The 72,089-nt window shown below is 41.4% G+C and overlaps 2 protein-coding genes across 2 annotated transcripts; one reads left to right on the top strand and one right to left on the bottom strand.

Annotated features, from left to right (window-relative positions):
* Positions 1-28,339: 28,339 nt before the first annotated feature.
* Positions 28,340-31,293, top strand: LOC120893642. Its single transcript, XM_040295650.1, has 4 exons — positions 28,340-28,357; positions 28,575-28,800; positions 28,872-28,963; positions 30,931-31,293. Exons 1-4 carry the CDS (start codon positions 28,340-28,342, stop codon positions 31,291-31,293), a joined length of 699 nt encoding a protein of 232 aa, XP_040151584.1.
* Positions 31,294-32,133: 840 nt separating this feature from the next.
* Positions 32,134-32,941, bottom strand: LOC120897981. The gene is made up of 2 exons (XM_040303252.1): positions 32,376-32,941; positions 32,134-32,299 (listed from the first exon to the last, which is right to left on the bottom strand). Exons 1-2 carry the CDS (start codon positions 32,727-32,729, stop codon positions 32,135-32,137), a joined length of 519 nt encoding a protein of 172 aa, XP_040159186.1. The 5' UTR covers positions 32,730-32,941; the 3' UTR covers position 32,134.
* Positions 32,942-72,089: the final 39,148 nt, after the last annotated feature.

Genomic DNA, 72,089 nt, shown 5'->3' with positions numbered 1-72,089 from the left:
TCAATAGCTGCATTGGTGAACTTACGGTACTTTCCCACAGCCTTTACCTATTTTTGTGGGTCAAATAGCATATCACCTTTTTCGTATATCATTCATTCACTGTTCTCGATTCAATGTTTACGTTGCTACTTTGGTAGCGTAAGCACTTTTAAAGCGTGTTTTTGCGCTTGGTTACGAAGGTGTTTGTAACAAGTTTTCGCTATTTTAACAATGCACAGGGTGATTAGCAGCCCTAAAATAATGTTTAGTTTTAAATCCTGAGTCAGATGATATTCTGTATGAATATTCTGAGTTTGAACTATTGTGAGATCATGGTCTCCTTTTATATTTGTTTCAGGTTTTGCAGCCTTGCCTCCCATTTTGAAAATGATTGGTTTTCACTCGTAGTTCACTATTGTTGGTAATTGATCACTTTCCAAGTCATTTCAGAAGCACTTGCGATTTTTATAAAACGTTTCCACTTTGCACTTTTTGTCCGTGTTTGAGGTTTCATTCGTCACTTTTTTTTTTGCACATCCGAAGATTACAGTTTAAAAGTCACGGTCGCCATGTAATGTGTTTGATGACTGTTACGGTTGCCATGTGGTATGTTTTGAACTCGCGTTGGTCAGGGTGGCCTTCGTCATCGTTTGCCGAATTAAGTAGAACTGAAGTGGATACTGTTTCGAAGCGGACGTTCGACACTTGATCGTCCAGGCGATCATAGAAACCTTTAGGAGGTTTCCCTTACTGGAAACGTTGGAGTTTAGAGGCCTTACCTTGGGCAGGGGGACATATCTAAACTCTTTAAATGAGAACTCGATAGATGTAGGATGGGCATAATCCGATCCTGACAGTCCGAATGAATCTGCCCTGCCATGATCGGAGTTGGTTTTATTTATACTCTCTATTTTGTGTCAATTATGCTGAATGTCAAGTTTTGAGTTTACATATGGTTGTGCTTATTATGTAAGGTCAGTTCTGGGTTCTGACGCTTACGCGGTGTTTTGTTTCCTACGCTTACGGTTCTGTTTGTACACACGAGGTACGGTGTCTCCGTTGGTTGCTATTATGCAATGTTATTGTTTTTACGCTTTACGCACTTGAAACGTTTTTGTGCTGGGTAATGTTTTTCTGCTGTTTTCGCACCTACGGGGCTGTGTGCGGGTTGTGTGTTTTAAGTGTTTTTGGACAAGGGTTTTTCTGCTGACTTACAATTCCTGGCGTAAGGTTATTTATGTGGTTTGGGTTGTGTTAATTTCTTGAGTGGCTTTTTTTGTGTGTTGTGTGGTGTTGACAATTTGTGTTTATTAAGTGTGATGAGAATTGCGTGTGAATTGATTATAGACAGTATAGCATGTGCATGTGCATGTGCTTTGAATGGTCTTGAATTGTGCGTCGAGAAGTGTGTTGTCGTTACGTTTGCGAGAAAGCGGTGCCCCTTAGTGTATGACTATGCGTTAAATGGATCTACCATTGGTCGCAAAAGCTGTGTCACGGATCTAGGAGTGCTCCTTGACGAAAAGTTGAGCTTCCACGACCAGCTAGAGCACGTTGTCACTAAGGGTAACCAATTGATCGGCTTACTAAAACAAATAGCACGAGACATCACTGACCCGATTTGCATCAAGACGCTATACTGTGCTTTGGTGCGACCAGTGTTAGAATACGCTTCTGTAGTATGGTGGCCTACAGCTGCTCGTCCCCTAGCTCGTTTAGAGTCGATCCAGCGCAAATTCACGCGGTTCGCTTTGCGCTCCTGGAGTGTCCAACTTGACTATGAGGGGCGCTGTGCGTTGCTTGGCATCGAGACGCTGAAGCAGCGGAACTGCAACGCTCAGAGGCTGTTTGTCGCGGGACTTCTTGACAATCGGATCGACTCGCCCGCGCTTCTTTCGAGGCTCAACATGTATGTCCCGCCGAGATCGCTCCGAGCTAGATTGCTACTTGACGTGGAGGAACGCCGCACTCGCTTTGGCTCCTCTGATCCGTTTATTCGTATGTGCCGTGAATTTAATGTTATTTGTGATCGTCATCAACCGGACATGTCGCGCACCGCATTGTTAAATAATATTCGTGTCGTGCGACCTTTTACACGTTAATTATGTTACTTAAGACTAAGCGAGACAAATGAATGACCGAAATGTGACTATGTTATAATGAATGAATGTAAATGAATTCGCTTCAAGTGGGCCACTTGCGGTCCGTTGAATTTTAATTAATAAATAACAAATAACAAATAACAAATGTTTCTGCTACTATGGGATGGGTCCGTTGGCTCGAATCCACGGTAATTTAAATCGTTTTGGCTATCGAGACATTCTTGATACTCATTTGCTATCGCATGCTAGGAAAAACCTTCCTCGGTCTTGGATTTTTATGCAAGACAACGATTCTAAGCATACTTCCGGGACTGTTCAAACTTGGCTTGCTGACAACAATGTCAAAACAATGAAGTGGCCTGCCCTTAGCCCGGATCTCAATCCCATTGAGAACCTCTGGGCAATATTCAAGAAGAGGCTGGGTAAAAACATACCGGAAGATCTGGATCACCTCTTCGATCACATGCAAAAGGTGTGGAGAAAAATTCCACCGGAAACGATCCAGAAGCTGGTGATGTCGATGCGTCAACGCATGCTCGATGTCATCGTGGGCGACGGCAATAAGATCAAGAATTGAGCTTATTGTATTTTTGCAAAGGGATCACTGCTAGCGAGGGCGGTGGTCCTGCTAATTACAACAAAAACCTAACCCAAAAAAAAATAATAATAACAAATCTATCCGAAACGACATACTAGTGACACAAACACACACACACCAATACACACTCAAACATACCCACACACATTAAAACATACAAGAAAACACACACACACACATGCACACGCACACAAACACAAACAAATACAAACCACACATAAACCTGTTCAAACGGGTGCATGGTGCGTTGAAAAAAAAGGCCCTATCTTTTTGTCCGATACTGTACGTACACTTATGTACTGTTTATCCTCGGAAAGGATACACTAACACCCTAAAATGTATGGGCTTCTGGGGGTATAATAGGGACCGAACTTTAAATAAACAAACCATTCTGGTTTTGCAACTCTAAAAAACCTCGACTTTTTTAATTTTGCATATTCGGATCACGAAAGAAATCTCTCATCCCTCTTCACCCCTTTCTGCGGCATAGGCTCGTCAAATTACTTGAGAGAGCAACTAGCGGGAAGGTTAATCATTGATGTCGAACGGTTGAGAAGATCGCGGTTACCCGAGCGGGTTTGATTTACAAGGCCGCATCCTTCGCGTGGCCCACAGATCCGTTCGCCGTAGTAACATTTGGTGGCTCCAGAGAGGAATCTTCCTCACATTTGTTTGGTAGAGAGACTTGCCCGTTGTATGAAAGCTTCCGCAAATTCTCCGTAGAGAATTTGCTTCGCTCTTAGAAGAACCTATCCTCGCTCCAGAGGAAGCACTAACACTAGGAGGAAGACAGTATCGCTTCCGATAGGATTGCTTCCGCTCTCCACCTACGCTTCTGCACTCACGCATACGGCTCCACTAACACGTGCACAGCTCCAGCGAGCTGCCTAGGCGATAGCTTGAGAACACTAAGAGAGAGCTCCAAGGGAGAGCCCTTGCGCACCGTTAAACCAGTGCGACATCGCACACCCACACCACCGATAAAGAATCTGAGCACTATACACGCACACGAATCGGTTTACGCACGATTAGCTACGTCATGACTCCCAAGAGAAACTTTACCCCGTTCGTTGAAAACGACAATGGTAGCTGCCGCTTATGCAGTCGGAATGATGATCCCAATATGGTACAATGCGACGAATGCGATCGCTGGTTCCATATGGCACGTGCCTAACTGAGCCGGTTGCCTAAAGCGGACGAACCATTCTTGAGCATTAAATGCACAAAAGACTATGCTAAGATTAAGGCTCCAGCGCCGACTGGCTCAGGCCAAGACACGACCATCGCTGCCTTAATTGAAGCGCTTAAAGGTAGCAGCTTAGACACTAACACATATCTGAAACGCTTGACTTTTGATCAGCTACCTGATGTCAATGGCAAGGCCAAAGAATGATTGAAATTCAAGAGCGCGTATGAGGAAACGACTAAGCAGGCTAAATATACAAATGTTGAAAACATGAACCGGCTTCAGCACGCCCTTAAGGGAGAGGCGTATAAATGCGTGCACCGTTTATTTCTCGAGCCAGATAACGTGGCGAAAATAATTACGAAGCTCGAAGAGCAATTCGGCAGAACAGAACTCGTGTACGACGAGCTGCTTAAAGACGTGCAAAACATACGTGTTGAAAATCAGCACAAAATACCTAATTTGTCCGACGCGATTCAGGACATGATCACTAACATAATACGCAACACGCTTGTTACCTTGGCCACCTGGCAGTCAGTTACCACCTTATGAAACGCGACTTCTGCTCCTTGGACTCCAACCGCTCCACATCCGACGCCGTACCGCACAACAACTATTTGTGGCTGGTTTACTGCAAAGTAACATAGACTGTCCTTCCCTACTCCAGCAGTTAAACTTTTACGCGCCGGCTGTTCAGCTTCGCTCTCGTCCGTTACTTGCCCTGAACCGTAGTCGAACTGGATATGGATCTAGAGACCCCCTCAACTCCATGATTAGGGTGTTGAACGAAGTTCGTCATTTGTTTGATTTTGGAACCTCAGTGCAATCCTTTAAAAACTGCCTCAGAAGCGAATTATTAAGATGATCTTACTACTTATTTTAATCTAATATTAGACTTAAGAACATTCACACGGATCCATTGTTATCCATTGAACGAGTAATAAACAAATTAAACAAATAAAGACAATAAATATGCCTATGTATTTACAAGACCATCGCCTCGTAAATAAGTTGGCTTGTAATATGCCTACTGATAGGGTCTTAAAGTGGATCGAATATAAATCCACCATCAAACCGGGTGTTCTTCCTTCGCTGGATAATGGTGGTAAATGCTCATCATGAGTTCAAGCTCCTTATGGATTGTGTCCCCACCCCCCTCCCCTCTATCCTCATTTATGATACGTGAGACTGACTATCCTGCTACGAGTTACAGACACCCTAGCCCATCAGTGGCACAGCCAGGCGCCTCCAGGGTCGCAACGCCTAAACCGAAAAAGAAGGCAGGAAGAATATGTAAGGCTTCATTTTACTTATTTTTTGTTGATGCCTAAGAATCTTATAAAGATGCAATATCTGTATAATTAACTAATATTTCCCACACCAGCCAACAAGGATAGCAGTGGTACAAACCTTCCGATCGTTGTACCCGGCACAAAACTACCAACTACTTTGAATAGAGCCATGGAGAGTGCCATCCCAAATAGCATTGGAGCGTTACGTTTCGCGATTTTTGTATGGAGGCGTTACTGCTCGCTACCTGCTCATAACACTGCTCGATAGCAGTCCTTAGTGAGCAGGTAGCGTGTAACATTCTATGTAAGCTCAATGAAAGCTCAAAGCTCAAGCGTTACTTAGCGAGTGCTCGAACCACAGTATAACGCTGAGGGTTCTGTATTCGGATGTAAACAAAAACACACACACTTTTTTTAAATTTCGATGCACATTGTCCAGTACAACGATAAAATGTATTTTATTTAACTATTATTCAATACTTACATGCCCCAATATATGGTTTTACACGTTTATATACGATTTCAACCATCACTTTGGATGGTATCAACTGATGCCGACGGCGTTGTTGTCTCTGCGTCAGGCACATGTATTGTTGCCGCTTCTAATGCTCGGGTCGTTTTTTCGTTAGCAGTAGCACAACGATTAAACGCACTAATTGTACCACTTGCAAAGCGATACAAATAAAGTAAAACACATAATACACCGTACAACACACTTCTTAACAACACTTGCACATAAAAACCACTTGTCGATGCGGTGATCCAATGTCCTGTTTGCAGTGGAAAAATAACAATGAAAGATTAGAATGCTTTCAAATATGACATTCTTTTATAATACTTTCCTTTCCATGCTATTTTGTGGTGTATGGCAACGTTGGTTTGCTTGAAGATACACAACGACCGGTGTGTTGGTCCAGTTGAGAATGTGCCGATCACGATCACAGCCGGCTTTACTGATTGTTGTAGAAACTGTAACAAAGATCAATATCATTAAATCTGCATTATTATTACAATTCATTGTGATTTCATGAAAAATAAAGTGAAAAAGTAAAGTAAAAGTGAAAAAGTAAAACATTTCATCTTACCGGCGTCGTATTTCGTCGGCATACACACACACAGCTGCTCGATCATACTCGGACGAATGTTGCCAAATTTCGGGATGAAATGATGTTTTTCCTGTGGAATAATGTGTTCAAACATTAAAAGATAGTTTATTTACTGAAATATGCACAGAACACTTACCTTTTCTCGAGTTTTCACATAAAATTTTACGATTATTCTGCACACAATCTTTACGGGCGGTTGTCCGTGTTTGTTTACGTTTCTGACTTGACAGATATGCGAGCTGTCATGTGACGAAGTGAAATACATTCAAGCCTCGCCAATTGCAAGTCTGCTTTTTCAATTGAATACAAAACATCCGAGTTGTTCACATAAATATGAGAAAAAGTCAGTTTATCCACATTGTATAAAATAACAAACATGACAAAATACGCAGACATTAGTCGTGTTACAAAATGTCTTCCTAATAAACAAAATCTATTTTTTTGTAGACATATGATATAAATCCAATTAGCGAGTTCTAATTGTATCATATATATTGATATTTTCAAAGCGGTTTAAGTTAAAACAAACATCAGTGTTTTTTAAATAATCAGAAAGATAATAATAAACTTAATAATGATTAAAATGTATTTTATTACATTTATGTACAACGATAACCTAACTAGTAAGCATGTTCATGCACGTGTGTAATAATTTGATAATTTTTTGTGATCCCTATATGAATGTTGTAAAGTAAAACAGACAATTTACTCTGTTCCTTTTTCAATTCTTCAAGATAAGGTTTTTTTTAATAGAAACATGTAGGTTTATTTAAAAAAAACATATATAAATACATATATATAAACACACATACATATATAAATATAAATATATAAATATATATATATATATATATATATATATATATATATATATATATATATATATATATATATATATATATATATATATATATATATATATATTTATATATATATATATATATATATATATATATATATATATATATATATATATATATATATATATATATATATATATATATATATATATATATACATATATATATATTCATATGGTATGGTGCATATACTTATATATACATTTATTCATATGGTATATACTATTTTAATATATATAATATACTATATGTAAGTTGTTAATATAATTATTTTTATATCATTATACCGATGGCGGAAACCTTTAATTTTTTCATAAAATTTTAGTACAAGTTTTTGTTAATTTTGTTTTTAAATATGTGATCTGAATCGTTATGAAATAGCCATCACTCATTTTTTCCAAATTCAGTTAGACCATCTCGCTTTGCTTTGAATTCTAAGTCAGAATGTATGGGGTGCGCGGTACGGGTAAGAAGAACATAGGGGCGGGGGTACAAATAAACGCATCACAACACCAAAGTCTGGGTGAGACGGTGATGGTGTGAAACGCTTCTTGCTTCAATCTCTTGCGGTAACAGCGTTAAAGACAACAACAACAACAGAGAATAACGCATCGCGTAGAAACAAACACACCGTTCGTGGGTATGTCAGGGGGGGAAACAACGGGAAAAGCTCAATTCTCTCTCAGCGATGCCGCTTGGGATTGCACAAAAGTAGCCGAACAGCATTTTGGCCAATTTTGGCAACATTACACAGAATGCCACATATTAAACCTATGACGGTGGCAATATTTTGTGGAACAAAGAAGCCAGATTCACTGGAGGATTACCTTCGTCCGTTAGTACACGATTTCAATCATATCATTGACAATGGAGTACTTGCAGGCTCTTGTCTCACTTTGCTGAAGATTGAAGTATATGCAATTCTGGCTGATTCTCCAGCACGTTCTTAAAGGTAACAACAAAAATGGAGCTTGTTTCAATTTTTTTTAACACTTTATTCCAAGGTGTGGTGTCACACGTAGGGCATCACGACTACTTGAAATGCACGGCAATTGGATACTATCTTCCATCATCAAGAACAACCTGCTTTCCACCCCAACTGAATGGAATTGGTTTCCCGATTTCAGAGGAGTGGGTCGGAAATCTATTACTGGCTGAATTAACAGAACAGTATCGCCCAATGATCATGGCCCTTGAAAACTCCGGTATTGTCATCACTGGGGACATCATTAAAACGAAACTTCTACAAGAGGTACCTCCCAAATCAGTTGAACCTGCTTTTGCGGCAAAGACGAAGCATGTTAATGCTGGTAAGCAAACTAAAAGATCGAATACAGCTAAGGGGCCGAAATGTCAAAAATGTTCGAAATTTGGCCATATAGCGAAGGAGTGCTACAGCACGAAGGGAAATGTTTCGTTCTTTGTAGTGCTTTCTACGTGTGGATCTAAGGAATACGAAACATGGTATTTCGATTCCGGAGCAAGTGTCCACATGACGAACAATACTAAGAAGTGGTAACAAAAATCTGGAGCAAGTAATAAACCGGCTGTCCGAGTAAGACAATTTAACTGCTCCACAAACAATGAAATTTATTTTTGACATCGACATCCTTCTTCTTCTTCTTCTTTGGCTCAACAACCGTTGTCGGTCAAGGCCTGCCTGTACCACTTGTGGGCTTGGCTTTCAGTGACTAATTGATTTCCCCCCATAGCAGGATAGTCAATCCTACGTATGGCGGCACGGTCTATTTGGGGATTGAACCCATGACGGGCATGTTGTTAAGTCGTACGAGTTGACGACTGTACTACGAGACCGGCAAGACATCGACATCCACGATATTAAAATTACAGTTCTCATGAATAATTATGTACTGCAGAAAGGAAATAAAGATGGTTGGTTTCTTTCCACAGAACAAGAAGTTATTCAATATTGCTCGGCAGCGAAGGTATCTTCTACTGTGCGTATTACCGTATTAAAAAAGTTGATAGGCAGAATGAAAGAAGCCTTCATCTTACCGCTTTCTTCAACATATCTGTTCACATTTGAATGTAACGTGAATAAAATTGAAACAACCATAGTCGAGCTTACTCCATCACAAGTGTTTTGTAAACTTGTGGCCGTACCATCAAATGAAGATGGAGACACTTTTTTCACATTCTTCCCGACGTAGACAGCAATTGAACAACGGTAAGTTTTCTTTATTACAAAAATATGCGGGAAAATATTAATTTCATATTTCTCTACATTACGGGTTATTAAATAAAAAATAACAATTGTTTTCTTCATTACGGGTTTTTACAGCACTTCAATTATTAAACTTCAATAAAACGGCCTTGCCGTTCTTGAATAAAGCAAATGATAAATTCAATTTTAAATCAGTCCTTATGAATTCATTACAACTAGTGTTTTTATTGTCAAGCTACTTTTGCTTTCTTCTATTTTATTTTCGAAGTTTTGACATAAGGAGCAGACATTTTTACACCCATTAATGTATTGCGTTTGGCATTTCATTTTTTTTTCACTTTGTAATTTGGCAAAAAGTTAATCTCTTGTTCTTCAAAATTCTTGGTTTTCGGAAAACTCTTATAATTACATAATTTGCTAAGAGCATTTTTTTTTTCTTTTTGAACCCCCAACCACCCAAAATACATTCACCAAACACATTTCGACTGTCAGCTGTTTTTCGCATAGTAATATATCTTTTAAGATAATCACGGAAATGTTAATAGACTCCTAAAAACCATCGAACTCTTCAAGAAAATTCTCGTAGTTGAGTGGATTGACATGAAACATTTGACCACTATCTTCTCTTGGAGGGCCAATGGCCCTCGATTAAACGGAATGTTGCAAAAATGTATTGAGTTTATTAAGCGTACTGTGCGAATGTCCACATCTTTAGAAGTAGGCAATTCCACTGGAGCTTCAGCCGGGAGAGGTGCTAACGACGCGTCATTATTACCTACGATATCATTGATATGTCACGTTTCTTCGATACTGATTCATACTGTTCGATACTGTTGACTGATTCAGCAACTGCGTTGCATAAATTGAAGCGGCACTTGACATAAAAAACTTTTTTGGTAGGCGTTTCGAAAGAATTTTCTGCGATAGTCCTCCATCATCTAATTTTTTTTATTCACAGTTCTATTTTCAGGTTGTGAAGCAGACCTTGATGGGAATCGGACGTTTGGTTACGTTTGAGAAACGTTATCTGAAGCCACAAGTGCTCCGAACGACGACGGAAGCATCAAAGGAAGCAGTGCCATTTGGGACATTCCAGCCATACCACGAACTTCAGTAAAGCACGGTAACGGTCCATACGGAAGATACGGAACATAACGGAGCCAAACAAGGAAGCGGTGTCCTCAGTGGTGGTCCAAGGCCATCAGGCGGATTCAAAACCTTCGACAGCATTCCCTTCGTACTTCATTACAACGGAACTAGCGGTTAGGGAAACGTTATGCGTACCCCTTTGAAACACACTTGTTGGCAACACACAAGGTGGAGGAAATTTTGGCAGCGGCGTCGTCGACGGTCCAACCATTCCAGTCAACAACGGAGATACCGATGGAGGCAGCACAACTGAAAGATAATTCGTACCACTTGTCGTCGGCGGTACGCGGTGAATGAAGCGACTACCCCGGGCGGCAGCCTCGAAGGGAACGATACACTTGATGTTGCCCCACTTGGCGACAGCAAACGTGTCGATAATGCGGCACACTGGCAGATCAGTCCGACATCGCCATGTAAGTAGTATTTTGTATCTATTTTGGCAAAAACTTTATTTTATAAATAAACGTATTAAAAGATGTAAACCAATACTTAAAAAAACATCGTTAATAACAATTTTGTTTTTGTATTTATTTTTATTCATCAATTAACAGCTAACACGCTAACTTTTACTGTATCATTGACATTAGCCGGCATCGCAAATAATTAACACATTTTAACAGTCGTTTAAAGTTCATTTTGGTTTAACCGAGTTCATTTGTTGTTCATTCCTGTTAAAATAAACGACCGTCAAAACAGTTAACGACTGCTCGAAATGGCATATAGGCAAACACGGGGGAAACATTCGAGCAGTACAATTAAACGACTGTTAATTTGTATCGCATACGCTCTTGACAGTCGTTTGTTTAACGGCGGCATAGGACCAGTCGTTAAAATTAACAAATGAACTAAATGCGTTCGCGAGTTCTAGCAATTTTTAACGACTGTTAATTTTGAACCATTTCTTTCGCGATGCCAGCTATTGATTTTAATTTTTTTATTACAGATTAATACAAGCAGCCGGACGCCGGACGGGATAAAATTATCAAAGCAAAACACAGCATCGCAGAGAATGGCGTAACGAGATAAAGAATGTGAACAAGTGCATCAATAGCTAACCTGTTTGCGAACAGCGCGAAATATACTGTGTGCCCAACAAACATGATGAACAAACACTGGGGTTCAGCAGCGAGAGAACATAGACGTGCCGCGGACAATATTTTAGCGAGTAAGCTTTAAGAAGTTTTTGTAATATATGTTTGTAAAAGTTCAAACGTTGTGTCCGGAGTTTTAAATCGGCCTCCGTCTTATATCACCCCCAATCCGGACGTATCAACAGGCCGTTTTTTTAGATAAAGTAACTGTAGAACTTTTACAATATTAATTTGAATTTATTGATAGAATAATATGCCAAAATTAAAGAAACTTCATGTAATACTACTGTGAGCTATTCTCATGTAGAATTGAAAAGTAGTACAGAGATCGACAGAGATTTTTTTTAAGACGACTAAGGTAACATTACTTAAAGTAAGAGTGAGATAAATACATGATGCCCGGCATCGTGTATTTCTCTCACGCGATCGAGGCAACACGCGTGACGGAGCAAATAACTCTATAGCGTCCATGTCTAGAAGCTTTAACTCATCCGCTGATTCGTTAGACTTCGACATAACTCAGGCTACATCCAGGGAGCGTTTACGTCTATCGCAATTTAGGACCACATAAACCGTTCTTTCTTCGTCTTTTGACGTTTTTACATATATACATATGCTTTTATGAAAACTTACACACGCAAACTAATATTAGATCACCCGTTTAAACCACATGAGTTCGATGGGTCAACTTTTAAAAAAACTAGCATATTGCTCAACCCGATAATTTATCGCTAATAGTATATCGTATACGACGGTAAATTTAAACATTCGATAATGTAATGCCAGATTTTACTAATTAAAATATGAATTTGCTTGTTCGCTCGTAGATTTACTCGTAAAAATAATAATAAGGAGTAATCGCTATGCGGTGCAGATGGTGGTCTTCGTTGTTTGCATCATTGCTGAGACACATATTTCTTCGCTTTTCGGAAAGACCAAGAGCTACAGTTTTCAGATGCTCGATTGTCGCGGATTCGTTATGCTAAAAAAAATACTATCGAAAGTTAAAGTTTATTTTTATTTGATTGTAATTTAATTATACATATTAATTTTATTTTACTACGTCACCGAATCAACCTTCATGAACTCATAACCAAAGCTTACTACAATTCGATGGTTACTCTTCTATCAAATTCCAATACATTCCATACGAGTGCTAATGTCCACTTTCTCCCTCGTTTGCAGAGTATTTCTCCAATACACTGGGGCAACTAACGAGTTTGAGCCGAACGTACCGCGATAGCAAAAAAAAATTCAGTCAAAAAGTTCTTGGCAAGGAGTTGCGCACTGCCGTTTACCATGCTGACCGACTGCTTTGATTATTCTTTTTCAGTATGCGATGACGTAATATCCGTCCACGGGTCTGACTCGGAGACGGATACGACCGGAAAGTTATTTTTGACCGAACTGATGAAGCAGGACGTTCCGCCACAGGCCCCGGAACCGTCTGTGGTCACCACCCGCAGCATGTGTAAGTATCACCGTCCGTTTAGTTTGGTAACCGACCATGCTGACCGACGTCATCGACGTCTTGGACTAAAGAGTAGAGAAGGCCCCGGGAATGTTGTACGATAGCCAGGTGAGGGCATTGCGTAGCACATACGCAAACCCCGATATCGTGTATGCGGATTGCATAAGATATGGCGTATAACGATTGAAATGTAAATTTAAATTTTCGTTGGCGGTTATTTGCTTGAAATGTTTCGATTTTAATTGAAATTTATGCTTTGACTATCATTTCTAGTGATTAGGATTATAATAAAAAAATAAAAAGGGAACAGCAAAGCCATTTTGCTCCAGTACCTATTATTTTTTCATAATCTCTTTACTTAAACTCTAATGAAGTTTGACGCTGAGTTACTTTCCTGTGGCTGTAAGATTGCTTTTTGCGTAGGATGTATGCAGTAAGATGACTAAGTTTTAAGTTCTTTGAGCAGAAAGGAAGGATTAATTTTTATTTCGTTACTTTCCGATGCTTCTGGGAAAATTTTTAATATATACCGCTATCAAAATGTCACGGCAACATTTTCTCGCTCAGAATTGTTGAGTTTAAATAAAAATAAAAATTTAATTTGGTTTTTGACTATAACAATTAATTCTTTTTTAAAAGCGTTCCGTTAATATTCGTGTATCAAAAGAGTTATTTTTGAAATTAAGACTTATAGGACTAAACAGACTCACACATCACGCAGTCTTAGTATCACATAGCCCAGGGGTCTCCTAACTTTTCAATTCGCGGGCCGCATTGCTTCGCAAATAACGTTGTTGAAGGCCATTTTGACGTTACTTTTGGTCATGAGAACGTTTAAATCTCGTTTTCATATGAAAATACTTAATCAATATTTTCAAAAAACTGCATTTTCTTTTATAGTACCTTGATTTTTGGCATGGTTTAGTAAAAATTAAAAATGCGCATGGGAAATGGGAAATGCGTTGTTTAAAATGTGCACACACTAATACCTTTTATAATTACCCTATTCATTATATTACGTAGCTCAGTGACTAGTGCAGTTGAAAAAAGAAAATGAATAAAAAACTAAATTATGGTATCCTTATGAAATAGTCAATAAATTGCTGTTATAATTTAAATGATAAAACAAAACGCAAATGTTTAACACAAAGGTTTATTCTTCTACATACAGTCATGTTGATATTTATTATTGTGATCTGTTTTGAATAGTGGAAAATTATGTATCTCACGCCCTTTGTTACCAGTTTTGATTTGAATTTTCTGTTAATGAAAATGACTGTCAATGTTTCAGTAAATTTTGTTTGTTCATGGAATGTATGTGTCAGCCATGGTTAGTTAAACAAAAATTAAGACTAACATAAAAAAACAGACTGGTCTTAAGAAATAGCAACAAAAGGTAATTCGATGTGAAGTATGTGAGTTCAAGGAGGCATGGAAGTCAAAAAGATGGAAGAGCTTATTGAAACGTCGAAGATAGACAAAAAAACGGATCAAAAGACCCGCCATTCGTTTTAGCACAGCTGCCACATTGTTTAAAATATTAATTCATTTCTAGTTTTTCAATAAAAACATAAAAATCATTTTTGAGCTCCATAGCTAACTGGAGCATGATTTAAATTGAATAAAGCATCGAGTGACCCGGTAAATTGAGCAATTCTTAACCGACAAAAGATCGATGCCTAGTTTGTGTAGTGCTATATATCCAATTGAAAACAACATCTCACTTTCGAATGAAAAATCAATGCTCTAAAGTGAGACAAACGAATGTGAGTTTGCTTTTTTTAAGCAGTCATGTTATTTTTTTTGTAGTCATTCATTTACACTATTACAGTATTTCCTACGGTTTATCGAATCTTCCTCTTCTTCTTTGGAACAATAACCGTTGTCGGCGAAGGCCTGCCTGTACCACTCATAGATTTGGCTTTCTGTGACTCATTGATTACCATCACAGGTTGGTCAGTATATATGGGGACCCGGTCCATTCAGGGCTTGAACCAATGACGGGCATGTTGTTAAGTCGTACGAGTTGACGACTGTATCACCAGACCAGCCCCAGTTTATTTGTTGGTTCCCATAATTTTTTGGGCTCGTCTCACGATTTATTCATCATATCTTTTATATGTTTGGTTTGTTCCCAAATTTGTTTAATTATTACGGCCCGGCCGATACGGCCTATGTCCGATTAGACATCAATACAATTGAACCATGCAAAGGATGCAAACGCTCTGGGCGTGTTTGAGCGACACATCCTCCGGACCGTCTTTGGCGGTGTGTTCGAGCATGGAGTGTAGAGGAGAAGGATGAACCACGAGCTTGCTGAGCTGTACGGCGAACTTAACATCCTGACGGTGGCGAAGGCTGGCGGAATACGATGTCATGTCATGAGGATGCCGGACTCATGCCCCACCAAGAAGGTGTTCGACAGCAATCCCCAGTTCGGCATAAGGCGCAGGGGAGCACAACGAACTCGATGGCTTGTTGAGCGGAGTTATAACACAGTGGAATAAAAGGAGGAGCAGAAACTAAACAATGAACTTGTATGTAATGTATTTTAAACTAGACTGACGATATTAAACATTTTCTAAAGACTACTATGATGTGTTCATTGCACACATGTTGCTTTCTCAACACTCCTCCTCAACGTGTGCCATGAAGCCCTAACATCTCCGTAAATTTTCTTTGTTTTGTTGCTCCTAGTGGTTTCGTTAGAATGTCCGCAACCATCTCTTCCGTGGGACAATATTCAAGCATCATTTTTCTAGATTCACGTTGTTTGACAAAGTGTTCTTTTGTTTCAATGTGTTTCGATCGACGATTGGTTCTATCAGAGTTGACGAAACAAATGCAACTCTGGTTATCCTCAAAGATTTTAACGGGGTTTTCAATATGTTCTCCTAAGTCTTTCATCAATCGAGTAAGCCACATTTGTTCTTGAGTAGCTTCACTTAAGGAAATATATTCTGATTCCATCGACGATAATGCAATGCTGGTTTGTTTGCGACTGGCCCATGACACAGCTCCAAGCAATATCTGGTCGCGTACACACCGATATGTATAGAAGAGCACCAACTAGACTTCTATATTGAGTAGAGTCTTTCAAAATAGAGCTTGAGTCTTGCTGCTTCAAAAATCCTTCATCCATCGGTGTTTTCGCAGTTTTTGCTTCGCTCAATCCGAACTTACGAATCAATTTTTCAATGTAACCTTCGAGGCTAACGCTGTAGTTACCTTTTTCACATTTAACCTCCATTCCCAGAAAGTAACTAACTGGTCCCAGGTCCGTCATTTCGAAATGTTCGGTTAAAGCGTGATACACAGAATCAATGAGAGTCTCGTCCACACAACCGACTATCATATCATCCACGTACACTAAAATGTAGACTCTTTTTCCATCTTCAGTTTTAATGTACAGACACTGATCAGCAGCACTTTGTTGAAAGCCAATCTCTAGCAGAACACCGTGCAGTTTCTGGTTTCTGGCAACATCGAGCTGATTGTTTCAGACCATAAATACTCTTTTTCAATCGACAAACCAAATGCTCTTTGCCTTTTATCTCGTATCCAGGTGGTTGTCGCATAAAAAGCTCCTGATCTAAATCACCATATAAATAGGCCGTTTTAATATCTAAATGCCGTACTTTCATCTGTGTTTTAGAAGCTATAGCGAGCATCAAACGAAATGTTGTATGGCTTGTGACCGGAGCAAATACTTGATCATAGTCTTCGCCAAATTGCTGAGAATAGCCTTGCGCCACTAGACGAGCTTTGTGTTTGATTACTTGTCCAGCTGCATTTCTCTTCAACTTAAAAATCCAGCGGCAACCAACAACCTTTCTGCCAGCAGGTAGCTCTACCAATGCATCCCATGTTCCGTTTTCTTCGTGTGATTTCAGTTCATTTTCCATTGCCGATATCCATTTTTCGCGCGCTGCACAGACGAAAACTTCTTTCAAATTTCTGGGTTCTTCGTTTTGTTCAGAAGATCCCGCCATATAACTTTCCTCCCTGAATCGAACAGGTGCGATGCCTTTTGTTGTTCGCATGGACCTACGTACACTTTGATGCATTTCAATAGCCCTTGGTTCATCTGATAGTTCGCCATCAGATGCACTGTTGTATGGTGTAACATCAAGATCATCCACAATATCGTTCATGTTCGATTCCCTAATGCAGGAGGATTCAGCAGAAGCCTCCATTTGAACGATGTTTTCTCTCGTTGGAGTTTCTTCTGCGCGACATAATGAAGAAGTTGATCCAAGTGGCAGTACCACTACTCCTCCTGATGTCGTTGGTTTCGGTTTTGTTCTAATTTTCTCAACCTCGCATTGTTCTAAAAATTTTGCGTCACGACTAATGGTAATTGTTTTCGTCTCCAGGTTTACGAATCGATAGGCCTTCTGATTGTCCGCGTATCCGACGAACGCCAACTTTTCACCTTTTTTATCCAACTTACGCCGTTTTTATTCAGGAATGTGTACGAAAGCTTCTGAACCAAATACTCGAAGATGTTCATACGAAGGATTCTTTCCGTGCCACATTTCGTAAGGTGTCGATTCCAGTTAGGAGGATGGCAAGCGGTTTTATAAATAATTGGCAGTAGTGATCGCTTCACCCCAGAACACCTTGTCCATGTTCGATTCTGCCAACATGCATCTCATCATTTCAACGAGGTACCGGTTCTTACGTTCAGCCACGCCGTTTTGTTGTGGAGAATATGAGGCAGTTTGTTGATGCACGATGCCATGATCTACAAAAAATTCCTTTAAAGAATTGCTCCTGTATTCACCACCACCATCCGATCTGATGACTTTCGGATAGTGTCCAAACTGTGTTTTCATCATGGCGCAATATTCTCTGATCCGGTTTACTGTCTCACACTTGTTTTGTTCCTTGTCCAAGGAAACTTTCTTGCGTTTTCCGTTTCCATCCATGGAAAACAATTTGCAGCTTCCGACACCAGCTGACATGATGGAATCTCCGTTCGCTAATGAAATCGAGGATTGCTTCGATTTATCTATTAATTTCAAAATAGACGTATCGTTCGTCATATGAGAAGTTGCACCAGAATCGAAACACCATGGTCCAGTTTCGTTTCCTTCTCCAATGAACAAAGATACTTCCTCTTGATTGTCTTCATTAGCAACGTTGACGCTTTCACCATCTAGTTTACTTCTTTTGTCTGCAGCCCATTTTCTACAGTCTTTTCTTATGTGCCCATTCTTCTTGCAATAATGGCACTGTTTTTTTTTGTTGTTTGTTAGTTTCCTGTCCTTCCAAAATTTCGTGTTGTTCTTTCCTCCAGATAGTAACGCTTTATCTTCATCTGCACCATCTGCTCGACGTCTTCCTTCATCCAACAATTTGCCTTTTACATAATCCACCGTAAGATCTTCATCAGGCCTACTTTCCAAAGCCACGATCAAACCATCAAAGGATTTTGGCAAACTGGACAACATTAACGCGACAAAGGATGGATCTTTCATTTCTTCTCCCAGCGCAATTAAACGAAGTCGCAGAGAACATAGTTCATTGAGATGGTTAGAAATGTCTCCACCTTCAGTCATTTTTGTGGCAAACATTTTTCGCATGACGTGTATTTTGCTGGACAAAGATGAACGCTCATGATAGCCTTTTAGGGCATCCCACATATCTTTCGATGAACTCGTTTGCATGAAATGGATGAGTTGGCTGTCGTCCAACGACAGACCGATCAGTGCCCTAGCACGTTCATCATTCGAAATCCATGCAGCGTCGGGACTTGCTGGTTTCGAATCTTTCACGACAGTCAGCACCTTTTCCCTTGCTAACAAAAGTTCCATCTTGAATTTCCATATTGCGTAATTTTGATCGTTTAATTTTTCAATGGTGACGTGTGATTCAGACATGTTTCTAGATTTAAGTTTTCAGTGTTTCTTCAAGATTAAAATTTTCGATAGATTATTACTTCAATATAACACAAACTTAACACTTGTTCGACAGTACTTCTGGGCCCATAACCTGTTGAGCGGAGTTATAACACAGTGGAATAAAAGGAGGAGCAGAAACTAAACAATGAACTTGTATGTAATGTATTTTAAACTAGACTGACGATATTAAACATTTTCTAAAGACTACTATGATGTGTTCATTGCACACATGTTGCTTTCTCAACATGGCTGGACCAAGTGAAGCGAGACCTGACGGAGATCGGGTGTCTGCATGGATGGGAGGCTGCAGCCAGGGACCGAGCATCCTGGAGAATTGTTGATCCTGGAGAATCATGGTCGCTTCGGGCTGTGCTTTTGTTCCCCGTTTCGATTCATTGTCGCGTAGGGAGAGGGGGATGGAAATAATACAATGATTTTGACACATATTGCTCATCATCGTTTGTGTAAAGCAACGGTTTGCATAATGGGCCAAAATTATTTTCTTTTGTAAACTTTTTGCCATCACTTCATTATGGGTTTGCGCAATTTCTAAAATTTTTGAGACTGTCAAAGGATTAAACATATCATTCTTTATCTTCTTCTGTTTGGTGTATTGACCTAAGAGGTAATACTTGCTTAAAAGAGCTTTTGAGATATGTTAAGTATAACGCAGTCGGATACTTTGTCCTTAATAGAGCGCCTACCACAACTATATGAACAGTCGTATTTTGCGTTTTGCGGAAAATCCGTAAGAGATAAATAAAAACAATGAATGTATGAGATGTGCTGAATACTTTTTCACATATTTGTAGATTTTTTTTTATTTTTAAAACATTTTTACACGACTTATTACGAAAAAAACAAATGTATGGTCGTACCATAACTATAAAGATACTTCAAAAAAACGTGTTTTTTGTGCTAACTAACGCATTTAAAAATCGTCAAAAATATAAATAACATAAGTGTCGATTATCTGATTCAAACGGAAAAGTATCAAACAAAACCGCGCTACACGAACTGAAACAAAATCGGTATTATACAAGCTTGTTAGAGACTTCTTTCGTTGACTCGAAACATTGCTACCAAATAGATCTGAAATGGATTTGTTTGCCAAAACAAATTGCAACGCGTAACGCAGGAAGTATCGTACCAATTTAAAATTATTTCTACGTGTGGCATATTATTGTTCTTTAAATGTGTTTGGCAATGTCATGAAAAGTAGCGCTTGTGGTATGATTCTCCAATCTCTGTGTGTTTTGTTATTCCCACCATTTTTCCAGTGAATAATTACAAAAAAAAAATCCCTTCTGAATGTAATTACATGCAATACGTTTGATTTAAGAATATGTATTGAATAGTTAAACCATAAAACTGAACGATTTCCGTAGCTTTAACCTGACGGAAAGCTGTTGGACAAAAAACGATCTCCGTTTGAGTCAGGTAATGCAAATGACCTTCGTTCACTTAGATATATCAAACCAGAGACAAATCGAGTTCTCTAACATGGATCATAATAGAAAATGAGCATTTTTGATACTTTTTCTAAAACACTTTAGTCACATAATTGGCCCTATACTCTCGACAGGTTTAAGAGAAAAAATATATTTTAACGATTTTAAGAAGTTTTTATTATATTTTTTTAACGTCGGTTTTACGAGTTTTATAAGAATAATTATCAAAATTATTTTTCGAACAAATAAAAAAAAAATTTAAAAAAAATTCTTTACGTGTATTGTATTGAAAATACAAATCGAAATATGTAAACATTTTTTTATATTTTTGAAATGGCCATGAGAACCATCAATTAATTAGTGGAGTATTTAGTATTCAATCAAATTAGTGAATAACGGTTCTAAACTGATTCGATCAAACAAAAGCAAAACAAAAACCTCAACAGCGATTTTTGGCAGAATCTAATAATTTCCCTTTGTCACATACATATTTAAGGAATGTAATCCTAGCCCGATATTTTTTCCCATTTTTCTACGATTGCTTAAACGTAGTGATTGCTAACACTCTTTTAATATTTCGCGCTCCGTTCGTGGGGCAGCAACAACGACTACACAACAAGGTGTTTGTTGCTCGGGTTACCCCAACTCGACAACCGAATACGAAATGCTAGGCTGGCTTTTATCGTTGGGCTTCTCAACGGTAGCATCGATTGTCCGGCTTCGCTCTCGTCGATACAGCTATACGTGCCTGCAAGAACCCTCCGCCCTCGTACGATGCTGGCCATCCCAGAGACAAGGACCGCCTTCGCCTGTCGAGACCCGTTTTTGCGTATATGTCTTGATCTAAATGCGGCATCTGATGCGTATGAGCCTGACATGACGATAGCAAATGTGTTGAGTCGCATTAATTTGATTCGCGCATCTCGCCAGAATCTTTAGCGCCCTTGTTATTGTTGTGTAAAGTGTGTGACTATTTATGTTTTATTGTACTCCTATCTATATCGAGTGGGCTTATGAGGTCCGTCGATCATTTTAGAAATAAAAAAAACAAACAAATATATTTATAAAAAACGACGATGATTGTTTAAAAAAAACATGAGTCCGTTATTAGTTGGTTATGCTAATCTCGTAACGAGGAAGAGTCAATAAATAAGATTTTTTATGTACAGTTCGACAAAAAAAAACCATTTTGTTCTTTTTTACTAACAGTGTATAAAAACTGTAGTGGAAATTATTTTTAATTTTTAAGTAAATTTAAAAAAAACGACGACATTGCTTTAGCCTGGATACCATTTCAATTGTATCCCGTTCAATTAAATAGAAACATAAAAAATAAAAACAAATGAAGTTGTGGTGATCAGCGCCACCTACATGTGAAACACCATCCCAAGAAACATTTCCCATACCTTTTACACTTAAACATGTCTTAAAGCATTCTTTACTATGAGTATACTGAGCCACATAGTTTTAACATGTGTTTTGAAGATACTTAACAGTCTTTAAAGTTGTTAAACCTTGAAAACGTTCTGAAGTCGCTTATAAGACTGTCTGTTAAAACTAAAATTGGAGTTTTGATGGCTGGCTTTAATCAACCTGTAAACGCATTCTTAATCACGTTTAAAGACTTGTTACTTGAGACTATGACGCTTATAAGACTGTCTGTTCAAACTAAGATTGGAATTTTGATGGATGGATTTAATCAACCTGTAAATGTATTCTTAAGCACGTTTCAAAACTTGTTAATTAAGACTACGGCATCAATATCAATTGATCTTATTAAATGCCTATTAAGTCTTGGACGAAGGGAACTTGAAACAGGCTATACAGGTTGTACTTGAAATACGCTATTAACGAAAAATGTTGATAAGCCGAGTATTTCTAACTTCTTCGTAAATTGTATTCTGGGATTTTCAGCTAAACAATATTTAATTTTATTTTCGTTTTGCTCGTAGTGGGTGGTTTTATCCCCTGCAAAGACTATTCGATGTATTTCTAATTTTATTAATAAAAATGGATAAAACTGGGAAAATCACGATTATGTAAATATGCGTATACCAGATTCCGCGCATCTCTGACACTGCCTGTACGAGGAGATTCTCAAAACTTATTAGTCTGCACAAGCGGTTCCTATAGCTATGTGCTGTTTAAAAAGATCTTACCCACACATATTGCACTACAAATGAACAGAACTTGTGATCAGGAAAGACCTTCTGATCTTAAGCCAAAGGAATCCATGTTTATTAATATAATTGTTCATTTGTGTGTGCAATATGTGTCAGCCATGTTGATATTTTGATAAACAAATTCATAGTTTACATGACAAATAGAAAAATGGCAATTTTTGAAACGCTTTTCACGCCATGTTTATTTTGACAAAGCTTTTGGTGTAAATTGTAGGTGTTATAAACAAACTTTTAATTTTAAATTAATGTATTTTTAACTAAAAATACATTCATATTATTAAAGCGCTTTGATATTTTTCAAATTATTATAATGTATTTCAACAGTGAAATTTTCTTGGCATGGATTTCTGCTCATACGCGAGCGAATTCATCAGAAAAAATATCAAGACAACATAATCAAGACTTTTCATCGTTTTGACGTTTAACGTAAAAGTCGCATTCGCATTTCGCTCCGTATATTTTCTGGAAAATCGCGCTGTTTATCACACTATTTTCCGGTTTCTGTATAATCACAGTATTTTAGAACACCGTTCCATTATCGTTCAATAGTGCGTTTATCTCTGCTGACCAAAAAATTCGCGTAAATTTCGTTTTTCGGATAGCATCTGAGTTCGCGCGTCCTAACCGCCATCGCTCTTGTTGCTGCAACGAAAACCTGCACCGCTCCCGTATAATGGCCCGTATTTGCAACGCCTGCACTATGGAAATTGTGGAGGCATCTATCAGCTGCTGCCTGTGCGACTCTCCATTTCACCAGCGTTGCACTTCGGTTCCTGCTGATCTGTTCCTGCGCATTGCGGAATATAAACAATTACACTGGTGCTGTATTGGCTGCAACAACGTATTTATGAATCCGCGCACCAAGTTCGTAAAAGACGCAGCCATGCAATCTGGCTTCCAGGCGGCAATTACAACAGTAGCCGAAAGCATCAAGACCGTTATGGAGCCATTGACTAATGATATCAAAACTGGGATTGCACGGATGAGCCAACTTGATCTAAAAACTCCACGTAGCAGTCACCCTCCCGCAAAAATTCGTCGCATAAATCGGTCAAAACGTTTGTTCTCGGAAGTCGCTACTGACAACCATACTTTGTTTACATTTGGCGCCAGACCCATCAACACCCAAAACAATAACAACCAGAACCAAAATAATAAGCCGGTCGATGATATGTATCGCAAAAATCGAGCTCCACCCATGATCACAGGCACAAACAAAGATACAACTACATTTCCGATCAAAATAGTCCCCGCTCAGTCTACGGTGCAGAAGTGCGCATTGTATATTTCCCGGCTCGCTCCAGATACATCCAGTGACCAAATAGTGCAAATGGTCAAACATGCTTTGTCCATTGAGGATGTCACTGCATATTGCCTTATACGACAAGGCACAAACACAGCAACACTCTCATTTCTATCATTTAAGGTGTTAGTGCCTCTTACTCAACGTGAAAGGGCTCTTTCCCCCGATACTTGGCCGCTTGGTCTATCGGTGCGTGAATTTGTCGACTACCGAGCTCAACAACCAGGTGCAAATTTTCGTCTACCGCCAATGAGACTTTCAACACCCACAACCCAATCTACAGCGCAGGATATTCGATCACCACAGCTGTTGGATCACACAATACTTTCAGCACACACTCCACGCACTTCACCCACACCGCAAACCCACTAATTATCAACACCGATAAACAATTCACACACATCACGCACACTCGCACGCTCGCTAATCAGCTGTACACCGCATATGAGCCAAATAACGCCGAAACAACTTTTGTTGATAATTTACGCACTCACCTGATGATTGTTCCTCCAACAACAAACAACTTTACCACCACTGAAGCAGTCTGTAGTAACAGCATCTCGTGCAGGCTACTTAACGATCGTGAACCCAACACTACGCAACATCAGCAGCACTATTGCTACAGTACAGAACCTACACTTACACAAACGCACGACGGTCATGTCATTCCTGCAGGGGTTGCCTCCTTAAATAATACTGACGATTTGTTATTTTTATATCAAAATGTAAGAGGACTAAAAACAAAATGTCATGAGATATTCGATTATGTTTCTACTACTCATTACGACGTCATTATCCTGACTGAAACATGGTTGGACTCCTCTATTAACTCGTCACAGTTGTTTCCGGACCATTATATCGTCTTCAGAAAGGACCGTAATGACAGAAATAGTAGGAAAACCAAAGGTGGTGGGGTTCTCATAGCTGTCGCCTCACATTTGCGAGTACTCTTATGTTCTACATCAGACACTGTCGAACAACTTTGGTTAAAGATTTACAGCATTAAGAAAACGTATGTTATCGGCGCAATGTATGTTCCTCCTGACATGGCAAATAACACGTCGGTTATTCACACAATCTGTTCAACTATTGACGACGTAGCGTGTAAAGCTAATGAAATGTGTTTGTTATTCGGGGATTTCAATTTGTCAAACCTGAATTGGATACCCGATGAAACAAATCCACTTATGCTCCAAGTTGACTACGAATGCTCGAGGATCACGGACAACTGTCGCCTTCTTCTTGATTGTATGAATAGCAACGGACTATACCAGATTAACAAAATTCATAATGCGTCGAATAACTACCTCGATTTGATCTTTGTGTGCGACGATATCCTGCAACAATGCTCTCCACCGGCAATAACACCCTTCCCCATAGTTGCTATTGATTGCTATCATCCGCCTATAGAGCTATGCCTGCCGAACGGTTTAGCCACAGCAGAACATCACACAACATCACATCAAGAATCAGGCATGCTCGACTACAGTCGCACAAACTTTTTGATTCTAAATGATCTACTGCAATCCTCTGACTGGTCATTCCTTGATGGAAACCCGGACGTAAACCATGCACTCGATATGTTCAATCGGAAATTTACGGAACATTTATCTGCCTGCTGCCCTATAAAACGTCCACAACAGGGTCCACCGTGGGGTAATGCTCAATTACGCCGTTTAAAACGAAACAAATCTTCCTGCTATCGGTTTTACCAAAACAGTGGAACACAACAATCGAGATTGCGGTTCATCGCTGCACACAATGTATATAGAAGCTATAATAGACAACTACACTCTCGTTTTTTTGATTCGTATACAGTTCAGCTTAAGAAGAAAACCGAAAAAATTTTGGAGGTATGTCGACACAAAACGGAAAAACAGCTCCCTGCCAGCTATAGTTTCCTTTAATGGAACAACTTCGTGTACCAAAGAGGAAACCTGCAATTTATTTGCCGATCGTTTCATGAGTTCGTTTGCCACTGAAGCTCCTGGCTTCTCATTGGACGCTGCTCTCAACAACGTGCCCTCCGACGCGGTCGATGTTAATGTGCGTGACATAAACATCTCCAGAGATTCTGTGCTAAAGGCGCTCAAGCAGGTCAAACCATCCTACAACCCTGGACCTGATGGTATTCCAACCGCAGTTCTTGCCAAATGCAGCGAAGTTTTGGCTGAACCTCTGGCTCGTATCTTCACTCTCTCTCTCAATCAGCGTATGTTTCCAGCAGCATGGAAATCGTCCTACATGTTTCCTGTGCATAAAAAGGGGGATAAGAGCTTAGTGGAAAACTACCGTGGCATTACTACTTTGCCTGCAGGTGCTAAGGTTTTTGAAGTCGTCGTCCAGAACTCGCTGTTGAACTGTTGCCGCTCGCTGATATCAACACGCCAACACGGGTTCTTCCCCCGCCGCAGTGTGACCACCAATTTGGTGGAGTTTGTATCTCACTGCCATGCTGCATTCGCTTCGGGAGCCCAGATGGATGTCATCTATACCGACCTTAAGGCTGCCTTTGATCGGGTGAATCATCGCTTGCTGTTGGCTAAGCTTGCTCGTCTTGGATTCTCTACCCCTTTAGTGGAGTGGTTCGAATCTTACCTCACCAATCGTCGATATCGCGTGAAAGTTGAATGTATGACATCTAGGGAATTCGTGAGTTGTTCAGGCGTGCCACAGTGTAGTAACCTTGGACCTTTGCTGTTTTCTCTATTTTTTAATGACGTTACTACTGTAGTAAGGGAATCTGAATGTTTATTGTATGCGGACGATCTTAGACTTTTTTTTCCTGTGAGGTGTTTTGGTGATTGTCTTGTCCTGCAAGCATCGATCGACTCTTTTCCGACTGGTGTCTGAACAACAACCTACAAATTTCTGTTGATAAATGTTCGTCCATGTCGTTTCACCGTTCTAATTGTCCAATAGTGTTTAACTACTGCATCTCCGGTACACAATTACAACGACACAGTGCAGTAAAAGACTTAGGAGTTAGCCTTGACCGTAAACTTGACTTTCATGTGCACCATAACGAAATTATTGATAGAGCGAACAGAATGCTAGGATTTATACGCAGGCAGTCGAGAGAATTCTCCGACCCACATTGTCTTGTCGCACTCTACAAATCACTAGTCAGATCCATCTTAGAATACTCCTCAGTAGTTTGGTGCCCATCGTCGTCGTTATGGTCGAATAAGATTGAGTCAGTGCAGAAAAAATTCACCCGTTTGGTCTTACGGTTCACACCCTGGCGTAACGTAGCAGCGAGACCTAGTTATCATGCCCGGTGTTTAATTTTTGGACTCGAGTCTCTCGCTACTCGTCGCGAAACGGCGCAAATCTTGTTTATGAAAAAATCATCCTAGGAGAGATAGATTCACCGGACCTTTAAGCTAGAGTTAATTTCCACGTACCTGCTCGTATTTTAAGAAACTTTAGGCTACTAAGAGTTGACCAAACTAGACGTGCATATAGCGATAATGAACCTTTGACTGCGATGGCTATTAGATTTAATGCACATTATGACTCTTTTGACTGGAATTCCCTAAGTTAACCTGTTTTTCTTGCTGTGATACTCTGTGTTATTTATTTTGTGCTGATGTTACATTGTACCTTGCTTTATGTTTACATGCTTTACATGCTTTATGTTATTATAAGTTTAGTTTATAAGATCAGTGATAAGGCCAATGATGGCCAATCACTTAACATTTACAAATAAACAAATAAACAAATAATAATGCTGAAATATCTCTCAACCATTATTATGGCTTCATATTCAACGATTCATTGCCATCTCAAGAACATATCCATAGCAATATGTTGTTATTTTGATAGTTTATTTGCGCCTCACGTTTTAAAGGTCTAGAAATGGTTTTAACTAGTAGTCTTAACAGAGTTCTGTAGATGGGCCCTTTCAGTCTTAAGTTAGTTTTATTTTAGTCTTATGAGGTCATACACGATTTTCAAATGAAAAAAGAAGGCTTAATGAATTTCCGTTGCAACATCGTTAAAACTATGATAAGATTTAAAATGTTCCTTGGGATGCGTCAGAGCTTTAGAGCTTTAGCTTTAGGTTGAGAGCTTTAAGGCCGGGCTACATTGACCGTACTCCTGAGTGTAATTTTTGTGAACGCGTACGCCATCTAGCGGCGGCGGGTCGAAGCTAGAGGCTGGTATAATTTATCTGTCAAAAAGCGTTTTGGGTCGAGGAGCCTATAATTTTGATCACAAACCAGTAAACAAACAGCTCGGTGAGTATGTTCGATATTTTGTTGTGTATGTTTTTTTGAAAATATGTGGTAATTTAACATACATATTGTATTTCTAGCCATGGAACAAGCAGGAAGCAGTCGACGCTACGAAAAATTAGTAAGTACAACTGTGTACAAAAAATTAAAGAAAATTGTGTGTGTGCATGCGTGCGTGCATTCGTGCGTGCGTGCGTGCGGTAGCGGTTTTTAGTGTAGAGCGTGTTTTTTTATTCATGAGGAACGGCATTGTCGTATTGCTTGGTAGAAAGTTTTTTAATCAAATTACAAGCAAAATTTATCGGCCCATTTGTATACATACAATGTAAAAACAGCACGTGTTATTATTTTCACTGTGGTTCCGGTGTGAAGGCTAGCATGACCGAATTATCACGCGATTATCGACCTTTCTGTTGTTTTAATTTAAATAAAAAAGGGAAGTATTTAACTGAATTTTCTTTTTCATTTCAGGATCATGAAAAAAGCCTTTGCCGCTTCATTGTCGAGGTGCAAAAGCATCGTGTTTTGTGGGAGAAAAAAAAATACAAAAATGTAGTTTTGAAGGGCGACGGGTGGGCTGCGATAGCGGCCAAGGAGGAGGTTTCGCCACAAGATGCGAAACATCTGTGGTCCCGACTCCTTGGCATTTATCGGACCAACAAGGCCAAGGTTAAGAAGACGACGCAAACCGGTGCAGGTACATGTAGAAAAATATATATACAGTTAATTTATTATTTCTCATCCCAATTGATTATTGTTTTATTTTAGGCAATGACGACGTGTTCCGGCCACGGTGGTTCGCCTACCAAGCGATGTCTTTTGTAGACGAGGCCACCCAAGATGCGGTGCATGTAGACACGGTGAGTATGTTTGTACTTATTTTAAATAACTAGTGGTGTGGGTTAACTAGTTTGTTTAATCTTTGGCGTGGAAGCTAAAGTCAGCTTTCAATTCAATTTTTTCATAAATGCCTAGTATTGAGCATCAACACATTTGGGTATCCATGATTGATAGATGTTCTCCGACGAACTAGTTGACCTTACTCACATTCTATTTAACTAACTTAATGCGAAGCTCGTTTGTTATATACATAAAAAAGCTCTCTTTTGCACTTATATAATTAACATTTTGACGAACAAGTATATCATGGTGTTTTTCCCCATAACACCACAGTAGTATGTGCTTCGTTCGTCAAAGCTTTAATACAAATGAATCATTTCACACACGAAGTGTTCCTATGATTCTTAAAATGTACACATATACGGACGATCACGACAAGCAGGAAATGCTGACCAGCGCACCACGTCAACAGCACGAGAACAATATGTATAGCCGTCCGGAATCATAGTGCTGACATGACGATGGATTCTTTCTTCGCTCGTTGTGCAATTGCAATCGGCAATAACAATTGGCAATCGATCGTTGCGCTGGAAGCAGGTGCGTAGTTGATAGACGAGCGTACCCTGCTTGTTACGATCGTCCGTGATACTCCGCTATTTCAGCGGGTCGATGGCCAATTCGTCCGATAATGTGTTTGGGCGAGTCGCTATCGTGTACGTAGCTATAGTTAAGTTTCTCCATGATCAATCTTGAAGAGAATTGATTTTAGAAACATTTTACTGTACATAGTTACGTGCGTATGATTATCGCCACGTTCGTCCACTCGATCCACCAGCAGCAACCAAATACAACAGGCATGTGGCCACGTTTATTCGGTGAGTGAGCTAGTAAGCCAGCCAGCAGTTTATCCAGCCGCTATAGAGCAGGCGAGTAATGCTTAAAAAAATCCGTAGTTGTTGCACTCGCGTACTTAAATGTATATTATAAATAACCATGCTGGTAGTAATGTACAGAATAGTCGGTGTAGTTGTGTTTGCGATTTCATAATTTATTATTAATTTTAATATCCATGGTATTGGTTAATTAAATTTACGTAGAACGATTATGTTTTAAATGGTTTGCAATGTGGTTCCTTATGTCAGCAAGATTTTCTGAAGGTCGGGAAGCAATGTTTTGGAGATCGGTCAAGCCCCCTTCACTTCTCCAATCTCCATCGACTCGTCGCCCGCGAACAACCCTATCAAATGCAGACGGGGGTGTGTATGTGTCCCGCGAAGCATGCTTGCGCAAAAAATTGTGCAAGTAAACTGTTGTCAAAACAATGTTTTTGGCAACATCCGGCTGCAGTTGTATGCCTTTGAGCACTCTCCATCGATTCGCTAATATTCCAAGCGAATTTTCAACTGGCATACGACAAGTAGAGTGCATTTTGTTGAATGTACGCTTCATTGCATGAGGAGGATGCACCCCGCTGTACGATCTTAAGCAGTAATTGGTAAAGGCAAATGCCTTGTCATCGAGAATAAAGTATGGGACTGGGGTTTTGGTACGGGACCTGCAATGGCGTTGCTGGTGGAATGTTTAGTTGGTCGTTTTCTAGCATGTAATACAGCCCAGTGTTTTTAAACATTCCATCGTCAGATATTCCTCCCTTACCACCAGCATCTGCCCATAAAAAGTTATAATCAGCATCGACCACAACCATTAATACAATACTAAAAAAATTTGATAGTTGTGATTTTCGGATCCGCTATTACGAGGGCAAATAATTTCAACGTGCTTCCCATCGATTGCACCTATTGCGTGAGGAAATCTCCAGCGCTGCTCAAATCGTCTTGAGATTGCAAGCCAATCTTCTTCGGTAGAGGGTAGCTAAAAGAAAATAAAATAGAGGAATGATTTTAATGCATGTTTTAGTTACTGTATATTTTAGAGCTTATGAGAAATATAAATAATGATTTTAATGTTCATTTTCTTTTTTTTTCAGCTTGGCTACGACGATGAGGGCCTCACTCCCCGTTCCCTCGTGGAGGCAGCCTGCGCGATTCCACAATCGTTGGACGACATCGATTGGGATGCCGCGGTTGCCTTCGACCCCGAGCCATTCTCTCCCACTCCTTCTTCCTACCCTTCTGCTTTATCCGTCACTCCTCGCACGATCCGCGAGGGAAACGGTGTGAGTGGGGCCCTCAACAACCGGCTGCAACAACCGGTTTCGGGCGCAACAGGCGCACCGGAAACCGCAGATCCGGACGATTTCGGCCGGTACGTGGCCGATGAGCTTCGACTTATTCCGTCTCCAAAAAGGAGACGCATTATAAGTATTCAGCGGGAGTTATTAGAATCATAAAAAAAATCTTTAAAAACATAACTTTGAATACTTTTTGAGTTTTGTATATCACATTAGTTACTTGATTGAAGAGCTACGTTCGAGGAAAAAAAAAAGTTTCCGTTTTCATATTACATGAACCTTTTAGTAATGGGCGGGTCGACCCGAACCTATCGGGTCGGAGCCATCCGAAAGCGACCCGGAGTCGTTCGGGTCAACCCAAAAGGTATAAGTAGTTTCAGTGGGTGCAAATACTCCGGTAGGTGCGAGAAAGCATAAACGACTCTGACCCGTTGGTGCAGCGAGTTCGGGACGCTTATTGAACCTACCGTGGCCCGACCCGACCCGAACTCGCTGCACCAACGGGTCAGAGTCGCTTATGCTTTCTCGCACCTACTGATCTTTCGGGTCGACCTTAACTCGTTACACCCGCGGGTCGGATTTGATTCCAACTCCGACCTAGCGCACCCGCTGCACCCACGGATCGGTATCGATTCCGGCTGACTCTTTTCATACGAAGACGTTCAAGAGGAAAACGTAGTGCAGCACATTTCACACGTTCATTCCGGCTCTGTTTTTCATGAACTATCCGCCGGCATCTACTACCCAAGCAGTGAATTTTGATCCAAAGATGCATGTAGAAAAAATGAAGTTTTTCGCTATAGTTTCAACTCTATTCTCTTCATCAATACTGTTGTGTGTGGGTTGATGTCTTTATCAATCACAATAATATTTAGAAAATCATTTTTTTACCTTCACACCGTTGTATTCATGCGATTAGAGTACAGTTGTTCGCAATGTATTCTGTTTCTCTAGCCAAAGCGTCCCCAGAGCAATGGTTGGCCCCGGCAAACGGGAAAGTTTACTGGCAGGCCCTGGTGCCTGCCACCGGGCTGAACGTTTTAAACACATAAACACTGAAGCGAGGCTGGTTACACCCGCAACTTACCTTGACATAATCCCGCAAAGCCTCGATAAGACATGCGCACGTCTCTTTAACTATTCTGCTGATAGAATGCCTTGACACCTAAAATTATATGTTGATTGATAAAAGTGTGCTTAGCAAAAAGCAAAAAGCAAAAAGCAAAAATAATATTACTTACCCGGAACACGTATTGGAGGCTGGTAAATGTCTCTCCAGTCGCAAGATACCGCAATGTTATCAGCAGCCTTTCCTGTTCCGTGATTGCTTCGCGGAAATCTGTGTCCATTTTCGCAATTTTTGGACCAACAAGGGACAGTAAATGGAAGAAATCTTCCTTCTTCATCCTTAAAAATCGGTTCATCGTCTCGTATATACCCGATGTCGTGATGTCGATCAGTAGCCGGTTGCCGGTTTCGTTTCGGTTCAGGAATAAGTCCTGAACCCACAAACGACGTGCCTGCGGACTACGGGAACGAGATCGGGAACGATCCCGGACTTCGTTGTTGTCATTTTCAAGCTCTGGCTCGCTCATTTTTCCAAAAAATCGAGAACCACCAAAATTTTCACTTCTACTAAACACCGGCCGGCAAACGATTCAAACGATAAACAATGCACACTGCTGCGATCAAGGTGATAACATAGACTACAATTATATGTGGAAGATTTGGCTGTGGAAGCCATGATGGATGGAGTTTGGCAGATGGGAAGGAATGTTGTCGTGCGCTTTGTATGAAGCTTAGGCACCCAACTGTCAAATGACGATTTGCCCAGCAGTACTCGGCGTCCTTACCTGTAGCAATTTATTGATTTTGATCATCATGTCAAACGGCATACAGACAGCCTGGTCGAAAATTGATGAGACACCAAGCATGAATAATTTTGGCACTTAAATTATACCCACATCTAGCTTGCGCTGGTCGCCGCCAGATGTGCTAGTGAATATAAAAACCATACACCACGAAGTACGATCAATGTAGCCCGGCCTTTAGATTAGCGCAGGCGTAAGTAGTACAGGTGTAGGTGTAATATGAGTGTCAAGGAATGAGAGCCTAGACAAGCGAGTTAGGCTAGTTAAGAAACCCAGGAGAAAGGGATCGCTCTCTTTGTGCTAGACCGCTAGGCTGAACGGACGCGAGGATAATAAAATAATAGTAAATTCCTCCGTATCGACACCGGAATATTACAATGTAAGTAGGATAAAGGTGAAGCAGATCACAAAATTGCTTCTCTGTGATTGGCTACACTGGACCCCCCCTATCTTGTGATGAGCTTTATAAAATATAGTTCTTTTAAACTTTAAAACCACTAACGCTTGTGCAGCAGCGCGATGGTCATATATACGAAGAAACGATGAACGATGGAAAAGGATCGATGTAACAACATAAAAAAAAATAAAAAAAAACGATGAGCGCGCTTGACACAATACTGGCCTGTGCCGTATTACTTGCACAGAAAGAAAATGTGCATCAATTATGAATTGTAATTGTAATTGTAAAGTAATTAACTGATAAAGCACATACCACCCACACGAACAAATAATTTATTATTAGCGTTTAAGTTAAAGTTCCACGTTTAAAGTTTTAAATGCATTGGAAAAAATATGTTCTATTTTTTTTTTTTTTATTACATGTGTTTATTTACTAAAGATTATTTACAACAGACAACAGGAAAGAACATCTAAATCAATCACAGGATCATTGTTTCCAATGATGTGGATGATATAGTTTGAAAATATGCGAAGTATTTCACTACAAGTTGCTGCACTTAAACCACTTAACTCAGGAACGTGTAGATCTTCGTAGGATAGTTGTCTTTTGGGACTGATATCGTTAAGACGTCTTTGTAAAAATGCCCATGCTGGTTTTGATCGGTGACACACCGAGAACTTATGTTTGAGTGTTTCATCCATTGGACAGTGTGATGTAATGCGGTGATGCCGAGAAAGATCGGCACAATTTTTTATTTTATTATTCACCAGTAGATATAGGTATGATCTTTGTTCGGAATTTAGCTTTCGACTGCTTATGTTATGCCAGACCCTGCGCCAATTTCTTGTTGGTGTCTCCAAACATACTTTGGGATTTGGTAGAGACTTTGTTATCTTTATTGTCAGACTTTTAGTCGTTATTATGGTATCCAATCCAATTGGTATAGTCACCATATGTTTTGAGTTATGTTATGTTTTTTTACAGTTTTTATGCATGGATAGCTGCTTGGGACATTTGCTTCATTTACGTTATTAATTATCTCGGAGCTTACGCAAAGGCTGTCTCTGTGTGTTATATATCGGTTACATAGCAGTGCTGGAACTTTTATGGCTGGAATGTGAAGGTTTAGTCCTCCACGCAATTTTGGAAGAGCAAGTTGTTGTAGGGGAACTCTAGTACATCCACTTCCACTCCAGAGTAATAAGCCTATAAGTGTCGTTATTTTTGCTATGTCCATTTCTCGAGCACCACTTACCGAGGCTGTAAACCAAGCCTTGGGCAATATGAATGTATTAAGTGATTTTTTGACAAAGGTTAAGGTTTCTTCTTCTGTGGTACCACACCATCCACCTGAATTTTTCTATGACTATGTCCCAATTGTTGCTCATTGCTTCACGGATGTTATTGGTGAAAAGAATGCCGAGAAGTCGTAGTCGTTCTACCGTACGAAGCCATGGTGTTTCTATTGTGTTATTGGTGGTGATGTGTCCTATGTCTAGTGCTGTTGTTTTTTCCATACTTAGCATTGCACCAGAATAGTACCCGAATGTTTCTATTGTTTGCCGCACTAGCTCGATTTTGTTAAAGGAGGTGGAAATTACCGATATATCGTCAGCATAAGCATTGGTCAGGTCATTCTGATTGTTACAAAGGCCTTCGAGTGTGGCGAGGAGCGGGTGAAGATACAAAACAAACAACATCATTGACAAGGGATCACCCTGCCTTACGGATCGTTGGATAGGAAACGATGGGGAGAGGTGTCCATTTACTAGTAACCGTGACGAGGATTGATTTCCAATATACGTTAATAGTTCTATTAATCTTTCGTTGAATCCCAAGGAGGCCATCGTTGTCCAAAGGAACCTCCTATCTACACGATCAAATGCTTGAGTGAGATCGAAAGAGACGAGTTTGCCGCTGATTCTCTTTCTCTTGAAGTATTATTTTCTCTTTGATAGCAAGAACAGCTTCAAAATATTATGCGGTTTGTTACTACATTTTTGTGATGGTCAAATGATGTGACATGTTTCAATTATTCCCTGCATGCGTATTTTAAGAATTCTTGAGAGAAGTTTGTAGTCAAAATTTAGTAAAGAAATTGGACGAAAATTTGAGAGGCCCGCTGTGCTTCCTTTCTTTTGCACCAACACAATAATTCCATCCACGAAGCAGCTAGGTATATTGCCTTGAAGAGCATCATTCAGCACGTATGTTAGTTCTCGAGATATTATATCGAAAGTGCGAATATAAAACTCCTTTGGAATCCCATCGGGACCAGGAGATTTACGTGAAGCTGATTTTTTTATTGCAAAGAGGACTTCATGCATGTTAAAGTCATTCATGCAACTCCTGTTTTCAACACAATCGTCTGGTATTATTTGACTGCTGGAGAAATTGTTACTTGGTGATTCCGTGTGTTGTATTGATTGGTTATTTTGAGTGTCAGGTGTCCTCTCAGCGTATAATTCATAATATTTTCTGTACATGCAGTTATTAATCTCCTCCACTGATTCTAAGCTTATGCCTTCGCCTGTTTGGAAACTGGTTATGATATTTTGTCTCTTCCTGCGCTCCTGCAGATGAAATGTGGAGACAGTTTCTCCATCAATAAATGTTTCATTTATACGTGTAAAATGATGCGAAAAACGTCTTTGTAGAGCAAGCATTTTTCCTTTCAATAAATTTATATTCTTTAGTTCATCTGGTTGTTGTAAATATTGTTCGTAGGATAAGCTTAGCTGTTTTTGAAGAACATTTTGATGCAGGCGAAAGTCATTGTATTTTTCATTAGTTTTCCATCGAAAAAAAGATTTTATTTTGGGTTTGGCACATTCTACCCACCATTTTATCCATGTGTTGTAAAATCTCTTTTGCCTTGTCCACCTTTCCCATTGAATTTTAAATTCTTCTAGGACTTCGTTAGAAAGTATGTGAGCACGAAGTTGCCAGTATCCGTTTCTGCGCTGAGCTGGAGGAATCGGGAGGGTGAGACGGATTGTTAGTGCCTTGTGATCTGAGAAGGAGACTACTTGCATATTTGTCGTTCTAAGTTTTGTGCTAAGAGTTTTGGTTACGTAGCATCGATCGATGCGCGATCCCGATCCACGAGCTATAAAAGAGAACTCTACAGAGTTTCCTTTCAGCACCTCCCAGCTATCGCATAATCCTAGACTGTTAATTACGTTCTGGAGCGCAAGACTCACATCCCCTCCACCCGTAGCGTCCTTTGATTTTAATACGCAATTAAAATCACCCGCGAGAATTACGGGCTCTTGTGCGTTTCGCAGGTAGAACGGCAATGTGTGGCTGAAAAATGTTTCTCGCTCTACTCTCCGTTGACTGCCTGACGGAGCGTAGATATTGCAGAGAGTACCAGTGTTCTCGAGTCGGATGGAGATTAGACGAGAATCTTAGCTGCGCTCTACGTGAGAGTATTTAAGCTGTTCGCGTAACGCAATTGCAGTGCCTCTCATGGTATCGTTTACATTTGTCACGACATTATACCCAGGGATTGTTAAGTTTGTTTGATATACTTCTTGCATGAATATAATGTCTAAATCTTTGTTTCGTATAAATGTCTGCAAGGCGTATATTTTTGTTTTGTTGGATATGGTATTCAAGTTCACTGAACCAATGTTATAACTAAATTCATTAGCCATTTATAACTGAGCTTTTTTTTTACATATATATATATATGTAAGTACCATTTATATGTAAATCCACTGATATATATATATATATATATATATATATATATCAGTGGATTTACATATAAATGGTATTTTAGGATGTTTGAGTGGGCGTCCGGGTTTACGTTTGGTTTGCGAGCCCTGGAAAGAAGAGGATGCATGACTCTCCGGACTATCATCTGTGGGTCACTTTGTACCAGTGTTATTCTCTTCTGTCGGTTCAGAGAGAGGATCGGATGGAATATCGAGCGGCGTTTTGAAGATTATTACATCCTCACTGTTCGCTGCTTGAACTATTTCCATGCCTTCGCCTGCGTTTTTTTGTATTGTTTTTGTTAGAAGAACTATCGGTTCGTGTGTGTGTTGTGCTGAAGCCGCGGTTTGTGTAGCGGCCTGTGGCACGTTTGTTGGTTTTATACTCCCTTGTGTGTTTGCTTGAGTAACCTTTTCAAGCCTTTGTTGAAGGTTAACATGAGGCACCGATGGGTTGTGTTGTTGGTGTGTGTGTTTTTTTGTTGTGTGTTTGGAAACAGGTGATTTAAGCGCATCCGCATACGAATTCTGTGCTGCTCTTTCCATCCTATTGACTGCACAACCCACACCATGATGTGCTGGCAGCTGACAATGCGCACAGGTGCGGATTTGCCCGCGATAAGTTACACCTGTCACCTCTCCTTCGATCGTGATGTACACTGGTGGACTTAAAAATAGGAACTTTTTTCTGTGACCGAAAGACATAGTTCTTGTCAGAAATATTTGGTAGCCCTGAAAAGGACTGTTTAAGTGGTTGTTGGAAGGAGGTGTTGCGGTGTTCCACTGAGCGAAAACACATTCTAACGGTCAATCTGGTGACCGTTATTCGCTATCACTTCCTGACAGCGTTTGGCCATATCGCCGATGAGATTACGGCATTCGCTTCTGTCTATGCGTTCCCACATAAACTTGCAGCGTGTCCATAGATCATCGGCTGAACGTGCAGGCTGGTTCTTAAGCTGACGCTTGAGAGTTGACCACAGATTTTCAATCGGGTTGAGGTCAGGACTCAACGCAGGCCACGGTAGAACTTGCACATCCTGGTTTGCCAAATAACATTTAACTGTTCGCGATGTGTGCTTAGAGTCGTTATCATGCTGAAAGATGTAATGCTCTTCGTCTCCGAATTGTTGTCGGGCGTATGGCAACATCTCACGACTAAGTATTTTTCTATACCCTTCCGAGTTCAGTGTCCCGTTGATACGGAACAAAGGACCCGTGCCGTGCCAGGAGAAGCAACCCCACACCATTACGTGGCCGCCTCCGTGACTAAGGGTTTTTATCGTATTTTTCGGATGATACGCCTGATTAGGAAAGCGCCAGACGTATTTAATGCCGTCCGAACCATCCAGATTGATTCTGGACTCATCCGAAAAAATGATTTTGCTCCACCAAAAGATGGATGCAGCTAAATGTTCTTCGGCAAACCGAATGCGCGCTTCTACGTGGTGCGGCTGCAGCTTACGAACCTTCCTCGGTCTCCGGGCACAGAACCCAGCGGCGTGTAAACGGCGAGACACCGTTTTCGCCGAAACTTGCAAACCAAGCTCCTGCTTGATACGAGTGCAAGTTTTGAAAGGATCCGCCCTGATCATCTCAACAATCCGCGCGTCAACGTCGGCCGTTGTTTTTCGCGGACGACCTGTCGATTTACCCGTAGCCTCGCTACGAATGGCGTTGTCCACAAACGTCCGCGAACGGCCGAACGCCTTGCAGATTGTCTTGATTGGCACGTTCTCACGATACAGCCCCTGAATGTGTTTTCGCTCCTCTGGTGTGCAGTGCTTTCCGCGACCCATGATGATTTTGTGGAATTTTTAAACAGCAACCTTTCACCTTGACCACTGATGGAAGAATGAAGCACAACACGGTTTGGCTCTCCTTTTATACTGCCGCAAAACGCTGCCGGCACTCAAAACTGCCGGCGCACCAAAAATGAGAGTATAAAAGGCAAAATTCGGCTATTACAAATTCAGTACGCCTCGAACTGTTGGCGATGACACACCTAGTGTATGCAAAAAAAACACACAATTTTGTTTTCCTATTTTAATGTCCACCAGTGTATGAAGCTATCGGTAGTTTGCGTATCATGCGCACTGCCCATGTTCCCATTAGGATACCAGCAAGCCGGCTTCCTTCCGGACGCCGTAGTTCGCGTATGCTAAGTATCTCCCCGTACTTAGCCATCTCTGCTCGAACTTCATCGTCGGTTATGTAGTAGGGCAGGTCCTGAAGGAAAACATCGATCGCACCATCCTCCATCTCGATGTCAAATGGCTTAAACACGTTTCCGCACTTCCTCCCGTGTTTACCTTTATTCCTCTCCACTACCGCTTGCGCTTGCTCTAGTGTACCCATTTGTAGATACACCGTGCTCCGAATGAAGTGTAGGTGAGTTTGGATTAGATTGTCCGTCGGGAGAACCATTTTGACGATTAGATCATAGATCTCTTCTTTCGATGGTTTTACTTCAATATCAGCAAAGCTAATACGAAGCGTATTCTCCCATCTTCTTTCTGCACTGTTCATCCTAGTTGTACTTGAACTTAGTTGTCTTTAAATTGTTTTGGTTTGTTTTCCCGCGTGAATACGTCTGCTCTTTACAAATGACACGAAAGAACTAGGGATTCAAAATACCGTATGAAATAAAATTACGATCGTAATTTTATCAGTTTATCAGTTTATCAGTTAATTTATCAGTTAATTACCCGGGGGTTAAAGTTGGGGCAATACGGCCATTTGCATGTTTTGACATTTAAACCGTTGTTTGAATTTCAATGTATATATTTATTTGAATTATATTATGGCATGAATTATGGGATTATGGTAACGGGATTAGAAACAGACAACACTTGAAGGCTACAATATAAACAGGGAAATAGATGAGGATGAAATGAACTATGTAATGAATTATAGCATGTACAAATGAACTCAAACGGACAAGTGAATACACATTAGCAAAGTGAAAGTTCAACCGCCTACACGTTATTTTTCTTATTCCTAAAATATCACAAGTTTTCCTCCAATTTCACACCCGGTGTAATTTTCTACAACCGTTAAACTACAATGTAAACAATCGGTTGTGCTTTAGCAATAAATCACAGCCAAAGCATCGCGAGCAAAGGTGTTTTTTGGATTGGTGTTAAACTGTGTTTTTGGTGTTTTGTGCGATTTTTTTTATTGTTTAGGAAATTTAAAAATCGTAGCGGTGATTTGTTCAGCAGTTATCGAAAATTTGATTTTATAAAAGTGAAGAGCAAAGAAATTTAGATAAAGAAATGAGCGAGCTTAGCCAGGTTACGTCGATAGGGCAGTTAGCGGTTTTAACGCAGGATAGGCAACAGGTAGTGCGACTGATGCAGGATGCAGGATTGTTAAGGACAGAACAGGAATGTGAGAAGTGCCACCACTCGATGGTTTTGCGAGGTACGCAAAGAAGAAATGCGTACAAATGGATTTATGCAAACGACAATTGTGAAGGTTCGGAATGCTCTATCCGAAAGGGTAGTGTGTTCCAAAACTCAAGATTGTCGCTTGCACAACTTCTCCGCATTACCTTCGAGTGGTCACAAAACTCGCACGTGAAGCGTACTAGGGCCGAGTCAGGTGTTAGCCGCAAAACGGTTAACGAATGGTTTAAGCTTCTTAGGGAAAAATGTAGTGCGTATGTTGAGCAGAATAGGCGGCTGATAGGAGGCCCAGGACTAACGGTGGAGACCGACGAGTCCCTCATCGTAAAACGTAAGTGCAACCGAGGCCGATTGCCAAGGACTGGGGAGCTATGGTTGGTAGGGGGTATTTGTAGGGAAAGTAAAGAAATTTTCTTAGAGATAGTCGGTAGGAGAACTAGGGAAAATTTGCACGACCTAATCCTCGAGAGTGTTGATTGGGGCACCACAATCATAACCGATTGTTGGAGAGCATACGACACTCTCGAGGATTATGGATACGTGCATAAAAAGGTGAATCATTCAGTTAGCTTTGTAGATCCAGAAGATAGGGAAATTCATACACAGACTATAGAAAATTTATGGGGTAAAATTAAGCCATTTTTGAGGAGCAAGGGAACAAACAAGAAGACGTTGATCTCGTACATCAGAGAGTACGAGTTCAAACGGTGTAGTACGAATGTTTTTGAAAGCGTTCTGCTCGCCTTAAAAGCTGAGTAGGCCCAGCTTAGGACCAGCATAGGGACCAAGATCCATTTATTTTTTTTACGACTAGTTTAATCACATTTCATCATTCAAGGTGGCTAGCAAATGCTGAGAAGTGTTTAAAGCACGATTAAAATAATCATGCTCACACATTTTCAAAACTCCGACCCCAACCTCCACGTGGTGCTGGCTGGACTACAAATGTTGCACAAAATGTGCAACAATTGTATACCAACTGGGGCGGGGGTATTGTGTTTTTTGTTTGTCGTTCCAGATCACCGTTTTGTTGTCGATCAACGGATACATTTATAGTTTTGCTTGCAGCAAAACAAAGGTAGGTTACAATAATGCTTACGTTCCATTTTGTAACAAACTAATTATTGTAACTATTTTTTTCAGTAACTTTTATGTGCGACATCTAACCACCAATCCATCTCAGAATCATGTCCTGTCGACACTCTCATCAAGGACGGTTTTATATGATGTATGCGGTGTGCGGAGTGAGTGGCAAACGGTACGTGGTTAATACTAATAATAAGAAAATTGCTCTTGTAGTCACAATATATGACACATTTTCTTTTATATTGCTTACAGATACTTCATCTAAGCTGCTCAACGTTTTCTTCCTCTGCTGCGGTATCGGAATCGTTACATCGTAAATATGGTGAGTCCTTCATAGCACATGATTAGTAATTCTAACCATTAACATGCAATATCTATCAGCTGAACGGGGTGCATAACCATTTAAATCATTATTTGGACCTGGTGCTCTCCAACTCTGCTGCAGCTGCTTGTTGTTCTGTGTATCCTGCTTCGTCACTGCTCCTGCCCCAGGATGCCCATCATCCTGCTCTAGAAATTGCGTTACCGTCTTCTTTATTAAGGGCTAGTAGGGTTATGAATGTATTACCTTCTGCTCCTAATTCATTGAGTGTTCGTTATAATTTTCGGCTCACAGACTATCGTAAACTTAATTCAATTCTATCTCGTTCCGACTGGTCTTTTTTTTATCAATGTACATCGGTCGACGAGGCTGTCCAATCGTTTAATGCTTTGTTAACCTCTGCACTCCTTTCATGTACACCTATTTTTCGTTCCCCTCTTAATCCTCTCTGGTCCAATCGTACTCTTCGCAAACTGAAAAAGGATAGAATGAAATATCTTAGGAGGTATCGTCTGAACCGATCTGCATTCAACTTTCGTTTATTTAAGTACGCTGCCTCTGCGCATCGACTTTACAACAGGGCTCGTTTTGAGGCCTATTCGAGTAGACTGCAATCGCGTTTCCGTTCTGATCCAGCATCCTTCTGGCGATTTGTTAGGGTACGAAGAGGGTGCAATACGTTGCCTAATGAAATGGTACTTGATTCTCTAACTGCCTCTACGCCTGTTGAGATCTGTGAGCTATTCTCTGCACATTTTTCCCAAATGTTTGAGCCACCGGTTAGTGACCCTAACCTTATTGAGGGTGGGCTACTCTACACGCCAGAGAACTTAATTAATCTCTCCGATATTTCGGTTAGCTCTGAAACAGTTGTACAGGTGTTATTTGGGTTGAAACGTTCTTTTACTCCTGGTCCAGATGGCATTCCTGCCTCTGTTTTAATAAACTGTAAGGACGTGCTTGCTCCACATCTTGCTAAAATTTTCAACCTTTCACTTTCTCTTGGGGTTTTTCCTGCTCTTTGGAAATCCTGTTGGCTTTTTCCGGTACACAAAAGGGATGCCGTAGCATTGTTTCTAATTATCGTGGGATAACCCAAACTTGCGCCACAGCCAAAACTTTTGAGCTATGTATCCTTCCAACCATACTTCATAGTTGTAGTTCAGCTATTAGCCCTAAACAGCATGGGTTTATGCCTGGTAGGTCTACTTCAACTAATCTCATGTCTTTTGTTTCCAATATTTTTAGATCTTTTTAGGTCTTTACCCAACTTGATGCAATATACACTGACTTTCATGCTGCATTTGATAGTTTGCCCCACTCTTTATTATTAGCTAAATTGTCTAAACTTGGTTTTGGTGATGGCATTATTAGCTGGCTGTCCTCATATTTAAGTAATCGATCATGCAGGGTTAAAACCGTGTCGTACTTATCTGAGGAGTTTTTTTGTACGTCAGGTGTCCCTCAGGGTTGTGTGCTAAGTCCACTTCTGTTTTCTTTGTTCATCAATGATGTTTGTAATGTTTTACCTCCTGATGGTCATCTCCTTTATGCGGATGATATCAAAATATTTTTACCTGTGTCCTCTTTTTCTGATTGTCTGAGACTTCAGCATTACCTCAATGCATTTGCTCATTGGTGTTCATCCAATTTACTTCGCCTGTGTCCCGAAAAATGTTCTGTTATTTTTTTCTCTCACTCTCTTTCTCCTATTTAATTTAACTATACTCTCTCTAGCGCTTCCCTCTCTCGTGTTATGTCCATCCGTGACCTTGGTATTATACTTGACTGTCGTCTTAACTTTAAACTGCAGCTTGATGAGGTGCTACTAAAAGCAAATCGAACCCTTGGGTTTATCTTACGTTTTACCTCTATTTTTAGAGATCAAAGCATCCTAAGAATCCTTTATTGTGCTTTGGTAAGGCCTATTCTTGAATATGCTAGTATCATCTGGAATCCTCCCACTATTGATGGCTGTTCGAGAATTGAAAGCATTCAGCGCTTCTTTACCAGGATTGCCTTTCGTCGTTTGTTCGGTGCTGCCTCACTACCTCCCTATGAAACGCGATTGCAGTTATTCAATCTTCACTCCTTAAGCTTCCGCCGCCAAGTGTTTCAGGCTTGTTTTATTGGTGGCTTATTACTTTCTGCTACTGATGCTCCTGATTTACTCTCGTCCATCTCGCTGTATGTTCCCTCTCGTTCTCTTCGTCCACGTGATCCTCTGTCAATTGAAACACGTCATACTCTTTATACTTTCAATGACCCTCTTCTGTGCTGTTTCAGGTTGTTTAACCACTTTTACTATCTCTTTGATTTCGACTCCTCTCTTAACTCTTTCCGTAACCGTAGTTTTTCTTCTAATTCCCTTTAATTATTCTCCTTAGTTTTCTATTACTCTCTACTCTTGTTTTTTTTCTTTTCTTTTTTGCTAGGTCAAGACTAGGTTAGTTAGGCTTAGTTTTTCATGAATTATTTTGTTTATTTGTTAGTATTAAATTAGTTTTAAGTCTATTATATTTAGCCTTGATGGCGGATATTGTATTAAATAAATGAAATGAAATGAAATGAAATGAAATATTGTTTCTTCTACCAGGCCCCAGCGACCTATTTCTATTGTTGCGACAAATGTCAGCACGCGTCGTACGAATCATCGGTGGTATGCTGTCCGAAGAACAAAGCTGTGAACCCACAGCCCGATTGCTCGATCAGCAAAGTTACAGCATAGCGTAAGGTTCAACACCTGGAGCTCGCGTTGAGCTAACAGCACGGTACCGTCAACGACACGATCGGTCACCCAACGCCATGCCCGTCGAATGATCCGCCCTCCACCGACCAATCTGCTGACGCCGATGGGCGCCCAATCGCGCAACTCGGAAACAGAATCTGCCTCAACCCCACGACCGTGACATTACTATTAGATAATAAAAGTGCGATCGATGGTTCGAACGTGACGTGATTTGAAAAAAATGTCTGAAGACACTGCGTGGTAATTTTTTTTTTTTTTTTACCGAATTTCGTCCTTAAGATTTCCAACTGCTGCAGTTGTATTGGATGCGTTATTCCGCTGTTCCGCTCTGATGCGCTTTCCGAGAGAGCAATCTCTCATCGGCTGACGAGCATGAGTGCCCGCCGTCTCGGTAGGTAGGGAGAGGAAACCCGGCTTTAGAGGAAAACAATTAGAAGGTCATTCGAGTCCACAATACAACAACGAGATCAACAATCCGAAATGAATGTAATGTGTAACTTAATAGATAATAACTTTGTAAAAAAAAACAGATTAAATAATAGAACATAAAACGTTTTACTTTTTATTGGCGAACTATACACGAACTACACAACGAACTGTTCTCTCGCTCTCAGGCAGTTCGAGTTTTGGTTTTAGTGATGGATTTATATATGTATTTATTCATTAATTGACGTATTTAATTTCAATAATAACGTTGTAATTTTCAACGTACTTTGCACATTTTGTAAACAATAAAAGTTTTCTACGAATATGTACATACATGCTGTTTTGATCGTCATTTGCTAATCATAAAATATTTAAAAAAATAAGCATAAAATATAAAACATTACATTTTTAAGAAAATATACATTAATTCATTCTTATCATTATTGTGACAACATTCACAATTATAAATTTAGCATCTCGAGCCTCCTGAGTAGTACTGCACAGGACAGTGATACGTCTCTCGCGCGCGCCTTGGACGATACATTCGCAGCTAAATTCTTTTTTTATGTCATGCGTAGAGACTTCGAAATGTTCGGACATCTAGCTATCGTGGAAAAACATACGCAAATTTCACGATATACACATGATGGCTCACCGGAATCGCACCCACGGCTCGGAATCGCTTCCGAGCATTGCTACTCATGCTCCGATTCCGAATAATTCAAACCGTCGATTCCGCCCGGAGCCGTCGGAGCCGTCCGGAGCCACTAGTCGACAGCTGGAGCATTCGGAGCCGTCCGGAGCTGTCGGAGCCGTCGGCGCCGTCCGGAGCCGTCCGGAGCCTTCGGAGCCGTTGGAGTCGTTGCAGCCGTCGGAGCCGTCGGAATTGTCCGGAGCCGTCGGAGCCGTCGGAAGCGTTGGATTTATGCAAATGATTATCCTCGATGGAAAGAAGCGACGCAATTTCTTTTGCGCTAACAAATCAAAGGTGGTTCTAAAGAACATACGTACGTGTAACTAACACCTTTTAGAAAACACAATGGATCACTTTTTGACCCCAATTTGAAACCAGCATCAAGCAGTCTTCTGAGTTGCACTCCTTACACAAGAAAGGATTACGTTATGTGGAGAAAACATTCGTTTCAATTAGGTCTAACGCCGTTCAACGCTGGGTGATGTGATCTATGTGATATGATTTGGATAACGTATGAATTGGAGTGATGAGTTCTTTCTTTCTGAGTGATGAGGCAATTTCTTTGACATGTACATAAATGCTCGCCTCACGAGTTAACGAGCAGTACGAGATGTTACAAGCCGTAGGTTATCTAGCCTCAGCTACAGCTGTATTACCTATTTTACGTCGGTTATGCGGATTAAGTGATCGAACGCTACATATTCGGCGTTTTTCTGATTTGAGACCAAACGCTCCATTGGATCATCATCTTAATCTACCGGGCAGTTAAAATAAGGATGACGAATCTTTATTATCAGCTGCTGTGAGCCAAGATAAAAAAAAAACTGTGACATATTCATACAGCGCTATTTGTTAAATATAGCCTTTATGACCAATTTGATTCGTAAGTATCCACCCATCCAGTTTGCATTATGGACCATGTATAAATATTTTCGTGTTTGGCCTGTTTCTATGTTTTTTTGAAAAGAGTTTTGCTATACTAATACAATCGTCCAAGTTAAAAAAAAACCACTTGTCACACAGCAATGTATATTCACACCTACATCCTAAAAAGAACAAAGGTAAATTATTGCTTGATATCGAAAAATTAACGACGGTACTTATCGTCACTCAAGTGTCTCACTTTGTGTGGCGTGTAAGGTTTGTTGTAGAAAATGTTGTAGCCGCAAGTGTTTTTATGCGATTATTAAGAGGAATGACTATTTGTCACCATAAAGTTGAATGAAGGTATCACGAATTGTTATTACATTGATACATTGATACAGTCATTTTCGGGATTGGTTCAACCGCTTCAGTTCTGAACAAACTTGATTTAGATGATCAGCTTCAACTTTTATAATAAATTGACGATCGGATGTTTAATTTGGGAGTACGTAATTATCTGCAAGTAAACGAGGAATATTTTACCAGATGCAATCAAATAGGGCATTATATAACTTAGTTTATAATGTATAAAGCGCTTCTGAATTTGATAATTTGCAATGTTTACACAGCAAACGATTTTATAAACAACAATGGTGCTATGCTGTCAATTTGCACAGTGGTATCACAGATCACCCAATTCAGTTGGCGCGATTATCCGGGCCCGTACCCGAACGTTCGTTTTTAAACATAATAAATAAATACCGCTTAAGCGAAGAAAAAGATATTCCTATCTATTTTCAGTTATTTTCTCTAATATTCATCTTTCAGTAGGAAAGACAAAAGCATCAACACATTGGGAAAGTCTGCAACTGAATACGATTTAAACGCCATAACGATGATTTTTTCAAATGTGAAAAATTTCATGAAAATTTATGCGAAATATTTCAACCGCTTCAAACCCTTAGGCGCCGATGGCTACCCTACTAGCAATGAGAATGTAAAAGTGTGCGTCTTTCAGGCGAGGGGCATGTAGAAGCAGGAGGAGACGGCTGAAATACGCGGAATTACGCGGCGGCGAGAGCGTGTTTTGCTTTCTACACAGTTTTTGCACTCACACAATCACACATGTGTGAATGTGTGCGTTCACTTTCAGCCAGCGCGCTCAGTTTGGTTTTCTCGCAGCGGCTTGCTGGTGTCGGTGTCTCGCTCGCACTAGTGCAGCGAGTGTTCCTCGTGCGTTCCCTTTCTTGCTACCACACAAAATCGTCAGTAAAGCTCAAGCCTTCGCAGTGTGAGGCCGCGCGCGTTTTAGCCTAAGTCCCGGGCGCTCGATGTAATTTGAAGTGAAGTGTTGAAGTGTTATTTATTTCAATTCACATTATTACGGCCTCGGCCGTATTTTCAATTGATGAAGTGTTGTGCGCATTGAAATAAAGCTGCGATAATCTTTCATAATTCAACATTACAGGGTTTCCCACGATTTATTGGTTGGTTCCCATCAATTTTTCGTGGGTTCCCATATTTTTTTGGTGCGTTCCCACGATTTTTTGGTCGTTTCCCAGAATTTGTTGGTCCAATTGTATTGATATCCAATTGGAAAATACCAATAAAATATGGGAACGAACCAAAAATCTATAGGATACGACCAAAAAATCGTGGGAACGCACCAATAAATCATGGGAACTGACCAATAAATCGTGGGAAACCCTGTAATATGTGAATTATGCTGCTTTATTTCAATGCTTTTTTACAGTATTCAACATAAACAACATAAGGCAGTAAGGCGGGTGCTTGAAGTGACGATTTTTTTTATTATTTATAATAAAAAAATATGTGTGGTTTTGTGGCAAGATTGTGGTTAGCGATGTGTGGAACTGTGCCTTAAGTTTCAATAAAGTGTAAAAATATGAAACGAGTTTGATGTGTGAAAGCGCACAGCGCACAACGCACAACGAAAGAAACGAGGGGAAGGGGGTGTCCAGCGCTACGCGCAAAGTGCGGCAACAGCGCAGCGCAAACCCAAAAGTACGCGCGGGAGGGGGTGTTCAGCGCAGCGCGCAAGTGCGGCAACAGCGCAGCGCAAACCGAAAGAAACGCGCTTCCGCTCGACTATGGCGGACAATACAACTTCGACCGAACCCTTTCCCCCTGTTTCTACATGCCCCTCGCCTGTAAATTTAGCTCTCTTTGTCTGTCAGGTATGCTATGCGCATAGCACAAAAATCATTCCCGAATAAAATAAAGATGGCCGACACCTGCCGTAGTTTTTGCTCACTTGCATCCAAGTTGCGTGCAAGCAAAACTTGTAGGGCCTTCTCTACTCTTTAGCCTCCCGATTGAACTGCATGTTCAAATCTTTGCCGCAAGGCACACACTTCACGTAACACCATTCGATTGTCCACATCTCCAAGGACACGTGTTTCATTTGACACTCGAGGGAAGTCTACGGGAGAGGCTCGAAACAGTGCTGACAGCTCATGATTTTCCATCGTGATATCATCAACCACATCAGCTAACACTTCTTGTGCAGATGATGATATATTGTTAGAAACTGCCGTTCTAACTCGGAAAAATTGAATAAAATGAATTTCTTAGGTTGGCACTACAGGTGCATCAAAATATTAGTTTACTTTTATTCTTGCTATTGCTTATTCACTTTTGGATATTTTCTTGTTATCGTCCCCGTTTAAGGAACCTTATAACAGTTTCCAACATTCTCCCTCCCAGTGCGACACAGGTATATCTCTCTCTTACAAGTGATCTAGACCAATTTAACTGTTGTCTCACTCCTATCTTGACTGTCAGGTATTGTTTGTTTGGCTTCCGCTAAATAAACGTGGTTTGCAGACTAACATGTTTTGCTTAATAAGAAAGTTAGCTAAATAATGAGTTGATTCTAGTTGCGTATAAAATTAACTACTACATGTGGCCGAACACTACATGTGTTGATTGTATAATGTATATGCCGTGTATCTGGTCACCAGCGCTTACGGATTATTGCGTACACCTGTATTTCATCCCTCTCTTGTTTTCGTAAAGGACCGATCGGCAACGACTGCTTACGGATGGCACACAAGAGAGGTCAATCATCTCGTTGAGTCTTGTTATCAGATCGATCTACGGTTGTCATCGTCACCTTTGGTTCACGTAACGCTTCGGTGATCGGATGGAAGAACCCCGACGATCTTTTGTTTACCTTCGATGATTTTTTTTAAATGATTTTTGTTTCAGCCGTACATACCACCACACTACTTTGCTTCTTGCACGAAACAGTCCGACGTTAACTCGCAGCCCGATCCGTTTAGTTTAGTGCCGAAACTCATCATGACAAAGATCGGATCCCTGTTCGCCAACACCGAACACTTCATCTCACCAATCCATCCGGCCTGCGGGATAGAATCATCCTTTCCTGTCGCATGAGAGATACATTTATCCCTCTCATCCCATCGCAAGGTTGCGACCAAGCCACCGCACGAGCGCGCCTTGTTTCCTTCAAGCTGCATCGCAACTAAAAACCCCTTATACTTGGGCTTACATTCCTTCATCAACGGATCAACGATACACGTATCGGTCGCGAATGAGACTCCCGCACTGTTTCCATCAGGCATTGTTAATGATAACCGCCTTGGCCGACATTCTGTTGGAACCTTATAACAGTTTCCAACAATATATTTTTCATCGACAATTCACCAAACACACGTTGCGATGGTTTTGCAGAGGGGGCTGATTTATTTGAAATGTCACATTATTGACCATACTCCGGTGATTGTAAATCCATGCTATGGACGTATGTTGACGTAGGAGCAGCATTTTTTATTTGAACAGCAGCTGGTTTGATATTGTTACTCATACAATAATGGACATTGGTCATTGGTGGTGGACAAAGATCTTTTAATGCAAATAATGAAAGTGACGAGCAATATAACGATATCTTCGTAACAACCTTCGATTACACCTTACGACCGTTTGGCACGTTGCTTGCTAGATCGTCCAGCAACATTTTTTTGTTTTGGTTGGTTGGTTTGCGAGTCTCTTTATATATATTTTTTTTTTATAGTTTTCTGAATCGGTGTGTTTGCTGCAGGAAATAGATCTCTCAGACAGTATTCTCTTATGCATATTCTGTACCAGATGAAACAGTAATTGTTAGAAAATGGCACTCTAAACAAAAAATAAAAGAACAAAGTCAATTTGTTAGGTAAGCATTGAGGTTACAACAAAAAAATAATTTTTTTCTTTATTCTCTGTAATCCTCACTGCTGGGTATTTTTACGCAATTATACTATTTTGCGCGATTTCTCCCTTTTTATGCCTATGTACACACACAAAAACATCGCCTTAGCTGACAGTTTGTTGGAACCTTATAACAGTTTCCAACAGTAATTGTTGCAGTGCGTTGCGCAGGTTTTTAGGTGATGATCCTGCTGCCCTTGACGGCATTAGAAGTGGTGGAGAAAAAAATGGTGATGGCGATGTCATGTATTCGATTTCATGAAATCTATCAGGAATGTTACACACCGGTTGTTGCATTTGCGATTGTCCTGTTATCCTTAACGCAAATTTGGCCGACGGGCAAGGGGACGCTAGCCGCAATTGTCCAACCGCATTAGATGCCATAACATGGACAGAAAAAAACGGCACAGCTTTTGTGGTTGTGGTTCAGCTCCTCTGGATGAAAAAGGTACCAGCGGGGGTGGAATCGTTACCTTTAAGCGAAAGGCCATAGGAGTGACAAAATGCTGACAAATTTTTCAAAATATGAGCTTTTGTCACTTTTTTGAGCTTTTGTAAAAATTTTCTAACCTGGAGCAGCCAGGTAAAAAAGTTGACAAAAAGTTACAAACTTTGTCGTTCGTGAAAAAGCGTAAACAAACAGCTATTTGGCGCAGTTGTGACCAATTGTTATGATAACAATGCTAAAATGCATGATTCGAATTGATTTATGTACCTATTTAGTACTTCTTAAACAAAATATTGATGATATTCAGATGTTGGAGCTTTTTGTCGCTCTTGTGTATGTTTTTGGTGCGGCCACGAGAAAAGCTCTTTTTTGCAGTTGACAAGCAATTTTGACAAAGTTGACAAAAAAGGTCCGGTACGCGACCGTGTTGATGCAAAAATGATTATGGCCAAAAATAGTCCACACCCACGTTCTCTTTCTCCTCTCCTTCCCCTCTTCCCCATCCTTTTACCTTGCTTTATCATTATTAGTTCTTGCTCTCTAACTATATCGAGCGAGATGCTGAGAAGTTTTCGATCGCTTTGCGCAGCGGGACATACGGGCGACAACGGCACAATGGTTGTTATCGATGGTACAGCTCCTCTGGATGACAAAGATAAAATCAGTTTTTAAGCTCGGTTTCTAGCTCACTTCCCGCCAAAACCGATCGAAAAAGCGAGCAGAAACGTCCGAATAACCGATCGAAGCTTTTGATCGATTGAAGCGTTTACGGTTGTTCCCCGCACAACAAAATCGAGCAGTTTTAGAGCTCGCTTTCTAGCTCGCATTCCGCCGAAACAGATCGAGAAAGCGAGCAGAAACATCCAAGGAACCGATCGAAGCTCTTAATCGATTGAAGCGTTTACGGTCGTTCGAGCGAGCGCGCTGTCTGTGTTTATCTCTTTCTGTAAAAAAGCTTCAGGACGCATTCATGTTCCCGCTGCGCAAATTCGAGCAGTTTCCAGCGCAGGAAATGTACCAAAGCCTGCGCTGGCCAGCGCAGATTTTGGCTGGTCTCCCGCGCGGTATTTCAAGGTCAGGTTTAGCGCCATCTGTTGGCGAAATGGACGAACTATTTATGGCGGCGGAGCAAAAAAAAACGATCAAAAAATTAAAAAATATTGACGCCCATTTTTTCGTCCGCTTCTTCTCCCTTCCTCACCCTGCCTTGCCATACTTGTACTTGCGGCGCTTCTGCCCGTGCTTTCCGCCGCCAGCTGATTGGTTGTTGTGGTGTATGCGTTGGTTCATATATGTGCATTGCGGTTGTTTATTGTTATTGGTGGGTGTTAGCATTTATTAATTTGTGTGTGACCTTGAGACGCTGTGGGAGAAGCTGGATTGGGATTCAAAGTGTTATCGGTGTATTGATGGTTTATTTTATTTCGTGCCGCTGCTGATGAGACCATTCGATGCCGCTGCCAGTTGAGGGTGAAGAAGCCTATTTAAAACAAGCGTAGGAGAACGTCTAACAATAATCTAATAATTTTAATTTGAACATGTTTGATGCTTCAACGATCTTCTAAGCATCATGTAGCACAGTATATAGTGACTATAAATTTTTTTTTTAATGTGCCGAAATCTGTCTCGAGTTTTTGGGTCTCGCCACACACACACACACAGCGCGGGGAAAGTGAACGGCCGTTCACTCTATCATGTCGCGATCCCCCACCCCGCCCGGCGCTAAGGATGATGATGCTACAAGAAAGCTGAACCAACCGTTCTACCGATAAGGTAGCCGTAATCGATCATGCGTGGAGGGGGGGGGGGTCTAGTGGGGGGGGAGTGCGTGCTTGCGCGACTTCTGGGGTACGTGCTCGCGAGCGCGCTTTCGTGGGTGCGTGCTGGCGTGCGCGCTTTAATGCTCGCGGGCGCGCGTACGTGCGTGTGTGCGTGCGTGCGTGCTGGCGTGCGCGCGTTCATGCATGTGTGCGCGTGTGTGTGTGTGTGTGTGTGTGTGTGTGTGTGTGTGTGTGTGTGTGTGTGTGTGTGTGTGTGTGTGTGTGTGTGTGTGTGTGTGTGTGTGTGTGTGTGTGTGTGTGTGTGTGTGTGCGTGTGCGTGTGTGTGTATGTGTGTGTGTGTATGTGTGTGTGTGTGTGTGTATGTGTTTGTGTGTGTGTATGTGTGTGTATGTGTGTGCGTATATGTGTGTGTGTATATGTATGTGTGTATATGTGTATGTGTATGTGTATGTATGTGTGTGTGTTTGTGTGTGTGTTTGTGTGTGTGTGTGTTTGTGTGTGTGTGTGTTTTTTTTTGTTTTACGCGGAGGGGGAATCTTCGAAAGACTCCCGTTGTCGCACGGATGTTGACATAGGATTTTTACCCAGTAAACCCCCTCCTTGGGCCATCTACCCTTCCCCATGGGTTCACCTTTCGGTATGCTTCTTGGGGAAGGGCTATGCATTAGCATTACATCTCGCTATTGCAACATGGACCACATTCGCGAGACAGAATGACAGTCCTGGAGACACTCGTAATACCACACAAAAGCACAGAAAGTACACATTCACTTGAGTTACAGGCTCACTTCAATTCGTGCATAGATACACTAAACACTTTCACAACACGCACAACACTATTTACGAACGCCCAAGTCGTTGATCCGCTTTCCATAAGGCCAGCAGCTTCATCAGTATTGATCGCATGCCGTTTGCTATGACTTCCCATGTTTCAGCATTCTTTAACATCACCTCGGTCAGGTTTGTTCCGTTGATTGTTGTTCCGCACTTCACGGTGATTTCATGACGTTCCTCAGCAAAACAAGGGCAATGAAAAAGCACGTGTTCTGCTGACTCCACGATGCTCACACACGCTGGGCAGTCTGGCGAGCTTGCGTGACGGTACTTGTGAAGATAACTCCGGAAACACCCATGGCCGGAGAGGAACTAAGTTATGTAGAAGTTCACTTCGCCGTGTTTTCTGCTCGTTCATGCAGCGATGTTCGGGATCAGTGCATGTGTCGTACGCCCCTTTGTTGAACAATCCCATTCAGACTGCCACTTTCTCATAGAGAGCTGTTTTGCTGAGAATCTGGATAATCCCGCGTTTGAAACTCCGGAGAAACTGCAACACTCAGAATCCTCTGCTAATATGAGGCAGATGGGAACCATGCTTGCGATAACACAAACTGTCGCGTGCGATATTGTTTTGTAGGCACAAACAACTCTCATAGCTAGCAATCGGTGCACTCTGTTCACCAACTGTCGGTTTTCCTTTAACACCAGAACATGTGCCCAGATCGCAGCGTTATAACGCAACCGTGAGATGGCCACGTTAGCTAGAAGTCGCCTGCAGCTACTCTTGGGTCCTCCAATGTTCGGCATTATTTGTATCAACGAGTTTGCTGCCTTAAAGACGTTGTTACAGGCGTATTCGACATGCTTCCGGAAACTTAAGCGGTCATCGATGATCACACCAAGATATTTTAGATGACGTATCGACTCAATACGTTCATCACCGACCTGGATGCTACCTGACTGCACTGTCTTGTGGCTACTTATGATGAGGAATTCCGTCTTTTTATGGGCGATTTCTAGCCTCATTTGTTGCATCCACGACTCGATTCTGCTTACGGAGTCGGATGTGAGGAGTTCAATCTCTTCTATTGTCTCACCAAGGACAGTAAGAGCAATATCATCAGCAAAACCTATCACTTCAGCTCCTGGAGGAAGCCCTAGGGTCAAAACTCCGTTGTACATAACATTCCAGAGAGTTGGACCCAAAATAGAACCTTGAGGAACGCCAGCGGTGATGCTCCTTTTTTTTATTCCCAGATCTGTGTCGTATAAAAGCATACGGTGATCCAAATAGCTTTTCAGCAGCCTACAGAGGTACGGTGGAACGATCATCTTGGAGAGAGCTGCATGTATGGCCTCCCAGTTGGCACTGTTGAAAGCATTCTTTACGTCAATCGTAACGATCGCGCAGTATATGTTTCCTGTCCTCTTTTTTAGCAAGGCGCTTCGCCCTTTCTTTAAAACAGCTGCGATCGCTTCACCAGTAGACCGCCCCTTTCTAAAGCCAAACTGTCTGTCCGACAGTCCGTGTTCGCCTTCTGTATAGACAACTAATCGGTTGAGTATTAGGATTTCTAGTATCTTGGCGAAATTGTGGCCAGTATCGAAGCAGTTCTGGAACACTGATAAAAAAGCTTCCGGGTACGCTTTGATAGCTGCTTTGATCGCTTCAATGGGAATACCGTCCGGACCAGGTGCCTTCCCCAGTTTGAGATGGTCTGCAGCCTTCTGTAGTTCATCAGCGGATAATGACACAGGTTCAACATCAGGATTGCGGGGTATATCACGTGGAGTTTGTGGCTCATGGATAGGAAACAACTATTCAATGATAGTCTTGAGCACGGTTGGGTTCCTTTCCCTAGGTAGGTCTTGGCCGACCATCTTACCCATTAGCGTTCGGTAAGCACCAAACGGGTTTGTTTTCAACCTCATCGCATAGGGCCAAAACGCATCTCCTTTTACTTGCCTTGATCTTCCGTTTTAGATTTGATCGTGCCAGGATGTACAAACGTCTCAGATCCTCCCTTTGTTCCGAGGGTTTGGCTCGATTCATCTTTCTGCGTGCTTCGATGCAATGGCTTCGGCACTGGGCTATTTCGGTAGTCCACCAGTAAGCTCTCCGTCGTGGGTAAGGTCCCCCTTTCCTTCGTGGAATAGAGGTGTCACAGGCGTTGACGATCGCTGACGCTAGCTCCAATGCTGATGAGGTGTTTGAGAAATCGCCAAACCTCAATTCCTCAATAAACAGTTCTTCGTTGAAGCATTGTGTTTTCCAGGCTGGAAAACCGGAGCCCTGGGCAACCCTGTGGCACTTGCTTCCTGCCGTGTAGCGTATCACTCGGTGGTCGCTGAGGGTGTAGGCGTTGCTTACCCTCCAGTTCATGGAAGAAGCCAATGCTGGACTACAGAACGTAAGGTCTATAATGGAAGTTCTGCTATTCCTTACAAATGTGGGACAGGAGCCAACATTTACCAGTGCTAAGTTCAGTCTAGAAAAGTGCTCCAACACGGCGTTTCCTCTGGCGTTTGTGCTTTTACTGCCCCATTCCGTGGCCCAAGCGTTAAAATCTTCTGAAATGATGATAGGTTTAACATCGTAGACCTCATCTGAAATCCTCTTAAGCATTTCTTCGAATTTCTCTAGATCCCATCTTGGGATGTGTGTGTGTGTGTGTGTGTGTGTGTGTGTGTGTGTGTGTGTTTGTGTGTGTATGTATGTGTTTGTGTGTGTATGTGTGTGTGTGTGTGTATGTGTGTGTGTGTGTGTGTGTGTGTGTGTGTGTGTGTGTGTGTGTGTGTGTGTGTGTTTGTGTGTGTGTGTGAAAAATATAAAAAAAAAAGTTACACGAAGTTAAAATTGAGTCTGAACTCATTGCAATCCGAAAGAAAGCGAGGGGGGTCATAAAATGTAGTATACATTCATGCAACATGTATCGCGCCGCCGCGACGTTTCTCGCTTTCAGCCCGATTGGAGCATCTAAGGGATTATTTTAATGGGCGCCCAGATAGAGCCCGATGAGACCGAAATCGCATGGATAATGGTACCGGGGCTGTTACTTACTTACTTATCCGGCGCTACAACCGCTTTGCGGTCTTGGTCTGCCTTAGGAGTGTCCGAAACCGCTCACGGTCTCGCACCTTCGTCTGCCAGTCCGCACGTTTGTTTAAACGGAACAAATCAAAAGAGCCCGTCAGATTAAATATCTGGGGGTTATTTTAGAGGACCGATTGCGTGCAAAGTGCGAGGTTATTAATAGACTGGCAAAAGATCTCGAATTTTTTGGGATACCTAAGCTCTACAAGTCACTGATTTCATCACACTTTGATTTTTGCTCGTCGATTCTATTTCTTGGCAATAAAGGACAAATTAAAAGGCTTCAGAGATTGCAAAATCGCATTATGCGGTTAACTTTGGGGAGTGGCCGACGTACGCCGTCTGTTGTTATGCTAGATATTCTTCAATGGCTGTATGAAGAGCAGAGGATTGTGTATCAAACCACCTTCATATTTAGGAACGCATCGTTCGAGGATCTGCTGTCCATCGGCACTGTACACGCAGAGCAAATGAGCCAAGGGTTCATTCAGTGGGAAGGATTTCCTGAAGAAATGTAAGCTCTCGCAAAAAAGGAGATTTCGAACAAGAGCAGCATTCGAACGCTAGTACCGTTTCTAGAAAAAAAGGTACATTAAGATCAAGAGGCCGTCTAGAAAATGCATCGTGCTTGCCATACAGCGCGCGTATACCAATTATTTTACCACAAAAGTCACGTGTTGTGAAACTTCTCGTTCGAGAATACCACGAGAAGTATATGCACCAGGCGGATAATGTGGTAATCGGAGTTTTACGACAAAACTATTGGATTATCAATCTACGAACAGTTTTAAAAAATGTGAAAAGTTGCTGCCAAGCTGCATTTTGAACACCGCTGCTTCTAAAGCACCTCTCATGGCGCCGCCACCAACATTTAGAACGCATTCATACAATCTTCCATTTCTACATACAGGAGTAGATTACTTTGGCCCTCTGGATGTGACCGTTAAGCGCTCTACTGAGAAACGGTGGGGAGTGATAATTACCTGTATGAGCACAAGAGCTGTACACCTGGAATTAGCAGAGAAACTAGACACTGATACTTTCATGGTGTGTTTAAATAATTTCCTTCATCGCCGCGGAAAGATAACACATCTGTACAGTGACAACGGTACAAATTTTGTTGGCGCAGAAAAGGAATTGAAGAAAATTGTCAAAGACATCGATCATAGAATGACACATGAGGCTGCACTAAAACATAAAATAGAATGGAAGTTCAACCCGCCTGTTTACAATACTATTTTAGCCTCATCAGTGAATTAGATCAGACTGATGCTTACGCGCAAGCTTTTTTACCACTAAACGACGGTAAAGAAATAAAATGACGAAAATGCACACACAACCTTTCAGCTTGAGTTTAAGCAGTAGTTATTAACAATTTAAAATGTCTTATATTCTATTTTACTTTCTAGGTTAACCCGATTTTCCGGGGTACGCTTTTCGCTATCCTTGCCTGTATCGCTTGTCTCCTTTATTTTCCGCGAGGACCGAAGATGTAATGTTCCCCCGCCTTATCCTTTGTTTCGCATGGAGTTTTTACCGCGATCCTTTTTGCCTGCTTGTCTTGTTTTATTGATCTACCCTTCTAACGTTCGTAGTGTGCGGGCGTGGGTTGTTTATGTTATTGCCGTGGATGCAATGGATGTATGGATCGCTTGCGATCCTAGTCCGTTGTTTAATGCACTGAGTTGTGCGTTTGCAGATCGCATTATGCTTATTTCGTATGGCGATCCTCCGAAAGGATATTATTTATTTAGAACAGCGATAATGATCCATGAGTAGGATATTTTGCATTAGTCTGAACTGTTGATTATTCTGTGCCATACTGTGTTGTTAAGGGTTGTTAAGCTATATTTGTTAAAAATCTGAACCTATTTGTGATACGCATGTTCGTATAGCGTTTCATGTCTGTGTTTTATTATTTTGAGTAAATACAAAAGGACAGCTTGCGACGTACGATGATTTAACGAAATCTAGCCTTATATTTCTTAACGTTTTTTTCTACGTAACGATTCCACTTCTTAATTGGTAGAGGTGTAGATTCCTTACCAGCACCTATTGAAACATCGCAAGTAGATCGACAACACTTTAGATTGGCGCAGCACAATGGCTTAAAGGAAGAGTAGTAGAGACTGCAACAGCACAAAATAGACAAGTTAGATCAGAGTCGGTCAAAATTGTCCAAGGTGTAATAAAACGACCATCAGTGAAGGGTGCAGTCATAGACGTAAAGCAGAAGAAACATTACTGGTTGTGATGAAGCCTCCGCCATCACCAACAAAAAGGAAAGTGCTATCTGAAGAAAATTTGTAGAAAGTCTCATCGAAGGAACGAATGATAGCTCCATGCAATTAGGCTCCGAAACTTCTGCAACAGTTGAAGAAAGAAGAACATGAATAAATCGCGGCGAATGTGTCATAATCCATTGAGATGAATTATGGTGGGGAAAATGTTACGGACACTAGAATTAATTTCTTCCTCAACCAATTCGATTTTCATAATCCCAGTAACCATTGATTATCCTTCCATATCCTTCCACGCCAAAAGAAGAAGTTTCTGGTAACCCGAACCATCCGGTCCGAGCGGATAATCGGGTAAACGTGTAAGGACAAATTTAGTATAAAAGTAGGCCATATTTTCAATGAAGACAGATTCAAACGCAGAAGAAGCTCTTGGAGTTAAGAGGTTTAATTTCAACATCCGAGATAGGATAGAGCCCCTGGGTTTCCGAGCCAAACATCCCCTTCCGTCTGCATAGGTTTCCCAACCTTTAGAATTAGGATTAGAAGCAACTAGCGGGAAAAAAACTGGTTAGTAGACAAGTATCAAAGACTCCATGTCCACAAGTCCGCTGTTTGTTTCTCCTCCGCTACGACCCTGCACAACTCTTGCTGAGGGCCAATCCTTCGCGTGAACTGCCGGAGAAGCTCGGTTCGTAACAGGACCCGATAATCGTCATACAGTACTTTAAATTGTCTTCCTATTATTGTGTAGATATGTATTTGTAGGGCATTTGAGTGAACAGTGTGGATTGAATGGTTTACGTATAGTATAGTTTCAAATAATATAGTTTTGTGATTTGTTATGCATTCGTGAACCGAATCCTGTTTGCATTCGCTAAATGTACGTAGCCAGGTAGCGTAAGGACACTGTATGTGATCGGCTAATAATAATGGGAAAATGTTAACTGAAGGGAAGGTAAAAGATGTTAACACTCAATGTTATGATAGAATGATAGAGAAATGATTTTTTTATTTATCACAATCCAGCTAGATGTACATTAACAAGTCATACGCAAAAATGATCACCATGTACCGTACAATAAACAAATTCAATATATACTTATAAAAATAGATATAATATGCTACCTTACCACTAGGAAGCAATTGTGATAATGTTTATAAACGTGATTACACTTGTTGATGTTGCTTATTTCTCTTTGTACGCCGATAAACGGATAAAAAGAAATTTCACTTATAACAGAAAGCGCCATTCAAGTGTACGGAACAAGACATTATTTTTAAGAATTATTCCTCGCAATTTGAAACGATGGCTACGAAACGTAAGAGAGAAACTGGTTCGCTGCATAACGCAAGGAAGAGTATCGTTCAAACGCGATGGGCTGTGTGGGAGCGCTCCCAGCAAAATCAACCACAGCCTTCGACTTCAGGTTTGTAACTATCAACGAGCAACGGTTGCAGTGATAGCAGTAATTTTACTTGTACATTTACTATCTGCATTTGTGCTTTATCTCCAATCTAGATACGCAAGCGCGTCCAGTTAGGTCAGTTCTGACCGAATAAGTAGCTGGGACCGATCAATTGGAACCGATGGGTATGTAATAACAATTTAGTTTTGTAATGGAACTGTGCTAACACTATCTGCACTGCATTTATGTTCAATCTAGGTACAAAATGTCCTTTCGCCCAGCCCGGTTATGACCGAACCAGTAGCTGGAGCCGATCAACTGAAACCGATAGGTATGTTGTATGCTTTGATTTAGTAATGGGGCTGTGCTAATTATTTTTTACAATTAAAGATACCCGTTCACCAGTTTCGAGTGGTCCAGAGAGTGATAGGGAGACGTAGTCGGCATACAGCAGCGCTGACGAAACTGATGTGCTTGACGACGGTATCGTGCAGGACGAGGGTTTGGAGCCGCAAATTCCCTACGCCGGAGTTTCGATGGAGGACGGTCTTCGGAATTGGGCATTCGAGACGAATCAAAAACAACGGAGCGTCACGTTGCTGTTGCGTCGCTTGCCGCAGTTCCCGCATTTTAACAATTTGCCAAGCGATGTGCGTACGCTACTGAAGCCACCGGCCAGCACATCACAGGATCAGAGGCAAACATCGTCGATAGCTGGTGGCCAATTTTGGTACCAAGGCATCGAAAAATGCCTCAATCCTATTTTCCGTAAGTAGATTAACATTTTATAATCTAGGCTAAAGTTATTTTACAATATTTGTAACTGTGATGTTTTTCTTTTTTTTCCAGCGATGTGCTTCCAGCTGAACGTGGTTTTGAGCTGAACTTTTTTGTCGACGGCCTGCCGTTGTTTAAGAGTAGCCGCTCGCAATTTTGGCCCATCTTGATGCGTACCCACAATGTCCCCCGGCTCCCTGTGAAGACGGTGGCAATATTTTGTGGTGAGTCCAAGCCACTCTCGCTGGATGAATACTTAGCAAAGTTCGTCAAGGAAATGAACCGTTTGCAGGCGAACGGTTTAAGAATAGGCAATCGTGTGTACTGGGTAAAGCTTCGGGCAATCATCGCCGATTCACCTGCGCGCGCATACATCAAAGGTAAGGCAAAGCAAGCGATTAATCTAAAAATGATGTGTAATTATACATTGGCTTACTTTTTTTTGCAGGTGTTAAGGCGTTCAACGCGGTCGAAGGTTGTCAGAAGTGCACCATACGAACGGAGTATGACGCCAGAACGCGTCGGCATTTCTTCCGTTACGGTGCAATCACTTGGCCAAGGACGGACAAAGAGTTTCGGGAAAACAAATACTGGGAGCATTGTACAAAAACTACGCCACTCTTGAAACTAAAGAAATGCAACATGATTCGGAGCTTTCCGGGTTCCGAGCGAATGCATTTCGCAGATAAAGGCGTTTTTGGCAAGCTAACGCATTTGTGAGTAAGAGGTTACCGGTACCGTGATTGCCGTATGACAGCAGGGAATAGGCGTGCATTGTCGACGCATATCCGTCGCCTCAGGCTTCTGTCGGACTTGGAACGACGATTGCGAGACCTGCGGTACATTGAGTACTAGAAAGAGCACAAAATGTTACTGCAGGCCACCGAAGTGGCTGTTTTGAAAGACCTATTGAAACCTGAAATGTAAGACCACTTTTTGCTGATATTCGTTGCAATGACAATGTTCTCTATGCGGGGCTATGCGGACGAGCTGTTGCACCAGTTTGTGGCAGACTATGCACAAGTCTACTGCCAGGAACTGGTCAACAGTAAGGTCCATAGTTTGCTACACGTGCTGGAAGATGTGGAGAAGTTTGGCGACCTGGCCACCATTACGGCCTATGATTTTGAGGCTAGGTTGCACGACATCCGACAGTTGGTGCGGACCGGGCGATATAGCCTAGCGCAGCCGGTAAATCGCATCTTCAAACTGCAGCGTGTGGAAGCAAACCGGCTGAAGCAAGTAGTGCCAAATACAAGGCCTACTGTTAGAAGCATGGGGCGCTACACTGAGGGTATGATTCGAAAAGGGTTTACACTGCGCGACAATATTCGCGATCAATGGTTCCTGACCAAGGATGGCCATGTTATTTTCTACCATGACGCAAAATTGGTGGGCAAAGAACTGCATGTGGAGGGCATCATTTCACCCATCAGGAAAGCACCTTCACTATCCCGTGTCCGTCGGAAGATATTAATGTGTGTAAGGTTCATATACGAAATATATGCACGTACACCATTATTTAGCCATCGACTGCAATTTTTTGCAAATTAGCAGCTGTAGAGGGTAGCACACAGAGTGAGTATATGCCATTACCGCACACTTACCCGAGTGTGTAGAGTGGATACAGAAAATAATAATAAACAAAAACCTGCTCTAAGGGAAACACAACATGATATGTGACGTCGTGTCAATAAATTAAATGATATGTGATATGTTCCTATTATGTGATAAATAGTACAGCTTCTAACAGCAATTAAACACAAGAAATCATTTAAAACATTGTTTCGTTTATTGAAAAAAAAATGCTGCGTTTATAGCGCAATATTATTTCAATTCTAGTTTTATCTAAAGCTATTATTTGAACATAAAAACTATTCTAACTAACTATCTATATCAATATTGTTAAATGAAGAGTACGACTAAATAAAGAAAGAAAATAATCCGACTTCTAAAGTTTGAAATTCATTTAAAAAAAAGCTTATCCTATCTAATTCTAAACAGTATGGAAAAAAAAACTACAACTCGTTGTAGTTGTTCATTTCGTTTTCATTTTTCTACAGCACGGATGTTAAATTGTATAATTAGGATAAGTCCACCTGTATAATAAACCCACTTTGTTAACAGTCGTTTAATTATACTGCTCGAAGCGAGCAGAAATGTCAGGGAAAACGCTTGGATTCCGATCGAAGATATATTTCAGCGAAAATTTCGCAAATTTCAAAATATTTCATTTATGAATTTGCAGCGATTTTAAATGCGAAATATTTCACAGCCATGAGCTGTGAAATATGTTTGCAGTTTGAGTTTGAGAAGTTTTCGATCGCTTTGCGCAGCGGGTAACAGTGATTAACAGCACACTATTAGAAAAGCACCACCGTGTTTATATGCATCGCAAATGTTGCAAATGAGCAAGCAGGGCCTTCTTCACGGCCTTCCGTGCCAGCGGTTGTGCCAGAGCTACCCGTGCAGGTTGACGAAGTGGTGCACACGGAGCTCGGCGATTTAGGTAAATTATTGACTAGTTAAAAGTATTGGTCTTTCTAACGTTTGTCACATTTTAGCTGCGACAAGCGATGCAACGAATTCGGATGAGGACGATAATGCTGGTTTCTGCGTAGCCCTATGCGATGACTTATCCTTCAAGGATGCTCTTCGTGTATGGGCTTTGGAAACCAATCTATCGCATCGTTCCATGAATTCGTTGCTGCAACTCCTGCGCAAAAATAACCACAGGGAACTGCCAAAGGATGCGCGTACCTTTTTGCAGACTCCTTCTGCCTCCACGCGCTGAATGATTGCAACGGTCAACGGTGTCATGGGTGGGAGGACGAGGGTAGCTGTATTTGTGATTTTATTTCGTGTTTTCTTGTTTTAAAAATGGTTGGTGGGGGGGGGGTGTGAGGGGAGGGTGGGAAGATTGTTTTGTACTAATACATTTTCCATTGCACTATAGACTGGTGACTCCAAATTTAAGGACCATAGAATTAAATTTTTTTATTGATGGGTTACCTCTTCATAAGAGTGGATTGAACCAATTCTGGCCGATTCTAATGCGGTTCCCTGAGATGCCAAAGGTGCCGGTTAGTGATGGGCAAAACGGCTCCGAAGCCGGAGCCGGCTCCGACCGGCTCCAGGCAATTTCGGAGCCGGCTCCGGAGCCGGTTCCGCTCCGACGGCTCCGGAGCCGGCTCCGCTCTGACGGCTCCGGAGCCGGCTCCACTCCGACGGCTCCGGAGCCGGCTCCACTCCGACGGCTCCGGAGCGGGCTCCGCACCAACGGCTCCGGAGCCGGCTCTGCACCAACGGCTCCGCTCCAACGGCTCCGGAGCCGGTTTTAACACAAAGGACCAAAAGAACTTTTTCAATGAAGTTTCAATCGAGGTAATCCGTAAATTGCGGAGTAGGTCATGTTTAAAAGAAATTATAAAAAAAAAACATCGATTAGTTTTGAATATTGTTAAGAAAGACGAGACTAACGAATGCTACACAACGTCATGCATGCCAATACTGCAATCATATCGTGTGTTAGCTTCCACACGTGCGAGAATATATATTCATTTATGGAACGGAGGCGTGAGTGTAGAGCCGTTAGTCCGGAGCCGGCTACGGAGCCGAAGGTGGGTGTGGGTGCGGAGTCGGCTCCGGAGCCGTTGGTGCGGAGCCGGCTCCGGAGCCGTCGGAGCGGAGCCGGCTCCGGAGCCGTCGGAGCGGAGCCGGCTCCGGAGCCGTTGGTGCGGAGCCGGCTCCGGAGTCGTCGGTGCGGAGCCGGCTCCGGAGCCGTCGGAGCGGAGCCGGCTCCGGGAAAAAGTCGGAGCCGGCTCCGGAGCCGTTAGTCCGGAGCCGGCTCCGGAGCCGTTGGTGCGCTCCGAAACGCCCATCACTAGTGCCGGTGATGACAGAGGCCATTTTTGCGGGCGAATCCAAACCGGAATCGGTTGAGGATTATTTGCGATCCTTTGTGACGGAGCTAAATTATCTAGAAAAATTTGGCATCCTAATAAATGGTCGCCAATTTAAAATTAAGCAAAGGGCCTGTAGCGACCAAAACGCCATCAGGCGCTACATTCTCCAGGCGATCGTGACAGTCATGGGACAAGGACACGGATCTCCGCGGCGCACACTCACCAGGCACACGAACTTGTCAAGGTGACGTTCGCCGCATGTCCGGCACTTCACTTCCTGCTGTCATCGAGCACACTCTTTTTTTCTCTCGCCGACCTCGACAGTGAACGGCCCTATTCCTTCGCTCCGCGAACCTTACAAATCCTCGTATCGACTTCAATCTCGATCGGACGTGCTCAACCGATCCCGAACAATCGATTGAAATAAACTAGCTGTTATGTACTCACGACACTAAACGCGTTCGAGACTTAAAATTAGGGACCAAAAGTAGATTCCAAAAACAGTGCCCCTAAAGGCTATTATTGTCGATTTGCCTGCTCGGGCATACATTAAAGGTAAAAAACACAACAATGTACATAACATGCTCATCAATAATTTATGATTGCAATTTTTTTAGGAGTTAAAAACATCAACTCTCAAAGGTGCCAAAAGTGTCAAACGGTTACAACCAAAGATCCCGTAACACATCGCACCTATTATGGGTAGATTGATGATGAGCCACGAAATCACGACGATTTCAAGAGGGATGTAGATGTATACGTGGGTCACTACAAAAATGCAACCCCTTTTACATACCTTGATAACTGCGATATAATTACAGATGTTAATTCGAGTGAACCTCTGCATTTCCGCGATTATGGGTTATCTCGGAAATCTATTCGGGAATGGTCGGAGGGAAAGTTTTCTGCCGCAACGAAGTGGTCTCCACAGGTACATAAGGCAATTTCCAAGGACCTGGAGCAGCTAAAGTTACCTTTAGAATTCGCTCGAAAGGATCGAACTTTAAAATACATAAAGTTCTGAAAAGGAAAGGAGTATAATCATTTCCTAAACAATGCTAGTTCGATTATTTAAAAAGGCAGGATAACAGATAGGAAGTATACCCATGTCATGCATTATTTTTGTGCCCTAACATTGTTGAACTCCTAAGAGTATGAGGAACATTGGCCTTATGCAAGGGAGTTATTGTGACAATAGGTTATAGATTTCCCGAGCGTATATGACCTTACACTAGTGCCAAGCAACGTTAAAAACCTGATACATGTGTTTGACGATGTAAACAGGTTTGGTCCATTGTACACATTTTATCGGCATACTCTTTCAAAGCGTTCCTACAAAAAATTAAAAAAAATATTAAGATCTGGCAAAAACTGCTTAGAACAGGTTGTTAATAGGCTGTTTGAATTACAGCATATCCAGTATACCAAACCAGGAAACATAAAATCATTCCCTTATGTTGAAAACAATGGACAAACTGTAAATCTCCTTGCGATGGCAGATTATACGTTGAAAGCGGACGACAGAAATTATTGGTTTTCGTTGAAAAATAACAATATTGCGATGTACAAAACAACATGTACAAACAACAAACAACTCGCTAATGTATCACTGTCGTTCTTATATTTCTACACGCCAGCATGGTTTCTTTCCTTGACGCAGTGTTACCACAAACCTGGTGGAATTCGTCTCCAACTGCCACGCAGCCTTTACTTCCGGAGCTCAGATGGATGCAGTATACACTGATCTTAAGGCTGCGTTTGATCGTGTGAACCATCGCTTGCTGTTGGCTAAGCTCGCCCGGATCAGTCTCTCTACTCCGCTGGTGAATTGGTTCAGGTCCTATATCTCTGAACGTAGCTACTACGTACAAATCGATGGTGTCTCCTCTAACGTTTTCGAGAGTTCATCTGGCGTCCCTCAGGGCAGCAACTTGGGACCACTGTTTGGGACCACCAAACATTCAAGAAAACAATTTTAAAATGTTGGCTTTAAGGCTGTTTTTATAGTTTGTTGATATGTAAACAAACAAAAAAGTTTAAGATGATAAGAAATGATAAGAAATGTCAAAGTTCTTATCTTATGATAAGAAATGTCAAAATAACTAAAAAAATTATACGCCAAAATAATAGGACCAGTTCAGAAATGTTGAATATTATAACCATTTATCATTATTAAATAAAAGCTCCAGCGTAAAATTCGCAATGTGGCCAGCCCGTACATTTGAAAAAAAAACAAAACAGCCTTACCCTGGGCTAACTTGGCAGAATTTAATATTTGGTAGCATGCCCATTGTTCCGGATGACAGCTAGGATCTTTTGAGACATGGATTCCACCAACTCTTGGCAAGTCGATGGCGGAATGCTGTACCAAGCTGCCTTTAATTGCTGCCACAGTTTCTGTTTAGTTCGAAAACCTGGCGGTGGAAGCTTAGATTTAACAATCTGCCACAGGTTCTCGATCGGATTCAGGTCGGGCGATTGTGCAGGCCAATTCATGACGTCAATTTTTGTGATCAACAAACCATTTTAAACCGCTTTTGCGGAACGTTTTAGATCATTGTCATGCATGAATTGCCATTTCAATGACATTTCCCACTCTGCATGAGGCAGCATGACAGTTTGGATGATGTTTAAGTATCTGTGTTGGCTTATGATATCTTTTATCCAAAAGATAGGACCGACACCGTACCTAGAGAAACATCCCCAAACCATGATGTTGCCTCCGCCGTGCTTCACGGTTTTTACAGTGTACTGTGGCCGGAAGGAGGAATTCAATGGACGACGCACCCAGCGTTTCAGAATCCGAACCTGCCAAATTCACTTTGGACTTGTCCGACCACAATACATTTCGCCACTTGTTGAGGTTATCACCTGCCTAGTCGTAGTGCTCTTGAGCAAACTGCAACCGGGCTTGAACGTGGCTCCGTCAAAGCAACGGAACTTTGCGGGGACACCGGCCGACCAGGTTGTATTCAAATAGGCGACGCTGCACTGACGATCACTTACGGACAGTTGCAGCTCGTCACTAATTGCTTGAAAGTCGCTTGAAAGGCTCGGCCTTGCACAATCGCGTTATCCGAATATCATCCCAAGCGGTTGTCTTGCGTCCGACCCGTTGATGTTTTCATACCCGTGCTATGCAGCGCGTTAAACAGGAATATTTTGGATCGGCCAAGTATTTCCGCGATTTTTTGCTGGGAGTACCCAGCAGCGGACAAACGTTTAAAATCTAAACGCTGTTGTAGTGTGGAGTGTGCATTGCGGCCCTTAGTAGGAATTCCTTCAATTAAGCGCTTGAAATAGCTTAACGCATAGACGAAGATACTCACCACAATTTCGTCTCTCAGTGCAAAGGAAGCTCTAAACACTCAAGTGAGTGCCGTAATATTCTCGCATTAGTACATTAGCGCACATGTTACTTAAAGACAGTGCAACTTGCCGCTAAGCGCTCCTAGAAAAAATGTGTACGCATTAGTTCACTAATTTAAGTTAAGTTATCCGACAACTTAATAACATAACATACTGTTATTTAATAATGATAAATGATTTCTTTTTTATTCAGGAGTAACGGCCCAAAAAGGCCATATTGCTAATAATAAATGATTATTATATTAAAATTTCCCGAACTGTTCCTATTTTTGGGTTTTTTACATTTCTTATCATTACTTTTTTGTTTGTTAACTTATCAACAAACTTTAAAAACAGCCTTAAAGCAAACTCACTTTGGGTAATGAAATATGATAAGTGAATAATAAATAAATCAGCGGTTCTTTTGATTTGTCCTACACTGTATAACTTGAGTGTGAGTATTTTTTTTTTACATTAAGTTCGAACTTTAAAGGTTATGTTATTCGTGTTCAAAAAATTCTCTGTTGCGCGGTCCACTTCGGCGCAAGCCTTCCTGATTGAGCCGAATCTGGGCAAATCGAAGTTTATCTTTAAAAAAAATTAGCCACCAATGCATCGTTCGCGGACACATACCGATTGCTACACAATGTTTGGAAAAATTTCACCACCTTTCTTCACTTACGTAGTGGATGCTTCTGCTTCTTGCCCGTGCCAGTCCAGGAACACTGTGCTTGGAGCTGTCTGCGGAAGATCAAATCCTTTGCTTCAAAGAGTCTGGCGTTAGATTCCTCCGTGGTAATACGATTGTTCCCCCATCTCAACACACTTTCAACATATGCTCGTTCTGCCAGCTTATCTTCAAATTCCACAAACTCTTCTACGCTGTCTAACATGTTGAATTGGAAATTCTCGTCATCTGTTGTCCTCGGGCGTCCGCACACGTTGTTTTCAACGTCATCCAAAGTCACCTGGAGCAGTGCGATATCTTTGTCTCGCCGAGTAAACCGCTTTTCCAGTTTGTCCACGGATGACTGTAGCTGATCGACCTTCTGGGACAGCAATGTGACGAGGATTGGACACCAATTCATTGTGTAGCATATCTGCTATACAGAACATATTATAATACACACTATCAGCTATAGACACATTGTAACACAAACTTTGGAAGCCAAACCACACTATTGTAACACATTCATTGCACATTCAGTAAAGCAGATCATACCATAGCAACGCAACCAAAAGAATTCAGGCCACACCGGTCATATAATAGCAGGAACAGTTTATGCATTAAACCCAAAACAGGAGCTTAGTGACAAACACCATTGGTTTTATCAACCAAAGACAAACGTAACCAGCTTAATGAAAACAATAACTTTCCAACATACAACCCGGAACCAAAGGTGCGAAACCTTTAACTTTATTTGAGTATAAACAAAACCAACTCCGATCATGGCAGGGCAGATTCATTCGGACTGTCAGGATCGGATTATGCCCATCCAACATCTATCGACTTCTCATTTAAAGAGTGTAGTTATGTCCCCCTGCCCAAGGTAAAGCCTCTAAACTCTAACGTTTCCAGTAAGGGAAACTTCCTAAGGGTTTCTATGATCGCCTGGACGATCAAATGTCGAAAATCCGCTTCGAAACAGTATCCACCACCGTTCTGCTTATTTCGGCAAACGATGACCTTCCTCAAACGATGTTTGAAGGCCACCCTGGCCAACGCGAGTTCAAAGTTACTACATGGCAACCGTCCCAAAATCGAACAAACCGTGACTACCTCAAAGCATATCATAATTGGTTCCGTTTTGGAAAATTCGGCCAGAACACGATGATAGTGACTCTGGTAATAGCGCTGGCTCCAAAGTCGGTGCTGCTTCTAGGTCAACCACGGTAAATCTCGAAACAGTTGAAGGTGCAGCTCGACACGTGGCTGAAGCTGATTTTGACGACGGTGATTTTGACGGTCCAGCTGAAGATGATCATGGTTGGGGCGGTGCAGTTGATGATGATGGAGGTTTTGATGGTCTAGTTGATAGCTTTAGGGGCCCTGTTGATGATGATGGTGGTGTTGGCGGTGCAACTGATGATGATGATAGCTTTAACGGCCTAGGTGCTAGCTTTAGTGACCTAGCTGATAGCTTTAGCGGCCCAGCTGATGATGATGGTGGTTTTGGCGGCCTTGTTGATGATGATGGCGGTAGATACTAAATGTTACCCCTCTCTACAGTGTCGATACCCCTGAACTGATCGGATATCAACCTTTTCCATTGTTGCCCGGCGTCTTCTATTCATTGTTTAACAGGTGCACAATTTTACCTGGTTTTTAAATCAGGTGAGCTTGAACACTTTCACATTTCATTACCTTTTCCGGTAGGGAATCAAACACAACGACATGTTTAAAAAAAAGAGCAAGGAAATACGCATTTCAGGATTTTACACATGTACTGTACACATTATTTTCTGTTGAAATTCTAATCATGTTTGCAAGAGTATCCTTCTTTTACAAAAGTAAACCGTTCTATTTTGAACCATACCCTAACACTTATAATGTTGATGCTCTTATTCAGTTTTGTACATCACAATCACACCGCTATGTAACGGTTATTTAAAAGACATTGTAAGCGAGCTCTATAAAATAATCGCCTTCAACTTGGTGTTCAAGTAGTCTGACTAAATGATTTATATTGCGTTCGTAACGTGATTGGCACACAACACCCGATTGGTCGAGCCAGAATCGTGAGGGGATAGATATCACTAGCATGTACCCGAAAGTACGTTTTTTCCTTAATATCTGTACTAATAAAAAATCTGTTACCAGCTGATCTTCCTTCAATATCATGGTAGCATGCATGCAAGAAGGATACGCTTCAACTCGAAAGATAGAGATGAGTACTGCAATGGGCGGTAATAAGACAGATAGATAAAGATATACCTCAGGTCCTTTTTTTCAATCACATGGCACGATCATATGGTGCCGCCATTTTATGCGCGCACCAGAACAGCACACTAATTACGAGAGTAGCTCACTCCGCGAGAGAGAGTAACTCATTACCAATACAACCATTGAAACGCGCCGCCACAAAATCAAAACAAGACGCTCAAAAAAGTCGCACATGCCTTCCATGCGACTACTTTCTCCATACTACTCGCGTCGAGGGTTGCATGACAGATGGCGTCGCAAAATGTAAACATTGCTCGTGGAGCGGGTTTTGTAGTGGTGTCATTTATATGGTTTATACCCTGTACCGCAGCGTTTAATTTTCCATTCTTAGGTCGAAAATGCACGGATTTTGCGGCCGCGGACTTCCGCTTGCTGAAAAATGTATGGATATGACAGATCTGGTATATTGCCGTTGTTGGAATTCCACCTGCTGTCAAACCCATATACAAAGGTTTGA

This window comes from Anopheles arabiensis, chromosome 2, assembly GCF_016920715.1.
Source record: "Anopheles arabiensis isolate DONGOLA chromosome 2, AaraD3, whole genome shotgun sequence".
Classification (NCBI taxonomy): domain Eukaryota; kingdom Metazoa; phylum Arthropoda; class Insecta; order Diptera; family Culicidae; genus Anopheles; species Anopheles arabiensis.
The sequence above is the reverse complement of the archived record's forward strand: the minus strand, read 5'-3'. Positions and strand labels throughout refer to the sequence as shown.

Bases quoted from the DNA above. Each gene is read 5' to 3' on its own strand.
- LOC120893642 (XM_040295650.1), top strand. The intron at 28,801-28,871 runs GTACATGTAGAA...GTTTTATTTTAG, and splicing joins GACGACGCAAACCGGTGCAG to GCAATGACGACGTGTTCCGG. The intron at 28,964-30,930 runs GTGAGTATGTTT...TTTTTTTTTCAG, and splicing joins ATGCGGTGCATGTAGACACG to CTTGGCTACGACGATGAGGG.
- LOC120897981 (XM_040303252.1), bottom strand. From the start codon at position 32,729: ATGAGCGAGCCAGAGCTTGAAAATGACAACAACGAAGTCCGGGATCGT. The intron at 32,300-32,375 runs GTAAGTAATATT...ATATAATTTTAG, and splicing joins GCCTCCAATACGTGTTCCGG to GTGTCAAGGCATTCTATCAG.